Raw genomic sequence first — 53,366 nt, 5'->3', positions numbered from 1 at the left:
GCAACGGCCCCCAGCAACACTCAGGCCTGGGTTGGGGCGAACAGGAAGGAACCATCATCCTTGGGCAGTCAGTGTTCAAACATCTTCACATCCTGTCCTCACAGGACACATTCCAGACAGTGAAAAGGAACAGGTGCCCCACGGTCAGGGTTTGCTTTTGAGCCCACGGGGCTGGTGCGTCAAGGACAAAATTCCCTCCCCTTGCCTCTCCTTGCTCAGAACAAGAAGGCGTGGCAGAAAAGGGACACAGATGAATGAATCAGACCTCCAAACCTTCACAAAGCTCCTACTATGTGCCTGGCAGTGAGAGATGAATACCAAAATAAATAGCAAGGAGCACGGTGTAGCCAAGTGAAGAGGCTGGGTGGGAAGTCCATGTCAGGAGAAATCCCAACTCCATGCCCTATGAGCTGTGGGACACTGGCCAGTGACCTGAGCTCCTGAGGCTGTAGTTTCCTCCTCTATAAGTGGTTCCTATGACAACACCTTCGCTGAACTGGTGCAGAGGTGAAATGGAACCACGCACACTAAGCATTTAGAAGCTAATTAGCAGGCACACCCTGGATGTTAATTCACTCCCCTTGTTCGCTTGCAGCAGGCATCTGAGAGGGTATAAGACAGAGGCAACTGATCTCTGAGCCCGGCTTCCCTCTCATGAAACAGGACTTTCTGGAGGAAGGCAGCAAGGAGATGGCTGTGTAAGTGCTCAGGGAACTGCCAAGTTCTATCCAAACCCAAGCCATTGTAGCTCTAGGTCTTCATTCCATCATTCAGAACATAAAACTTCACCAAAAGCAATGTTCAAAAACAGGAGTTGGTCAGAAGTGTCACAGGATTGGAGCAGGTAGAGCTGTGGGTTTCCAGGAGCAGGCACCACGGCAACCCATGGGCTAGGGCTGCTGGGAAAGGCTCCTTTTCCGTACCCTTCCTCCAGGATCCCAAATTCCCTGCACTTCCCTCTCATAGCTCCTTACCCTAAATTCAAATTGTCCATTTGTGCTTCCATTTCCCCACCCAAACCGAGAGACCAGGAGTGTGCTTCCCTACCATCAAGCCCCTACCGCTTTGTGTAGGACCCATGACACAGTGAAAGCTGGAGAGATGCATTTGAGGGAGGGCTGGAAGGGGTTGGGCGGGGATGGGCATAGGACCAAACTCAAAGTCATGTTTAAGCCCAAGCCAAACCCTGGGGAGATACTTCTGAACCACAAGGAACCTGAAAGATCCTGGCCCCCTGGAGCATTTCAGCTCAGGAGGAGAAAGGACCTGAATGAAATCAGGGTTCGGTCCTCCCTGCTTTGAAACAGCCAAGTGGTTTGGCCTCGTTTGGCCTTCTTCAGGCCAGATGAGTGCCATCTCAGGGCAAGTGTTGGCTCTCCCCATTCCCTTCCTTCAGACCAGCTCGGTGCCAGAAGCCCAATGTTCTATCTGTCTAAAGGGGAATTTAAAGCCTGGAAAAACTGTGCTCAGCAGCCCTTTCCCTCATGAAAGCACACCTCACATCCTTCTAATTAAATGTCTCAGCATACCTGGGAGGCCACGATTACTTCCCTGCTCTCTTCTGTCTTCCCTTTTTACAGTTGGGAGCCAACGGGGGCTTTCTGGGGTCTATTCCCTTCCCTGCTCCAGGCTGTAGAGAAGGGATCTGATTTGGGGGACCTTATGGCTCCTCATCCTGTCCTCAGACCCTGATTTACCTCTTTCACAGGGGACCTGGGAAGTGTAATTATCGCTCCTGCGAGTTTTGACGGTCAGCATGCTGTGTGGCAGCAGAGGTGTCAAATATGATGATTAGCATTAACAGTAAGTATTATTACCAGCAGAGCTTAGCTCTCTTAAAAGGAGGAAATGGCCCTGCAACTAATTCCCAGTTGCTGATGCTCCCTCCGTTGCTTGTTTTGCTCTTAAAGAAGATGCCATGACAGGATGGGTGAGCTTGGTTGTTGTTCCTGTAAGAATCAGAAGCCAACCCTGACTAAAGATGGAGAGAGCACTCGTAAGCACTCAGTATGGGCCTAGAATTTAGTATCTCTTGAGATCCCTAATCGGGCCCCTATCTCCCTCACCTTGAGCCATTCTCTACACCACAGTACTCTGGCCCTCTTACTTCCTCTCATGTGCTCTGTCCAACCCCAGGACTATGGCACATGCTCGTCCCTCTACCCAGAAGGCCTTCCTCTCCCTCACAACACTTCACTGAGCTGATATCAGTGCGTCCTCCAGTCTCTCTTCTGTGCTGCTGGGTGCTCTGTATTTCTCTTTTGTGGCACAGATTCTTAATGTCTGCTTTCCCTGCTACATTTGCATGCATACAAGCACAGGTCAGAGCTCACCCGTGAGTCAGGTTATTTCACTCCATTTTCTACACTAAGTTTGACAACGTAAGCAGGTGCCTTTTCTGTAGTGACAGCTGACCGACTTATATTAAGCAAGGAGTGGTAAGATATCCGAGTGTCATCAGTGCAAAATATCTACCTTACACCTCCAGGCAGGCTTACACTCCCAGATCTGAAGCATCCTGGAGGAGCCAGAAGCCTGCAGAAGTATCCCCTTTCCATATCTTTTTATTATTTAAATTCTAATTATTTGAGCAACAAAGGGCATGGCCATGTCTGTGCTTTCTCCACTCCTTGGCCACACAGGGAAAGCCCGAGACCTGCTCATACTTGGCCAGCGATAGGTCCATGGCATATACATGACCTACATCAGGCCAATCACGGGGCTTCTGTGGGATTTTTACATTTCACACTCTAGGAAAAAACTGTCTTCCATCTCTGATAACAAGCTGAAAAAACTGGAAGGCTAACATATACATAGATCATTACATATTTTTCTGTAGATATCATATTTCACAAGTTTAAAAAGACTTTACAAAAGTTGCAAGACAAGCCTGAAGCTTTGGTGATCATACTGGAACCTCATGAAGAGCAGGAGAGAATAAGACAAGTAGGCAATAGGTCAGAGAGGTAGAAGACAGAGGGATGTTCTGGCAGCATGGGACATCCAGATCTAGCCATTCCTGAGGCTGGATCCACACTTGCATTTGACTTATCTGAGAAAATGAAGTCCCCTTTTTGGCTTAAGCTAGATTGATTTCAGATTTCTTTTCCCTTAACTGACTAACCACCAAGAAATTAAAATAATACTTCATATTTTATTTATGCCGCATTGTTCCACAAAGAATTTAAAGATAACATCATTCCTTCATCTCACATTTTCTGATCAATGATTACTTTACTCAAGGTAATCACTCAGTATAACTTTGTAGGATAAGCAAAGCAAGTATAATTCATTCATTTTAGGTTTTGTTATTTTTCCTCTCCTTTTTGTTAATAAGTTGTGGCTATGAGTGCTAAAAGAGAGAGAAAATTTGGCTGCTTGGATCCAAAAAATTCCCACTATGGGTAATAGTGGGAAAATTCTTACTATGGGTAATTATCCCCCTTTAAGAAGCATATTTTCATGGTACAAAAACACTTGCTCAAATTATTCCTGCGAAGTCATGGAAGTTGAAGACAATCACAGGGTCCTAGGGGGCCTTTCCAGGTTGAAAAGAGATACCAAGATCCTGACTTGCTTCTTAGGAGAACAGACCCCATTGGAAGGAGATAGTGGATATATCTAGTGAGGAAGCGTCCAAATGGTGTTAGAAGAGGCAGGAGGTGAGAGGGAGGAGGCTGGGAAAGCTCTGCTTTCATTCACTGAGATGTAAGAAGAACATGGGAAGTTGGAAACACTGCTGTAAAGCCGGCGACCCGAGTCCCAGTCTGTCTTCTACCAATTCCCAGTTAATACCTTATGCAAGTCAATGAATCTCTTTCAGTCTCTGCCTCTTCATTTGTAAAATGGAGATAATAATTCCTTCTTTCAAAGTGCACATGTATGGACCATGCATATAAAACACACCCACCAGTATCTGGCACATAGTGGATGCTCAAACTGTTTCTCGTTCCCTTATAGGAGTAATGTTCATACTTTATCCTCAGTAAGCAACAAGCCAGGAGGATACACATGCATGACCCAAGGCAGGATAGTACATGTTGCACTCTGATTCTGCAACTGGACCTTTCCCCATGTGGCCCCCACCACCTTCCATGGCCATGAAGCCCCTTATGCTCTTTCTTCTCTCATATGTCATTCCAACCCTCCAGACAGATTGTCCATGGGCCAAATCTTATCCTCTCTACTCTGCCTGTATCTCACTGTATTCCAAACAGAATGTTTTCCTGGCTGATTTATTTGCCAATGAGTCTTGCCCTGGAAAAGCTTCTAGTAGTCTCCCTTCTGCAGGGTAGCCCCTCATCCAACAGAGAAAATGAAAGGAAGCAGCAAAGAAAGGCAGAGGAGGGTCTGCGGGATCGGGGAAGAAAATAGGTTACTACCTATATTCTCCTCTAAAATTTTGATGGATTCCTGTCTCACATTGAGATCTTTCATCCATTTAGAGTTTACCTTTGTGTACGGTGTAAGAGAATGGTCGAGTTTCATTCTTCTGTAGATAGTTCTCCAATTTTCCCAGCACCATTTATTGAAGAGACTGTCTTTGTTTCCGTCGCATATTTTTTCCTGCTTTGTCAAAAATTAGTTGACCATAGAGTTGAGAGTCTATTTCTGGGCTCTTTATTCTGTTCCATTGATCTATGTGTCTGTTTTTGTGCCAATACCACACCGTCTTGGTAATCACAGCTTTGTAATATAGCTTGAAATCAGGCAACATGATGTTCCCAAAAGACTCCATCCCCAAATTACCAGAAGTCATACAGCAATTCAATAATATGGCAGGATACAAAATAATGCACAGTAATCAGTTACTTTCTTATGCACTAACAATGTAACTATAGAAAGAGAAATTAGAGGATCGATTCCATTTACTATAGCACCAAAACCCATAAGATACCTTGGAATAAACCTAACCAAAGGAGTAAAGATCTATACTCTAGGAACTACAAAACACTCATGAAAGAAATTGAAGAAGACACAAAAAGACAAAAAAATTGTCCATGCTCCTGGATCAGAAGAATAAACATTGTTAAAATGTCTATGCTGCCCAGAGCAATCTACACTTTCAATGCCATCCGGATCCAAATACCAACGGCATTTTTCAAACGCTGGACGAATTTTAAACATAGATCTCTATGTACTAGCTTGCTTGGAATGTTCAGCAAGTGATAGGATCCATTAAGCAGCCCCTCTACTCCTCGTCTCCATCCAGCCCCTCCTATATAGGTATCAATATCATCCAGTCCCAGATACATCTTTAAAGGATCCTAGTTTTCTGTAAACTGACTTGCAAGAGAAATCTCTGTACCTTCCACCCACTGGTTGTGGTCCTTCTAGTCCAAGACATAAAATAATCCCAGACTCCTATAGCTGGTAGCCCCTCATGTAGAAGCAATGCATTTCATGCTTTTTCCTTCCTCCCCCACTCCCCATCCTCCACTGGCAAATACACCTGAGATCTCCTTAGACATTCTTATAGTTCCTCCAACTATAGCCAGACTGCTAAGACTTTAGGATCCAGGTCGGAGTCATCTGAATTTGTTCTACTTTTCCTTCTTCATGAAGTGCCTAATTCTGAACAGTGCTCTAACGGGTCTGACCAGAGTAGGATAATCATTCCCACCTGTCCCTACCTTAGTAAACTCTTAATAATATGGTACAAGATCTCAAGCGGTCTTTTGTGCTTGTGTATTATGGGTCATCTACTTAGGTACCTGGCACATTTTAGGCTTTCAGTAAACTCTCACTGGCTGACCAGATGCATGCATATACAGATCTGTTATGCGGGGTGGAGCATGATATTCTTTTTTTTTTTAATATTTTATTTATTTATTTATTTGACAGACAGAGTTAACAAGTAGGCAGAGAGGCAGGCAGAGAGAGAGGGGAAAGCAGGCTCCCTGCTGAGCAGAGAGCCCGATGCGGGGCTCGATCCCAGGACCCTAGGACCGTGACCTGAGCTGAAGGCAGAGGCTTTAACCCACTGAGCCACCCAGGAGCCCAGAGCATGATATTCTTGAAAGTACAATCATAAGAAACAAGGACATTGTACTGGGTTGTATAATCCCCAGTTATAATTCCCAGTTTGGGGTTCCAAAATTCATGTCCACCTAGAACCTCAGAATGTGACTTTATTTGGAAATAGGGCCATTGAAGATAAAATTAAACCAGTTAAGATGCGATCATACTGAAAGGAAAATTCTCTATTTGGAAAACAAACACTGCATCTTATAAGAAGAGGAAACAGAAGAGGCATATACGCCGAGGGGAGATGATGTGAAGGTGCTCAGGGAGAACACCCTGTGAAGAGACTGGAGGACTGCAGTGGCGAGTCAGGAAGGCCAAGGACCGCCAGCCACCACCAGAAGCTAGGAAGAGACCGCGGATGATAACCCCTTGGAACCTTCAGAAAGAGCATGATCCTGCTGACACCTTGATTTCATATCTCTAGCCTCCAGAACCGACAGAATACATTTTTGCTGTTCTAAACCACCCAGTTTGTGGCAATTTGTTATAGCAGCTGCAGGAACTGAACACAGATAGAATAAATGTTTCACTCTTCCTTTCTTGTATTCAACCTGGGAGGATTCTATGAGCATATTGAAGAATATTTAACAAAGTTAGGAGAGGGTTCAAATCATGGTTTTATCGTGTGACCCTAAAAAGTAATCTCACTTCTTTGATCCTCAGTTTGATCACTAGCAAAACAGAGACACAAATATACAGCATGCAAAATTAGTTTAGGGACCAAGAGTGATAAAGAATAGGAAAGTGCCTTACAAACTATAGAAACTTTTCAGGTATCAGTTATTCCCCCCCCACACCTTTTTTTTTTAAAGATTTTATTTATTTATTTGACAGAGAGATCACAGTAGACAGAGATGCAGGCAGAGAGGCAGGCAGAGAGAGAGAGAGGGAAGCAGGCTCCCTGCTGAGCAGAAAGCCCGATGTGGGACTCGATCCCAGGACCCTGAGATCATGGCCTGAGCCGAAGGCAGCGGCTTAACCCACTGAGCCACCCAGGCGCCCGCCCTCCCGCCTTTTTTAAAAAAGATTTTTATTTATTTATTTGACAGACGGAGATCACAAGCAGGCAGAGAAGCAGGCAGAGAGAGGAGGCAGCAGGCTCCATGCCGAGCAGCCATGACCTGAGCTGAAGGCAGAGGCTTTAACCCACTGAGCCACCCAGGCGCCCCTCCCCCTTTATTTTTTCTTAAGTAGGTTTCTCTATAGATCTGCCTATTTTACTTTCCCCCACCAAAAAACAAAACAAAACAAAACAAAACAAACAAACAAAAAAGCTCATGAATATATTTATGAATTCTACTATTTTGTTGATTTTTGAGTTTACTTATTATCCTTGTCTTTTTTTAATTGTCTTGTTTTTCTTCTAAGTATGGCAGTGAAGGCAATGGAGTCCAAAATTATTCAAACAATAATGTGTCACATGTGTAAAATACTTTACAATTCACAAAACTCTCCTGTGTGTGAGCTCTCTTGATGCTCAGGGCAGATCTGTGAAGAAAGCAAATTAGGGACTATTATCCCCATTTTGCAAAATAGGTGCTTAGGGTTCAAAAGACATTCTAATTTACCCAAGGTCAAAAAAAAAAAATCTAGTAGATAGTTGGAACAGAATTAATCCCAAGTTTCTGACTCCCCATCCTAATTTTTTTTTAGGCTACAGTTACTCTAAACTGATTTGGGTACTCATGATAGAAATCTCTGCACTCATTCATCAGTTTCAAAGGCTAGATATTCACTCACCACACATCCTTTGTGTACCCACATGCTTGGAGATACACATGAAGATGGAGTCCCTACCTCTAAAGAGCTCACAGAAAAGTAACCTGATTATTATAATGTGCATGACAACTTATATTTGCCACAAGTGCCAAGAAAGTGAAGATAAATAATAAAGTTGATAATAAGTCACATTTATTGAGAACTCATGTCTCTATTTCTGTTTCTGTTCTAAGCACATTGCATCTGGGGTGAGTAACATTATGTACCATATTGCCCAGTGTGTAACAAGAGTTTAAGTCGGCAACCATTATTTTTACTATGATTTTTAAAAATAAGATCCGGGGTTGTTATCTGAAAAAAAAAGAAAAATCAGGGGGGCAGAATATTTAAATTTTATATTATCCAGAGCAACACAGTAGAGTAGAGGAGCAACTAGCCATCTGGGGAACTGGGAACTGAGGGGGAGATGTTGGAGTGGAGTCTTCAGGAATAATTGAGGACTTGCAGACAGGGAAGGGAGGAACATTCCAGACAGGGCAGGAGCACTTGCAAAGACCTGGGCCCGGAACAGAGGGAAGGGAGAGGCAAGGAGAGGAGGCATTGCCCTTTGGGCAGCCAGAGACAACATACAGAAGAGGAAAAGGAGGTGGTTTCCAGCTAGAAAGCAGCAGAGGGTGGGGCTCTCCCTGTGCCTGACCCAGGCACTGAGGGTGAGGCCCAGATTTTCCAAGGCTATTTGTTTGTAGGTTACATTTTTCCTGAACAGAATCCAAATTCCTTTGTTTTCACAAAGAGCACCATAGTTTCCAAAGAAAAGAAAAAACAGACTTCTTGGTCCAAGGGCTTTCCCTGAGAAATATCCTAATGGCTGCAGGCCAAGAAAGGGTTCCACCAAGCGTTGCACTCCGAGAACAATAGAGCAAGAGGCTGGAATCTTCTTCAGCACCTACAAGAAAATGGGACTTCGAAGTCATTCCCCGGGAGATTTTTAAATATAAGTAATATGTCCTGTTGGTTCTGCCCCAACCAAACCCTCCTACTTGAAGTTCCCAGAATACTGCATGCAGTGTGAAAAGTCTATGCTTTGGCAGTCACCGTCACTTACACTGACAGTCCTTCCTCCTCTTCCCTTTAGATGAGGCCAGCCTAAAGATTCCTCCTCCATCAGCCTTCCCTGACAACATCCCCCAGATTCTTGTCCCTACACCAGGGTCAGTGGGTGGGTGAGTGGATGGCCTTGACTTCAGTGCTGATACAGACCCATGGAGCCACCTCTGCCTCTGCCGGCAGTCATGCCACTGCCCTGAAAGTATAGCACATCTTCCCCGCTAACCACTCCTACCCCATCTTTTGTTAATTTTGTGAGCCAGTGATGGACCAGACACAGAAGGTAGGAGCAGTCCGCCCTGGGTGCAGATGATAAGGGGTACAATATTTGTAGCAAACTTTAACAAGTAAATAATTTTAAAATTATTTTTAAGAAGTCCACTGGTTTGGTTTTTTTTTTTTAAGATTTTTTAAATTATTTAATTGACAGAGAGATCACCAGTAGGCAGAGACAGAGAGAGAGAGAGAGAGAAGCAGGCTCCCTGCTGAGCAGAGAGCCCAATGCGGGGCTCAGTCCCAGACCCTGAGATCATAACCTGAGCAGAAAGCAGAGGCTTAATGCACTGAGCCACCCAGGTGCCCCAATAAACCCACTGTTTTAATTGTCACCATGTGCAGGCAATTCTGAACTATGTCAAAGACAAAATGTTCTTCCTCTCTGGGGCAAAAAGTATGCGGCAAAGGGCACATCTCCCTTGGTCTATCACTCATGGGAAAACTTTCCAGTTCCTGCTGTCCAGGGAGAGAGCCTGCTGTCAGTGATGGAAAGTGATGTGGGGCAGAGCCTCTCGTCAGTCACCAGTTACCCAGTACGTTATGCTGTGGGCCAGGTATCACTTTACACCTATTTTACCCAATCTTCCCACTGATCCCAAAATATATGCACCTATCTTTGGTTGTTTGTAGATGAAGAAACTGAGGCTCAAAGCGGTTAAGTGATTTGTCGAGGGTTCTACCACAGGGAAGTAGGAGAGAGAAATCCGGACCAGATCTGTGCGGCCCGACATCCCTGCTCTCTCGCCAGTGCCTAGAAGAGCATACGCACCCCACACCAGGGGCTAGAACTCCCAGCCACACAACCTCTTCTTGGGGACTTCATAGCTTAACGGAGAAAGGAACTTGTGCAACTCATGATTCAGCTTAGCATGTGACAAATAGCTTTAGGAATAAGCCAGACCAACCCCTCACTGCGGCCACCTCTTTGTTGATTTAAATCTCAAGATCCAAGAGGAGGAAGAGGGTTGGCCAGAGAAGTAATTAGCCACCGATTGGACTTCTACCAGACGCTCTCCTGGAAGCACACCCTTGTTCTCCCGCTGGAGTCTTAGCACAAATACCTGTGAGGTGGGTCTCATTGTCCTGAGTTCTTTGAGGATTCTCAGAGGAGTTAAGTGACTAATTCAGGGTCACACACCAGCTAGTAGCCAGCAGGGCCCAGACTGAAGCAGAAGGCTCTCTGACTGAGAAGCCTGTGCTCTGGGCACAGCAGCACCCTGATGGGAAAGGAGTGAGGAGGAGCCACAATCAAGGTCTTCTCAGGGAGGAGGCAATGTAGTAACGACAGAAAGGATTAAGGAAGAGGAAATAACAGTTCGTTAGCTTTCTCTGGGGACTCTACCATTTATAAGATGCTTTCCCACGCAGAGTCTCATTGAATCCCCATGGATTTGGCAATTGGGTATTACCTCCATTTCACATTTGAAAAAAATGGAGACTTTAATAAAGCTGTATGATTTTCTTTCTTTTTTTTAAGATTTTATTTATTTGTTTTTGAGAGCAAGAGACAGAATGAGAGTGAGCGTGAGTGGAGGGGCAGAGGGAGAAGTAAACTCCCCACCAGGCGGGGAGACCGAAGTGGGACTATATCCCAGGACCCTCGGATCATGACCTGAGCGGAAGGCAGATGCCTAACCGACTGAGCCACCCAGAATTTTCTGGAGCTCATATTAGTTCGTTGCCAAAAGAGTGCAGAGGGACTTTATCACATTTGTTCCGTGCATTTATTCACAAACAGGTGCTTTTGCACCTTGTATCATGTGATACTTGAAACACCCCAAGGAGGTAGGTCAGGCAAGTCTGAAGCTCTGCAGTTAACAGAAGAAGAAGTAGAATTCAGAGAGGCTGGGGCGCCTGGGTGGCTCAGTGGTTTAAGCCGCTGCCTTCGGCTCAGGTCATGATCTCAGGGTCCTGGGATCGAGTCCTGCATCGGGCTCTCTACTCAGCAAGGAGCCTGCCTCCCTCTCTCTCTCTCTCTCTCTGCCTGCCTCTCCATCTACTGTCAAATAAATAAATAAAATCTTTAAAAAAAAAAAAATTCAGAGAGGCTGAGGGACATACCCAAGAGCTGCAACGGGAGCCAGAGCACAGGTCCTTAGAGAAGCCTACCTTTCCTATCAGCCCACGTGGAACAGACCGTTTATTTACTCCTTGTGCACCAAACTTAAGCAGGGTTCCCGTCGCTTGGGAGTGAGCCTGTCTCTAAGAAGCCCCACTAGCATATTGGATATCCAGGTTACCCCTCCCTCTAGAAGCTCTTAGATCCCCCACTGGTGCTACCTCCTAGTTTTGACAGTAAAAGGCAATTCTTGGGGAGCCTGAGTGGCTCCGTTGGTTGAGCATCTGACTCTTGGTTTTGGCTCAGGTCATGACACAGGGCTCCACGCTGGGCCTGGAGCATACTTAAAAGATTCTCTCTCTTTTTTTACCTCTGCTCCTCCCTCCCCTCCCCACTCCCTCTCCTTCCTCCTCCCCCTATTCACCCCCCCACTCCCCCATGCACTGACTTGTGCTCTGTCTCTTAAAAAAAAATAAAAAATTAAAAATTTTTTAAAAAGCAATTCTCTCAGAACTGCCCTTTTAAAAAGTTCTCCTTGGGTTCTAAAGAAAGGTATAAAATTGCTCCTCTACAAACACATTTCAAGGTTTCTTGACCAAGATACTATAATTATAAGAAATAAAACAAGGAAAGTAAAGGCTGAATAATTTACAAAGCAAGAATATCAGGTATGCACTATCTTGGGCCAGAATTCATTTGGTTCCTGAAAAACAAAAGTTAGCATGTTTGTGCTTTCAGAGACATCGTAGGCAGTCAGGGACCCCCAAAGACAAGGCAATGTGGTGGTAAGTGTCTAAGCTGAGTAAGTGTACTAAAAGAGAAAAATCAAGGCTCAGAGAGGTTAATTAATTAACATGCTGAAGGTCACCTGGTGCTCCGCAGGGTTGAAAATGAAGATGGAATCTGCCTTGATGTTGTTTCCCTGCTCTTTTGGAGTAAAGTGTGTATTTATCTGCCCCTCCAGACTGAGTAAAAGCAATGCCCAAGACCGCAGACTGCCTGGGCAGCTTGGGCCCCTGGTTCTCCCTTAACTGTCCTGGATCCCATAATCCCTATAGTCGGAATGTTGCACGTGTGAGGCAGCCCTGAGACAAAAGAGCTTCCAGATCACCCTCTTTTATTCTGCCTTATTGTATCAGATAATGTCACTGTTCCAACCACATTCCCTTGGGATTCTTTTGAATTGTTTCCCAGGGTGGTGGGGGGGGTGCCCCCACCTCTGTGCGCCTCCACTGACCAGTGCCAGCAGCTACTCCTGGGGAAACCACCAGGTGCCACAGCTCCCTGGCCTTGGGTGGGGATGACTCTGGGATGTATCCCACACTCCAGAGACCCCCCACCCCCCAGGAGAGTAAGCTGAACCTCCCTCCCCCTGCAGGTGGCATCTCAGTGTCATCCTCAAACTTCCAGTGAAAGTAACTTAGATTTCAGTTAAAACAACTGTAGGATGGATTAGACAGATTCCTTTATAAAGAATAAACACTAAAATGTCATCTATTTGACACTGAAAATCATTCTTCGTTGTTTTTTGATCACTGAAACTCATTTTAAAAATCAAATTGTTCTTATATTTCGCTCCATAGACCTCCATTTGTTGCCAACCAAAAGCTATCAATCAAAATATGACCAAGGCGTGCAGTCTAGTTTCCTGGCTGATCAACCACGTTCCATTCATTCACTCGTTCACTCACCCACAGCAGAGCTGAACTCAAAACAAGCTACCATGGCTCATCGTATCTCACCTACCAAATTATCACCTGACCCCAGCAGCTGTCACTGAGAACAACCCAAGACCTACCCCCAGACATTGTCCCTGCTGTCACTTCAGCCATGGTTCCTCAATGTACCCAGTTGTTTCTGCCTCAGGGCATCTTCTCTTGCTGCCAGCTCTGCCTGGAATGAACTTCCCACAAATCTCTACCTGGCTCTCTCCCTCATGACATTCTGGCTTCTACGAAATGTTGCTTCTTCAAAGAGCCTTTCTTGACCTCACCACCTAAAAAGCATCTGCCCATCCCCCACTCCACCCAACTGTTATGGTCTTGGTCCTTCTTCATAATATTTATTACCAGTTGAACTGATATATTTATTAATTACTTATTTATTGTCTTTCTCCCCCAGGACAATGTACATGTCCTGAGAGGAGATCTTTTGTCTACCTTGCTCACTGCTATATCCATGATGTCCAACTAGCACTTGGGGGACAGGAACCAACATTTTTGGAATAAAGAAAGAATTAATGAAAAACAAACAAACTTTTTTCTCCCTAGCCTCTTGTTTATAAAATAAAACCTTGTCAGGGTTAGATTACAAAAGGAAAGGTCTGGAATCTGGGACATCTACACCTTCAATCCCATGAGGAAGTCTCTATTCTCTACCTCAAGAACCTGCAGTGGCTCCCTATTGCTTCAACAGGGGACAGTTGTCCCTAAGAGCTTATACCATGGGTGAAGTCTTAAGACTATTACAGTAAAATAACCTGACAGTGACCTGTGTGTATATGTGTATATATTTAGTTCATATACATTTACTAAATGCTTGCTGTATGCCAGGCACTCCGCTGAAAGAATATAAAGATGTGGTTCAACCCCAACCACCATAATTTTGATAGTAGTGGTGGTGGATGCCCAAGGAGGCCAAAAATGGTAAGAGAGAATGACAGAGCCAGAGAGAGAGAGAGGCTTGCGAACAACACTTAAGTGTTAATAATACCAGGAGATACTTCTACATAGGCAGGCAGGGAAAAGGAGTCAATTACATTTGTCTGGTTATAGGAGGGGTCCAAAAGACTTCCCTGAGGGAGCTGCATTTCAGCTGAATCCTAATGATGGGAGCTCACCCACCAAACGGGAGAGGATGGGGAGTGAGGGCTTTCAGGCAGAGGAACAGTCTGAGCAAAATCCAGGAGGGATGACACATTTGGGAACTATAGAGGACAAAGTTGACTAGAAGTGTGGACCATGACAGACCCAACTGAGAGGTGGTAAGCAGGGTGTTTAGACAAAAGACACAGCACTTGGAGTCAGACAGACCTGAGTTCAAGTGCTGGCTGTGTCATGAGGGAGTCACTCCTCTCTGGGCTCAAGTTCCCAGAAGTAAATGAGCTGGGGGTGGGGGTCAGATCAGCAGCTCTGCACTGGAGACAGAGGTGAGGAGCTAGAACCAGAAGCTCCAAGGAAGCTAATTTTGCCTAAAAACAAAATGCTGAAAACTTTGTCCTTTTGCTTTGATTTGTTTTGAATCATTATACTTAAATTATTTTTAATCTGAAATTATCATTAAAAGGATGTGAGCATGTTGTTTATTGAGGGTGATCTGGGTTATAAAAGAGGCAGAGAAACCCTAGCGGGGCTGATCTTAAAGACCCCTCTGCCTCTAGCCTCCAGTCTGAAGATGACCGACAACTAGGCACACAGGAAAAAGCAGAGTGGTGCCATGACTCAGACACTGAACTTGGAGTCAGACCCAAATTCCAACCCAGACTCTTCCCCCTTATTCTCTGGTGAGATAGGCAAGTGAACGAACTTGTTAAAGTGTCAACTTCTTCCACAGCATATTTTTCCCCACAGGCTTATTGGGAGGTTTATTTGAAACCACTGCATTCCAAGCAACTGGCACATAGTAGGTGCCCACATCAGCTGAGGGTAAAGTCTTTAACTGCAGCCCAGTCTTCAATTTAAACAGAGGCCCCTTGAGTGCCTACTACACTCTGAATGCTCCCCGAAGGCCATCTCATTTACAAGGAGATCAAGATTGAATACTATGTCATCAATCGAGTTTCCTGAATTTGTCTAAAGGTGGTTTTGACCCTTTAGAATGCTTCCAGGATGAATGATGGGAACTTAGGGTACGCTGCCTGGAATCAAAGCAGGCTTAAAACCTTTCTAAAATTTAAAGCTGTTTTTTATTACTCTGGAAACCTACCCACTGCACGCTCTTATTTCTAACCATCATGTCCCCCTCTCCCCACTTTCCACATTTTAACTCAAGGCTTCAAATGCAAAAGCCAAGCTTGAAGTGATCATAACATTTAAGCGATTAATGTAACGACAGCTTATACTCGCCTCCTCGTAGGAAGATCTACATTCTCTATTTAATGGCTTGAGCCATTTACAGCAAGAGCTAGCACAGGGACCCCACAGAGGGAGGGGAGGAGAGGGAGAATTCTGCAGCTCTGACCAAAGGTGTTGTAGTCATAAGCTAGCTGGGAAATGATTAAGTGATAAATACAGTAAATTCACCCTCAGTTCTGGGAACCCCACAGTGCAGACAGTAATTCTCAGAGGCAGAAGCAATTATTGTTAAAAGGTCTGAACCTTAAGGGTGGCTGTTTCAGTCTATTTAATTGGAAGATCACTAAATGCAGATAAGGAGGAACTCAGGTGTGGGAAGCACCTACGGACACCAAGGACTATCACCTAAAATACCTAACGTCTACATTTCATGGAAGTAGTTGTAGCTAGAACCCCAAACAGACAGGAAGAAGGAAACAAACAATGTTGAGTACTTCCTGTGTACCAGGAACACATGATACATACATACACATGTATGTATACATGTGTACACATGTATACATGTGTACATACATAAAATATAATGAAATGTGTTTGGGGCTTAAGCATACCTAACGAAGGCTAGTAATCTCAGAAAGGACTCCCTGACCTTTGTTAAGGAAGTGACTGCTTGTTGTTCTTCCTGGATGTACCTCCATGGTCTAGCATAATGTGTGGTACATCCAGTAGGAGTCAGGAACATGGAGGGTGGAGCCAGATTTTGTGGATGCATACCCTACTCAGTAGCTGTGTGACCTTCAGTAAGTAACTCAACCTCTCTGTGCCTTGGTTTCCTACTTGTGAAATAGGAGAACAGTGATACCTCCCTCATACTGTAATTGTAGCATTAAATAAGCTAATAAGTGCAAAGTGCTTAAGACATTGCTGGCAAACAATAAAAGTTGCACACATAAACACTTGTGGACTTGCCAGATACTGGGGAGCTCATCTGTTCTCACCCCCACCCTGTGATGTAAGTATAATAAAGTTCCCTTTTCCAGGTGGGGTAACTGAAGAAAGTACACCTGCCAGGTCAGCTAGTTCCTAATTGGCCCAACTTAAATTCCTACCCAGGCCCGCCTAACATTAAGGGGAAAACATACCATTTAATTGTTTTTTTTGTTTTGTTTTGTTTTGTTTTTAATATTCTAGGCCTTCACAGATAGGAAGGCATTTACTTCTCATAGCAATTACATGACATAAGGGTTGCTTACCCCCATTTTACGGACGCAGAAACTGAGAGTGAGAGCTCAAGTCATTTTCTCAAGGCCGGGTGGTTTGCCTGACACACTGTCCGTCCCAACAGAAGGAGAGGGCCTCTGGTCCCAGGTGCCTGGGGCAAGCGCTGGCATGTCTTCCTAGCCCCTGCTGGGACTAGGGGTCCGGGCGGCGGCTCCTGAGCAGGGGATAGTTCTAATGAGCCTTTCGCAGGGCACTGTCCTGGCGCTGGGGTCCTGCGCATGTCCCCTCTCCCCTCCAAGGAAGGAAGCATCCCATGCGTTCCCACTGCTGGACCCGGCGGTGGCCCCGCCTCCGTCGGCGGGGCTGGGCTGTCCACCCACCCTCCCAGCGGGTCGCCAGTGTGTCCCTTTCGCTTTTAGCCCCAGCAGCTTTCCGGTAGCCTGCGGATTACACAGAATAGCCCCCACTTGGCTGGCTGAGTGACAAAGCGTAGCAGTAATTGTCCTGATGAAACCTATTTGCAAACAGGGCTCCCCTCCAGCAGAAAGCACCCCAGGGCAGGGAGTCCGGAAATCGCTGTTCTCCCGCCCCCACCCCTCCCCCTCCCCCGCTTCTGCTCCCCTTGTGGCTAGGTTCCAGCCTCAGTTTGCCCATCTGTGTAAATGGTGTCAACAGTGCTTCTGCCCCAAAGATCGAAAGGTGAAGGGTTTGGAAACAGCCTGAATTTCTTTGAAGTCCCCTCTTTTCACCGAAAATGATATATTAGGGTTTTAGATTCTTTTCCACCATTACTTGTTTTACTACGAATCTATACTTTTTAATTTGAAAAGGAGTAAAATTGCCACCGAGGAAAAATAATCTTTGGTTTATCCTGTGGTTCCCGGCCCCCTGTTTGAAATCTTCAAGGAAGCTCTGGAAGGCCCTTTCAACTCCCGCTGTTAATCTGATTCGTTGTGGTTATTTTTTATTGTTTTTCTTTACCGTTAAGACCTTTTATGAGCTCACTGATGACAGGTGGGGTGGGGAAAGACTGCGTTTTGCAACCAGATATGTTCGGTTAGAATTTCTTGTTCTGCCATTTTTTTTTTTTTTTTTTTTTTTTTTGCCTGTGGACCCTCATCAAGCCAATTAAACCTCCTGAGCCTCATTCTCGCGTCTTTAAAATGGGGAGAATACTCCTGGCAGGTTTGGTTATTTGTCAAGGGCTTGCCTGGTGGTCAAGGGATGGGGATGCTAAGGGGTCCGGGTTCTGAGGGTCTAAGCCTGGACTTCTGCCCTCGTGGGCTCCTCCTGGCTGCCCCGCGAGCCACCCGCCCAGCCCCAGTGCTGGGCGCGCCGGCTCCCAGGCTCCCAGGCTCCCAGGCTTCCAGGGCTGCGGGTGGCACCGGTGCCGCCTCCTCCGCCCGCCCACTCTGCCCGCGGGACCCGCGGCGACCTGCAGGCGGAAGGCCGTGGCTTTATTTACACGGAAAGCAGCCGGTGGAGGCTGGCCATGTATGGACGAAACGCTGGCGGGCTGGCACCAGCGCCGGGGGAGGCCTTCTCCTGATAGGAATCTGAATAAATCAACAGGCGAATGAAAGAATGCGTTGAAAGCGATCACAGAAACACGACCCACAGGCGGCCTTCGGAATCAGCCCACAGGCCCCGTCCCATTTGATAGTTTGGCCTACTGAGGCTCGAATGATTCGCGAGTTACTGCCAGCCAGGCCTCCTGCCTCCCAGACCGCACTGTCCTCGGGTCTCCTGTGTGGCACGACTTCGGGTTGAACAGGCAGTAGGATCTAGACCCTAAGCCAAGGAGGGGAGGAAGGCCCCCACCATCCCCCCCCCACACACCCCGCTTTATGAGCACCAACGACGTGCTAGGCACTGTTCATGTGTTATTTTGTCGACCTCTCACACCACGCTTTGAGGAAGGTCCTCCTATTTTTCATCTGGGGAAACTGGCTCAGAAAAGGGGTCACTTGCCTAAGAACACAAAAAGCCTGTAGGGGGAACAGCTGGGATTCAAGCACAACTCTGTCCCAGGCTCTTCCCACCCAAACGTGCTGCGGGGGAGGCCCCAGGGTAAAGCACAAAATGCGGGGCTGCGACGTCAGGAGAGCCGCACGATCACCCGGCTGTTTCGGGGAGCCGCCCCTTCCCTGGTTTTCTTTCCCAGGCAAACTGGGTGTCCAAAGCCTCCTCCAGTTGTACCTGTCAGCTGATTCGCCGCTGCCCCACCCGATCGCCTGATTTAGCAGCCGGAAGTTGCACTCCCGGTGACCGCTGACCCAGAGCCCCTAGTCGTTTCATTGCCAGAGCTAATGTCCTGGCTGGAAGACACACAGGTGCGCCCAGGGCGCGCATTTCTCCGGTCCCCGCCCGAGTTACTGCCCGAGTTACCACGCTGCATCCGGTCCGGGAGCAATTGAAACTGGTCCAGCCGCCCCTTTCCCGACAGGGCCCCGCCCACGCCCACCCTGCGGAGGCTCAGAACAGCTTTCTTCACTTTCCCTGGCCCAGCTCTCCTGCCGGGGGCGAGGAATGGAAGCTGGTTGCTCAATGTGCCTGAGGATTGTTCTGGTTCTCATGCGATTTGTCGACCAACCACAGGGGGCCGGGGGACTGGGGGGGGGGGTGGCGGAGGGGCGGGGTGCAGCTCAAGCCACCCAGCAGGTACTGAGGCTTGCACACCCAGGTCCACTGAGCAAACCCTTGGGGTTCCTGGTGTGACATCTTGGCCTTGTGCATGGCCCTCCAGAGTCAAATCCAATGGAGAAAGTGGGTAGGATGTCCAAGGCAGCCTTAGCCCTCTAGGTCCATCCAGCCAAGGGGGAGTGTGGGAGGCTGGTTTGGGGCTTGGCCTAAGGCTGGTTCACTCTCCTCTTCGTGGCCCTCCATCAGCAAATGCCCAATATCTCCAAGAACTTCCCCTGAAGCCTCAGTTCCTTTGCTTTAGACCTCTTGGCCAAGAGGAAGGCTTGAGCAGAAAAGCCAGTCAAGTGACAGAAGGAACTGACTCACAGATATTTTTCTAGTACTAGGCACTGTACTAGGCCCTGGGGATACCACCATGACCCAGACCCGGTTCCTACCTTCACCCTGTCCCAGACTAGTGAGGCATCAGGCAAGGAACAGGTCACTTTCATCTGGGGCAGGGAACCATTTCTCAGAGTGCTTCTGGGAGAAAACCCTAAACTGGCTGGGAGGGAGAGGTGGGAGGCATTAGAAGAGACTTTCTCAGATTGCAGACACTACCCTTTTCCTTCCTTCTTCCACCTTTCTGCATGCATTTCTGGATTACCTGAATCATGCTAAGAGCTCAGGGAGCAGCTGGTAGTTTTCAAGGGACAGCACATCATGGTTGTCATGGTGTAGGGGTTAAAACTCTAGAGCTCTGGCTGTAGCCACTTACTTTGTGCTGGGTGATTTGCATAATTTCTCTGAATTTCAATTTCTTCATCTGTAAAACAGGGTTAGTGATAATACCGGCTTCATAAGAACAAGGCCTGGCCTAAGGTAGGCATCAGTGAGTAGAATCTATTGTATTATTTCGTTGTGGTTCACATGTTTCTTCTGATCGCCTGACGACACCCTACAGCAGAGGTAAGTTCAAACCCATTTTACAGATGAGGAAGCTAGCTTGAACAAATCAGCAGGATTGCCCATGCCTGGTAAGTTTTCAAGACCAGGACCCTGGGGGACGAATGGGCTCCTCATGGAATTCGGGGAGATATTTTGACCTCCACCTGCCCGCCCTGAAACCCCAGATGACTGGCTGAAACGGAACTGTCTGGGGAACTTCCTTTGACCTAAATCCCGTCAGCTATCTCGGAACAGCAGCCAGAAATACAAAGAGCCCTGCCCACAGCACTTTTACCCCAAAAGGCACTCCATGCCAGGGGATTTCTCTTTCAAGGACTACTTTAAAAAGGGGAATGATAAATGCTAACTGGACACCTACTATGTGCCAGACACCATACCGGGCATGCTCCTGCGGGTTATTTCACTTCCTGTGGGGAGGGAGAGGAGGAGGAAGGGGATCAGGAAGAGGAGGAGGTAAGAATCAACTTGCCCCCACTGCTCTCTATAATATAACTTGACATATGTACCTATAACCCTGAGTGTTCCTTCTAAAAATGCAAATACAGTGATGTTACTCCAACTCCCCCACTTCAGATATCTCAGGGGTCACCCACTGCCTTTACACAAAGTCCACGCTGCAGAAAGGCATGCTCAGCCAGCCACGTGATCGCATCTGCTGTGCCCATTTATCTTCTAACCTCCGCACATGCAATTCCCGCTTCCTAGAATGTTCTTCCTAGCTCCTCGCTTTCCTTTCCTATTTTTTCCTTGATTAAAAAAGATTCATCCTTCAGCTCTCAGCTTTAGATGGCACCTCCTCCAAGAAGCCTTCTTGTCCATCCAGACAAGGCTAGGCCTGTCTCTACTGTATTGTAAGTGCTTGCTTAATGGCCTGTCCCACTAGATGGTGAGCTACTTAGGGACAGGGACGATGCTTTGTTCTGGCATCCTCAGCACCAAACATGGTGTGGCTCATTAAATACACTCAGTAAATGTTGCATGGATGGATGAGAAAAGGTTGAGCATGAAAATTATTCCCATTTAACAGAGGAGAAAGCCAAGTCTCAAAGAGGGCAAAAATGCCTATCTAAGGTCAGATAGCTGGTTAAGGGGTGAGTTAAGCTAGAGATAAATCCCTGCCAATTCACTCAGTGTTCAGTCACCATTTCACTTATATTAATGATAATACAGGGGCACCAGTGTGGCTCAGTCAATTAAGCATCTCTTAGTTTCAGCTCAGGTCATGACCACAGGGTCTTGAGATCAAGTCCCGTGTTGGGCTCTAGGCTCAGCACAGAGTTTGATGGAGATTCTCTTTCCCTTTCCATCTCCCCCACCTCCACCTACTCCCTCCACCGCTCCTGTGTGTCCTTTGGTGAGCTCTCCCCAAATAAATAGATAAGTCTTAAAAAAAAAAAAGAAGAAGAAGATAATGCAAACTGCTTCTAAGATTTCTCATCAAAGTTGCTTCTACCACTGGTTTTCAATATTGCACAGAAACAGGACCCAGGTCCTGTTAACATGTGATGTGATAATTATAAACACTAATCATCAAATCGATAGGTAGTCCCAGGTGCCTAAGACATATTATACCTCATAACATCTTCCAGAAGTCAACACTGTGAAGTATTTAACAGATTAAAAAGCTGTTTCAGAGAGGTTCAGTCCTTTGCCCAAGGTTCCATGCCTTCAAATCCAAGTCAGTCTCCAACTCTAAAGTCCAAGTTCTTTCCACCTCCCCAGGCAGCCTCCTGACCATGACCCTGAGACCAACTCTCAAGTGGCCCTTGTGCTCCAACTGGGCCCTTTTCTCTCTTGATGGGATACAGATGAGATTCTGTAACTATTCATGGTCCTCTGGGCTTAGCCCAAGTGTCATATTAAGGCTGGCATTTTTCTCTGGTCACCCTTCTCTTCTCCCTTTGGGTTCCAGCATCTTCCCTGGCTCTACCTCTAGGGAAAAGACAAGGCATGGGAAGCGGTCATTGTTCCTTGTTCCAGTAAATGACCCCCTTGAGAACCAGGCAGGTAGGGGCAGATCCTCACATTCTCAGATGTCTCAATTAACAAACTCTTTTGCAATTATACACACCCTTGGCCAGAGCTCCCACAAACTTTCCTGACTCCTAGGAACTGTTCCCCAACTCTAGGGTCACTCCAAGAGCTTCCTTAAAGTGTCTGCATTAATTTATTTGCTCAATGTGTCTCTTTTAGTGAACAGCGCTCCCCGTGGAGCCCTGACACTTTTTCAACTCTCTGAGAGGAGGGGCTGCCCTGAAAATCTGTTCTAGACTAGAAGGTCCATGAGGCAAGTGCTACCTCCATCACCTGACACATGGTAAGCCCTTAGTAAGTATTTGTTGAACAGCTAAGTAGCTAAATACCAAAAAATCCATTCATCTCTTAAAATTTTCTTCTAGTGCTCCACTTAGAGATAGGATTAGAGCATGTTGAGTCAAAAGAGACCCTAAAGGAAAAAATTACCTACTTGAATCCCCTCATTTTACAGAAGGGGAGACCCAGAGAAAGGAGATTCAGAGTTCTGGGAAGAATCTAAAGTACAACCCAAGCTTCCTGACTTTTGCCCAGTCCCTTCTCTGTGTTGGGACCCTGCTCAAATGTCATAAACATAGTCCCATTTAATCGTCACAGCCACCATCTGGGGACAGGAGAAAGGAAGAAAGTGCAGTACCACTGCCAAACACTACAAGAAAACACTGGGGCTCAGAGGCGAAGTATAGAATACCCAAGGTCACACAGCCATAGTCTGGGGCTTCCTCCACGACAGCCATGCCAAGAGCTCATTCTCCCCCAGTCTCTCTGCCCGTTGCTCTCTGCTTTCATGAGCCTTAAAAGAGATTTGGAAAGAACAGGCCCTAAAGTTGCAAAGACCTTCATCTTTATTATTCCCTCCACTTCCGGAAGGTTTGGTCAATCTGCCTGCCCAGTGCAAAAACTAAGACCATTCAGGTATGCAAAACTGCCACCTCTTCAAAGGGCTAGTGGCCCAAATGCTTGTCTCAGAGGCCAGATGGTCTCAAATGGCGCTGAGGACATCTCCTTGCTTCGGTGACACTGTAAGTGGGGACTCGGAGTCTTTGGGAGACTATTAGAGTCCATGTCCAATCTCAGAAGTCCTTCTGGACTCTGAACACAGCAGGCCTTCTTGGTGATAGGCTCATCCACACCCCTGGTCCAACCTTCACTGTCATGGCTGGTGGCACCCCAGCAGCAAAGAACTATCGTTACAGCAGAGAAAAGTCTCCAAAGGAGGCCAGATGCCTTGGGAAAAACACCAAGAGAAAAAAAAAGCCAAATAAGTGAGAACAGCCATGCACTACCCTCCTAACATCACACTCAAGGGACCTGAAGCGAAGATTTTTATCTCTGGGACAAAACACTGCAGTTACTCAGGAATGAAGAGATAAAGCATTTCTTTTTCTAAAAGAGCAGGGGCAGAGTCCATTCACGGCATCCTGGGTCCGGAATTAGAGGGAATTCACAACGTGAATTGAAAAATAAAATATCTTACCAATGACTTGAATGGCCTGCCGTTTGGCCAGCACTGGGCAGGAGCCCCGGCTCTGCTCCACAGCAGCAGAAAGGTCTTGAACAAATGGTGCCACCTTCCTACATTTGTCTCAGGGGCTGAGCAGAGATGCTCATGGTGCCTCCTCCGCAGGGTTTGCGGGCATTAAGCAAGGTCATTGTTGTAAGGCACCCAGCACCATGACTGGCACAGAGTGGGTGCTAAACAAATATTAGTTCCTTTTTTTTTTTTTTTTTTTTTTTTTTTTTTTTTAAGAATAGGGAATGAATTGTGCTTTGGAAATAGAATAGTCATGGAAAAACCCAAGGGCCCCCAGTGAAGTAAAGTTCCACCAGGACTAAACAGAGCCATTTCCCAGTCATTTGTTCAAGGACCAGCCCTCACCCGTGTGACTGGCTTCCCACACAGAGGGCTTGTATGCTTCCCTTCCTGTTCTCCTTGCATGGGGCCTTGTCAGCAAAAACGCACTTAGCTACTCAAAATGCAATCATTACGACTCACCCAGCAGGCACAGCAACGCGCTGGCTGACATGTGCGTACACATACGAAAAATGCACGCAATGTGAGGCAGCCTGATAATACGTGTGGCTCCTGTCCACGGACCTTCAGCCAGACGGCAGGGCTGCGTGGAGAGAGCCGGAACTTCGCAGCTGGATCCGGGTGGGCCCAGAGCTGTTTCCTTCCTTTTGACAGTGTGATCCGGGGCAAGTCAGTGGAAGGGTCAGTCTGAAAAGTATTACGATACTTAGTGATGGGTCTTGTTGTGAGGATCCTAGGAGACAATGTCTGTCAAAGAATGCTCTAGAACACTTCAAGAGAGTTATTGCAGAACCGCCAAGAATCTGACAGGGGATGGGAGTCCCCTGCTGAGCTCACCTTCTTTATAGTGTTTTACCCAATAAAGTGGCCTCCTCTGTTACTCAACTCCTTTGGGGCTTTTGCCTCTGAGTGGGAAGACTTAGACCCTAGCTGGCTTTGCTCTGCTCTGGACCTCTTTTTGTTTTGCCTCAGTAAATGAGCCAGCCCACCATCTGAGTGGGAATGCCGTGTTTCCCACCTATGGCTCTCTCCACCCACCACCGACACTCCCCATTGCCCAGTGCAGCCTGGGGATGGCGGGTCCTCCGAGAAAGCTGCGAAAGAATCAAATTCATCTTCAGCCTCAAACCTCTTCCCCAACTCTCTCCCTCCTTCCTCTGCCTCACCGGGGCCTGGTTGGGTGGGACGACCGGCAGGGAGTGGGAGGGCAGGGACAAGGAAGGGCATGAGAGTGACCCTCTGGGTATGGACCTGGATCCGAATCCTCAGCAGATTATCTGGGAATGGGAACCAAACACACAAACAAAAAAAAGCACTGCAAAAAACGGAAATTCTCTCCCTCCTCTCCTCTTTTTTTACTGGAAAAACTGTCAGGTGGAAAAGGAAGAAAGTGAAGTGAAGCAGTCCAGACCTGAGACCGGTTAGAACTTGAGAATCCTATTGGCAACTGTTTTGCATAATGCTTTCCCCAGCTTTGTCTCATTTCTTTTTTTTTTTTTTTTTTAAAGATTTTATTTATTTACTTGACAGAGAGAAATCACAAGTAGACGGAGAGGCAGGCAGAGAGAGAGAGAAGCAGGCTCCCTGCTGAGCAGAGAGCCCGATGCGGGACTCGATCCCAGGACCCCGAGATCATGACCTGAGCAGAAGGCAGCGGCTTAACCCACTGAGCCACCCAGGCGCCCGCTTTGTCTCATTTCAACCTTCACAACGTCTTGGGGAGGCAGATCCTCTTGGCCCATTCTGTGGATGGTAAGACTGAGAATAAAAGAAGCAAAGTCATTTGCCCGAGATCACACAGCAAGGAAATACCAGCTATGGGGCTCAAACCTGAGTCTGCCTTCTCTAGATCCCAGGCTCTTGCTGTAATCGGGGTCATTTTTCCATAGGACCAAAAAGGAATTCTGAGTCCTGGGTCCATCTCAGACTCGCCTCTATCCAGCCCCCCCCACTGACCATCCATACACCCAAGCAACCTCGGTGGGGTGCACGTGAAGCTACTCACTGCTTCACCAACTTACACTCGGGATTCATGCACTTCCCTGTGTATGTGAACTGGTTCTTTTAAAAAGACACGACATGACAAATACGATCTTAAAATCCATTGGGACATCACTTTTCACCAAAGGCTTTTTCTACTTTTTATTTGTAAAAGCCCCCTATACAATTGGACCCCTTGCCTGCCTCTCCAGCCCACCACCCCCACTTTGTGTAGAACCCACAGAGGCCAGGCTCTCCTTCCTCTCTTCCCAGTGCTCTTCCCTCCTTCAGCAGGCGGGCTGCTACGGCCTCATCCCTCCAGCCTCGGGTGAGGCAGTCCTGCCTCCAGGAGTCTTCTCTGACCACCCCTCCTGCACAGTTGGGACCCAGACCTGCTCAGCCTCCCAGCACCAGGGCCCACCCCCTGCACAGCCCTGCCGTTCTGAGCTGGAAACGCCTGTTTCTCTGTCTGCCGCTACCCGTCTGTGAACTCCTTGAAGGCAGGGCCTGTACTCCCTAATTCCCGGCAGCAAGCTCAGCAGAGGCCCAGCAAGTGTTTCCGGATCAAAGGACGAATGAATGAACTCCCTGCCCACCTTCCAGTAGTGCTTGCCTCCCTCTTGACTGGAAACCCTGCTTTTTGAGCTGTACACTCCGTCCCTTTGCCGAATCCGAAATTCTGGGGCAAGGGTAGGTGGGGAGTGGGGATGCTGTAGTGGGTTAGGTTGAATTATGTCCTCCAAAAAGATATATCTAACCCTCTGTACTTGGAAATGTGACCCTATTTGGAAATAGGGTCTTTGCAGACATCACTACGGATCTCAGGATGAGATCATTTTGGGGTTAGAGTGGGCCCTAAGTCAGCCATGTGAAGGGGGAGGCAGGGGTCGGAGCAATGCTACCATAAGCTGGGGGTGGCAAAGAATGGCTACTCCCTTGGAGCCTTCCATGGGAGCATAGGGTTCTGGGCCTCTAGACCTGTGTGAACATAAATTTCTATTGTTTGAAGCCACCAAGCTTGTGGCATTTGTTCCAGCGGCCCTAGGAAACCCGTATTAGCAGCAACTGTGTCTCTCATGGCTGTGATGTCCCAGTCCCCCCTTCCCCAGGCTCTTCAGAAACCTCGCCAGGCAAATGGTCGGGCCTCTGTGAAAGCCTTATGAGGTACTGAGTCCCGAAGGCCTTGTCTGGATTTGCAGCTGGGTTGCCTATTCTAAAAGTTGACTGAAGCCAATGCAAGGTTATCCCAACCCCACAGTCAGGTAAGTCAGTCAGCATGGGAGGCACTAGCATGCTGCCTGTGAGGTAGCCACTCTATGCTCTACGTGTCACATTCGGTCGTCTTCTGCTCAAGACGTATTCTTTTGTTTTTTTTTTTTTTTAATTACTTATTTATTTGAGAGAGAGAATGAAAGAGAGCATAAGAGGCGAGAGGTCAGAGGGAGAAGCAGACCCTCTGCCGAGCAGGAGCCCAATGCGGGACTCAATCCCAGGACTCCAGGACCATGACCTGAGCCGAAGGTACTTGCCCAACCAACTAAGCCACCCAGGCGCCCCCCAAGACGTATTCTTGAGTATGTTCTCCAGGTCCATCTTCAAGAAGAGGGAACTGAGGCTCGGGGGGGTGGGGCAACCCACTTGAGGTCTCACAGAGCTCCCACTGCGGGTGTTGGGTCTCGAGCCCTGGGCTCCCAGGGCTGTCCCTCACCTCACTAAGCTACCACACTTTGTGACAGGAACAGAATCAGGACAGGGAGAAGGAAGGGGAGGGAGAGGCCAGTAGAGGAAAGGGGTTCAGCTAGCCAACTTTGTGTTTTTGCTTTCCCAGGTTGGGAATAATTAGGTATCCTGCTTCTAACTTTCCATGTGTTGTGGTGGTGTCAGATGTAAACCTTGAGTGATCCTTATCTATGATCGGTATGCATCTGTATGAGCGGAATTAATCATACTGTAAAGCTGCCATGGGAATTCCAGACAGCCCTGAGACCACGGCAGGAAGGACGAGTATGAGCGGGGGCACATCACCGCCACACACACAACAACACTGGTCCCAGGGGCGCAAGCGTGAAGGGAGTGGGTCCCTGATGCTCCTCCTCGCTGCTCGTTGCCTTGGTCTGGGTAACATACATGCTGGTCAGTGAGCCATCCAGGCCTGGAGTCACTTGGAGCATTGAAGCGGGCTCTTCCCGGGCATTTTGGAGAGAGGCCACACACTTCCAGGCACACAGGAACTATTTATGGAGTGCCGACTATATGTCGGGCTCTGGGGACACAGCAGAAAGAGATCGTACGGTAATAACATTGTACGGTGACAGCAACGACACGTATCCTGGTGAACATGTCATGATATGGGTACCTGTGGATTTGCTAGGTTCTGTGCCTGACACTAATATAACATTGTATATCAGCTATCATTCAATTAAAAAAAAAAGAAAGAAAAAAGGGGAGGATCAAAACGAAATCTATTCCTATAAAGCTTAACATTCTACTGGGGGCAGGAGGAGAGAGAAAATAAAAGTAAATACATAAATACATACTATTTCACTGAGAAGTGAGAAGGACAGTCGAATGGGGGATTGGGAGAGACTGGGGGTGCCATGTCATGAAGGTCATTAAGGAGTGCCTTCCTGATAAAGTGACAGGTGGGCAGAGGCCTGAGGAGGGGAGAGTGAGGTCTGCGGATCCTTGGAGGTGGAGGGAACTGCAACTATGAAAGACCCAAAGGTAGAATGTGCTTAAAAAGTTCCAGTAATGGTCTGAGGCTGGAGCCTCTATTCATGGGAGGAATCTGAAGCCCAGAGAAGTTAAGTAATTTCTCCAATGTCACACAGTCAATATGGGAGTGCTGGAATCAGAGTCGAGAGATTGTCTAAGTCCAAAGCCTATTCTTTCCAAACCTGAATCTGAGTGGGTGCAGAGAAGATTATCAACATAGTCTGTGACCTTAAAAATGTCCCTGACTTACAACAGCCCCATGAGGTTAGAACTGTTACTGTCTCTATTTTTAAGAATGAGAAAATGGATGCCCAGAGAGGTTCAGTGACTTGCCCAAGTCACAACAGCTGGTAGGTGGCAGAGCCAAGATTCAGTACTGGTCTACCTCCTCATATCTTACCCACAGCTCTGTGTTATTACATAACACCATTGTTTTGAACTTTAGTAAAATATATTTTTAAACTTCATTTACAAATAGGCAGTAGGCAAGAAAAGCACCAAGTTATCTAAGCAGACCAGTACTGCAAGACTTCTTGAAGAACGCACATAAGTGTGCACATGGGCGCATGCGCACACACATTTATTGACATGTATACGTACATATACGGATATGGACACACCCATACAGTGCATGCATACACAACATTCCAAAGTCAATTACTTCCTAAATTAACCTCTGTTATCTGGGTCTCTGGGGAAGTTAAGTCATTTGCCCAATTATGATGAGCTGCCAAAGCCATCTTGTCCATTCCCAGGAAGTACATGGATGTAGTCTTCAGATTACTTCTTAAAAAGTCAACTGGAACGCTCTGTTACCATTTCCTTGAGAAGCTCAGGGAAGGGGTGGTAGCAGAAAGGTTGAAATGTCAAATATTCATCCCTCGGCAGTAGAGGACTCCTGAAAACATCAATTCCCAGTGTCCTGCTTCTTCTCCGGAAATGCAGACTCAACTACTCTGGTAATTCAATTTGGAGCATCAGGAGGCAAAAGACTCCTGTCAAGGGGTGCTGTGGTTTAGGGAAAATGAGTGGAAACTCACTTTGTCCTCCAACGGTCCTGAGTTCTAAGCTGGTTTCCAGCCCTTCCTGCCTATGTGATCCCAAAGAGGTGAGTGGGTTCCCCTATAAACAAAGCAGCAATAATATCATACCTACTTCTGAGCCATCACGAGAATTATAAAGATCCCTTAGATCAAGTGTCAAGCACACAGCTGACGTTGATAGAGGGCAAAGTTCGGAGTCTTGACCTTTCCCCTACAAGGTGGAGAGTCACTAACTTCCAACCCATAGAACCTACAATTACTATCTCTGGCCACCATGGGAAGAAGTTTAAATGAGGCGGATGGGGGGAGGCAGGCAGATGTTTTCACACAGAAAGGCAGGCCCAGGCATCATTACCATGTTGCTAGGTAGTGTTAAGCCACCCACCTAGCCCCAGAGTGGGCAGCAATTAATGTAATTAGCACAGTGATGAGTGTCCTCTGCAATGATAAACAGCTCGGTCCTGCAGAACTTGACAGACCTGCTGGTCCCATGGGGCTCCTGACCTTGAGCGTCCACTTGGGGAGTGGTGTAGTACGGTTTAGAGGAAAGAGACAGGCTTGGAGTCAGATGGAACCAGAAGTAAATCCTGTCTTTGCTAGTTCCTAACCATGTGTCTGAAGGCAAGCTGTGTCCCCTCTCTGAGTCTTCGTCTCCTCATCTATAATATGCGGCTAATAATATTTTCACACGATTCTTAGAGTTACTTCTACCATCACCAACATCACCATGGAAATCTCCAAACTGGGCTGGTACTGAAGTGGCAAAGGGTGGCCAACTGCCAACATTGCTCGTACCTAGTGCTGGAGCAGCCCCATATTTCTCTGGCCAAAGTCAGAGCAGGCAGCACTGATCTGACTGGCTTTAGGGAAACTATTGGAGTTTGGAATGCAAAGCATATTGATACCTAGAATAAAAAGGGAGAGAAAGTACCCCTTGATTTGAACATTTAAGATAATGTTATAAATAATTACCACTAGCATTATCAGCAATACCACCACTTACGTAGAACAAAAGCACCATGGCAATCTGGCAGTTGGTAATAAAAGCACAAAACCTGCTTCTATCTTTGTATCTAGCCATTCCATCTTCAGAATTAATACCCTTAAAAAAGAAGTTAAAAAATCCAAAGGTGGTTATGTATAAGTAAGCATATGGTAAGGTTCTTGATAATCGTTAAGAATTCGCTAATTTGGGATGCCTGGGTGACTCTGCCTTTGGCTCAGGTCATGATCTCAGGGTCCTGGGATTGAGTCCTGCAACCAGGCTCCTGCTCAGCAGGGAGCCTGCTTCCCCCCTTCTCTTTGTCTGCCTCTCTGCCTACTTGTGATCTCTCTCTGTCAAATAAATAAATAAAATCTTTTAAAAAAGAAAAAGAATTCGCTAATTTGTCCAACAGTTACTAAGTGCCTACTGCTACCAGAGATAAAGACTTTGAGTGTGGGGACACACACACACTCAGGATTCATTGAAATGAAGGTTCTGAAAAGGTCTGTAAACAGAGTAAATCAAGAGGGAGGAATCTATAGGGAAACTACAAGCAAAACTGAAGCATAATCCCTGAGAGCCACATGGATTCTTGGAAACACGCATGTGAATTGCTGTTAAATGAAAGAGCAAAGTTGGGGTGCCTGGGTGGCTCAGTGGGTTAAAGCCTCTGCCTTCAGCTCAGGTCATGACCCCAGGGTCCTGGGATCGAGCCCCGCATCGGGCTCTCTACTCAACAGGGAGCCCGCTTCCCCCACCCCCACTCTTTCTGCCTGTCTCTCTGCCTACTTGTTATCTCTTTCTGTCGAATAAATAAATAAAATCTTTTTTTAAAAAATGAAAGAGCAAAGGAAAAACAGAAATAATCATAGGACTCAGAGAATGTCAAAACCAGGAAGGGCCTCAGAGAACACCAAGTCCAGCAGTTCTCAACCCTTCCCATGGTGTCTTGGACAGGTAAGACTCACATAGCCTTAACAGCCTAGGCAGAGAAAACAATTTATGGGCTAATAATAATAAACATTTCCAGCTGCTAGTTGTCACTCCACTGTTTTCTCTCCCACTAGAGACAGCTTTTCAGTATCCCAGGGTGTAAGCTGAAGCTATTAAAGGGATAACCTTGAATCCACTCTAATTTGTTTAATAAAATGGAGGTTGGGAGTCAACACTGCAGTGGAGAGTCAGTGATCTGGCCCAGGCCTTCATGCAATTGGTGGAGAAGCCAAGGCCCCAAGTGACCCATCTAACCTGTCATGCTAGCACATACTTCTTGCCCAATCGGTATTTGCCGAACGAGGATTCGTGAATGAACAGGCAAATGAGATGACATGACCCAGGTTACCCAAGCTGTATGTGGCTAGTAACACATACTGTTTGAAACTTAGGGATTGGGAGTGAAGTTGTTTGTTTGTTTGCTTATTATATGGAATGCTTCACAAATTTGCACGTCATCCTTGTTCAAGGGCCAAGGTGATCTCCTCTGTAGTGTGTTCCAATTTAAGTATATGTGCTGCTGAGGTGAGCCCTGGGCGTGAATTTGGAATGTGGAAGTGCATGATCATTGTATTTCCTTTCTTTATTTTGCTCAAGGGTAGTCTGGGAAATACAGCAACTATCCAACAGACATGGCAGTGTAGACGGAGCCATAGGAAGAGCCTGAAAAGACACGGAGTTCCAGAATCTTCAAGATATGAATAATACCAGGGGCACCTGGGTGGCTTAGTCATTTATGCAACGGACTCTTTGGTTTTTGGCTCAGATCGTGATCTCAGGGACCTGGAATCAAGCCCCGCCCATGCTGGGTAGGAGGGGGTTCCCCACTCAGTGGCGGGGGGTCCCCACTCAGCAGGGAATCTGACTGAGGTTCTCTTTCCCTCCCTCTCTCTCTGCCCCATCTCCCCACTCTCCAATGTCCCATGTCCAGTGCTTAAAAGCCACAACAGAGATTCCCCCCCACCACAGTAGACTCTTTAACTGACCCATGGAGAAGAGATGATCTTTTAACAGAATTGATCTAGTGCAGAACCCATAGAAAAAGTCCTCAGTTTGCTGATCACTGGTGATGGCTCTTCCCTGCCTTTTCCTTTTCCCAGAACGCCCTTCCCAAACCACTCTCCTCTCCCAGGGTTGACATTTATATCCTTTATATTTTAGCCCCTCTGTAGAAAGGCCCTTTTGGATCATTCCCTTTAAGAAGATCTTCCATTTTTGGGGACGCCTGGGTGGCTCAGTTGGTTAAGCAGCTGCCTTTGGCTCAGGTCATGATCCCAGCGTCCTGGGATGGAGTCCCACATCGGGCTCCTTGCTCAGCAGGGAGCCTGCTTCTCCCTCTGCCTCTGCCTGCCATTCTGTCTGCCTGTGCTTGCTCCCTCCCTCTCTCTCTCTGATAAATAACTAAAATGTTTAAAAAAAAAAAAAAAAAGAAGAAGATCTTCCATTTTACTTCCTTAAAGCCAGAAGTGTTTGGAAATCTTCTAGGTCAGTAGCTCAACTGTCTCCCGACTCCCCATCAGGTAACGTCCAATATCCTGCTAGGTACACCACAAGGAAAACAAAGTTCCAGATCACAGGCAATTCCCACCTGGCTTTTTTTCACTCCTAACACATGCCGCTTATTATGATTTCATATTAATTTATTTATTAACTCTATATAGCCACTATAATACTAGTGATTACAGTTGACATTTACAGGACACTTACTGGGTTCAGTAGTCATCAAATCATTTACTATCCATAACATCCCTCTGAAACAGATTCCCTTGTGATCCTTATTTTATAGATGAGGAGATAGATTCAGAGACGGGAATTTGACCCAATGCATATTGTGCGTCAAGGACAGAACCGGATATCAGAGTCAGACGATCTGGCTCCAGAGGTTAAGGGCTTGACCTCTAGGTGACATAGAAGCACCATGAGGGCAGATTCCATGTCTTTTCTTGCCCGTCACTTCATTCCCAGGACCGTGTATAATGTGTGATATGGGATAGGTCCTCAATCAGTATTTGTCAGAAGAATGACATTAAGGGAGGGCGGGGTGAGGACGGGAGGGAAGAAGGAGGACTGAGGAGGAAGACACGCCACTAGCCCCTTCATGCTCTCCTGTCGGTAAAGTAGGGCTGGGGCCCACTGAGGAGTCCCTGCCTCACTTGGGAGCGACAGAGATGCTGGAGATAGAGCTGAATGAGACAGTGTCCCTGTCCTGGCAGAGTGCTGCATCCTCATCTCAAGGTGGTCCATTGCTTCCGATGCTCTCAGGAGAGCCCAGGGCCCTTCCCTGCTAGCAAAGGGGGTTCAGCTGTAATGCAAGCATTCTCCTCCAGGCCCCTGTGGAGGCCCTCAGAGCACACCAGTAACGATGACAGAGCCCTCTCTCCCTAGAAGACACAGACTAGTGAGGAAGAGGAACCCTGGAACCAAGGAGAGGAGGGGTTGTGGCCCAGCCAAACGGGGAACAGAGGGAAGGCACTGAGTGTCTTCTGCCCCTGGGAGTCTCTGCTTGCTCAGCTCATGAAGCCCGGGACAAGGGCAAGCTCGTGGTTGAGAACTGAACCCCTCACTCTCCACATCAGCCTATGTGGCTGCCCTGCTCTACTACACAATATTGTGACACATGTGACTTGAAGACACGCTAAGATGGATCACAAGAGGAATGAGAGCCTCGTTCTTTCACACTGATTTTTCTCAGGATGTTAGCATTTTGTTCCACTGAGGAACAGCAGCGGAACAGAAACTGTCCTACTCAGGGAAATGCAATCACCTCAGAGTCATACAGAACTGGGGGACTGGGGGCACCTGGGTGGCTCAGTGGGTTAAGCTGCAGCCTTCGGCTCAGGTCATGATCTCGGGGTCCCGGGATCGAGTCCCGCATTGGGCTCTCTGCTCAGCGGGGAGCCTGCTTCCTCCTCTCTCTCTCCGCCTGCCTCTCTGCCTACTTGTGATCTCTCTCTGTCAAGTGAATAAATAAAATCTTTAAAAAAAAAAAAGAACTGGGGGACTGGGCATAGTGCCCGTTCACCCCCCATCCTCCCACTGGGCTGTCTGCCTACACTGCCTTTCTTAAAAGAGCTTATTGCTTGGTGTGCCCCCCCCACCAGTCTTCAAGCACCTGCCCTCCACCCCATAACTCAGCAGTCTCATTTCTCCCTTGTGCCTTCCATCAAGTAAGCGTCACCAGTTTTAAGGTCAAGTCCTATATTTGCTAGTGTGTGTGTGTGTGTGTGTGTGTGTGTGTGTATTTAACGGGTCTTTCTAGTTCTATTATTTCTATTAGGATGCTTAGAGTTTTATTTTAGCATTACGGTTACGATATTGCACAGGTTTTCAGTGGTCTGCCTCAATCTCATTTCTGTTACTTTTTAATATGCAACTCTGCAGAACACCAAGCTTTGCAGGGACTTCCATGTCACATTATAGCAGAAATGCTGGTGGCAGTGCATCAATGGCTTTTCCACCTGCTACTATGCCATTCCTTATCCAAGTTCCAAGAAATCTGGGGAAATGGCAATTATCACCTTCAGACGAGGGAACTGAGGCTCAGAGACGTTTAGTGACTTATCCAAAGGTGATGAAATACTACTGGAATCCAAGTCTTCAAGTCCATTTACCCAGTTTTCACCGTACCCACAATATTTAGCACATTTTCTAGATATATGGTAAGCCACTGATCAGCAAATTATTCAAGGAACACTTAATTCTGCCCACAGATCATTCCTTTATCCAACAACAAGGTCCATAAATGCCATTGGGCGGGGGGGATGAGGGAAAGAAGGTAGCTAAACTTTTTTGAACTCCGACTATGAGTCAGGAATGACATTTGATGCTTTTTTAACATGAACACACACACACACACACACACACATGCACGCACACGCATACTATGAGATAGCTGCTGTCATTTCATTTTATAGACAAGAAACTGTCTAATTTAAGGAAATTACCCAAAATCATTATACTGGAAAGGAAATGCATTGAGATTTGAACCCACGTCTTCCTGATTCCAAAGCCCATGCTTTTCTACTATATCAGTGGAGAACACCTACCTTCTGTAGAGTAGGAGAATACTTTCAGTGGCACAAGGACAAATCTATCTATTTTAATGACCATGCATTTATTTTTACGGTGGTCTAAATGTTTCTGGCAAGTAATATTTGTTATCCGCTTAAAATTGTAAGACATCTTCTCCTACAAAAATATCCTTAGGTTTTAAGAAAGTAAATCTCTTTAAAGAAAAATATCAAGAAAATTAATTTTAGATCTGTAAGTGGACATAACAAAATGGAAAAAGCGGTGGGTAAATCTCTGAAAATTGAGGAATACACCTCTTAGCCCTTACAAAGCCCTTAATAAAATATTTTCTTTATGCGGTTGATTCCCATGAGCTAGATCAGCAGATATTGTCTAAATTAGCTTGACTAGAAAGGAAATTAAAATAGGCATGATTCCCTGGCCAGTGTCTTCAGGAATTTAATGTGGCACTCTTTATTTCAGTGTCTGTGCCAACTGGTGTTTTCTTTGCAGGATTCAGGTCGTTAGTCTAAGAAATGCTTGGGTTCTCACAAGACAGAGGAAGCAACAGAGAAAGAAGACAATATATATTTTAAAGAGAGTAATGGAAGGTTCAGGGCCTAGTGAATATTCCCAAATGATCCACACATTTGATGTTTGTGTTACACAGAGAGAAAAGTAAAAGGCCCTGGCCCCCTCTAGACACCTGGATTTCAATCCCATCTTAGCCACTAATTTAATGTGTCACTCAGGTAAGTGACAGCTGGGAGGTTCACTGTCCCCACTGGCTAAATGAAGGAATTTTGATTTCCATAACCACTTTCCAGCAATGTGAGACACACCCAATCAAGAATAACTATAATTGGCAAAAGCAGCTGTCCATGTAAGTTAGAAGGCACCTGCCTACCATGGGCACCAGAGCCCTTCCTGCTCTAAGAATCTATGATTTCATGATTTAAGCTCCTTGCACTGCAGATGGCCACACAATTAGCAGAGATGCATACAGAGGGCCATTAAAGTCCCTGAATTATGCTTAGAACATCACACCACAGGCCGTATAAGCCAAGCTGGTATAAACGCCTACCTGCCCTTCTAGGCAATGAGTACCCTGGTTAATTAAACATCCATGTGACCATCACTAAGCTCATTATAATTGTAAATATGGAGTTTGTATTCTTAAGAAATGCTTAATGCAACTTTGTAATATATTGAACACAATTTAAACCATCCTGGCTAAGTATTCTCTTTTCCTCACGTTATTGTTTTTGTAACTAACAAAGCAATGAATGTGGATTGTCACAGATGACTATACAGCACACATTCACTACCTCCTTCCATATCCTCCATGACCTCCCAGGTTCACTAATATTGGACTTAGCCATGTGGCTTGCTTCAGCTAACAGAAAGTGGGCAAAAGGAGAGTATACTGGTTTCAAGCCTCGGTCTGAAAAAGCTTCCCATGTTTCCATTTGCCCCAACCTCAGCCATGAGAAGAACAGATCCCTGGTAGGACCTGCCTCTCTAGGATGCGTTCCAGAATGAGACACATCAAGCGGCCCTGCATTGGGTCCCCCACCCTAACTCTTCGGGGTGCACACAAACACACGTGGTATGGTACTCGAATCAGCAGTTCCAGGAGAAGCCGGCATCACTACTCCAAAAACCGCCAGGGAGCCCTGTGCAGTAGGGAGAAGAGACCACCCACCCGGACCTTAGGAAGTGTAAGCCCCCTCAACTAACCTGCAGACCCATAGGCAGGAAAAAAATATACTTAACCTTAGATAGCACTCGCATTTTGTGGTCATTTGTTTCATGACAAAAGTCAATTAATCCACCTATTGTGACCAGGAAAAATGTACAGAAATCATACACTTTTAAATATAAGTGCAATCTCTTTATCCCACCCCCAATGAAAGTAGCTGATGGCCATCATTTCATGGGAACTTTCTATTCCTTTCTTTGGATTTTCCAAGGATTAAATGAGCAAATGCATGTAAAAAACTTAGCAAAGTGATGAGCCTATGATGTAGACACTCAATAAATGTTAGCTCTTCTCCTTATATTCTCATGCAAACAAATATCTCAGGTGTAGGGTTTTTTTGTTTTTGTTTTTGTTTTTGTTTTTTAATGTATGGCCAAATGTGACAATGCTTTACACATTACTCTTGGCTTGCTTTCTTCATGTAATGGAGTATCATAGGTTTTTCTTTAGGTCAACTCATCCTTTTTCTTTTCTTTTTTTTTTTTTTAAGATTTTACTTATTTATTTGTTAGAGAAAAAAAGAGAGAGCAAGAGTGAGACAGAGAGAGAGCACAGAGGGAACAGGAGAAGTAGACTCTCTACTCGGCAGGGAGAACCCTGAGATCATGACCAGAGCCTGAAGCAGACACCTGAGCAACTAAGGCACCCAGGGACCCAGGTCAACTCAACTTTTTAAAAGCATTTCTCTCACTTTTTCATTAGCTGCATGATATTCCATGGTTTAAATATACCATAATCTATTTTACCTATTTCCATTGTTGTAGATAAAGAAACTGACAGAGAGTTGAGATGTTCATGGAAATATTTGCCAGTCTTCCTTGTCAAGTCATGGGACTCACTCTAGCCAATCAGATATGAGTGGAAGTGTGCAAAACTTTAGAGCTATCTAGTGATGTTACCTCTCTCTCCCCTCTAGGACACACGACAATATTTCAGACAGGGGGCTACCACTTCAGCCTGAGTTTCAGAGAAAGAGCTAAGGCCTCAATCATGATGAAAATGGAATATTACGCAGCCATCGGGAAACATGAGTACCCAGCTTTTGCATCAACATGGACGGGACTGGAGGACATTATGCTGAGTGAAAGAAGTCAAGCAGTGAGAGTCAATTATCATATGGTTTCACTCACTTGTGGAGCATAAAGAAAACATGGAGGACATTGGGAGAAGGAAGGGAAAAATGAAGGTGTGGGGGGAATCAGAGTCAGAGCCCAAACCGTGAGAGACTGCAGACTCCGAGAAACAAACAGAGGGTTTTAGAGGGGAGGGGGTTGGGGGGATGGATGGGCCCAGTGATGGACATTAAGGAGGGCACGTATTACATGGAGCGCTGGGTATTATATGCAAGCAATGAATCATGAAATGCTACACCAAAAACTAATGATGTACTATATGGTGACTAACATAACATTATAAAAAAAAAAAAAGAAAAGAAAAGAAAATAATCATGACTGAAATGTAGCATGCACAAGAAATAAACTTATTTGTTCAAAGACTGAGATTTGGGTGGTGGTTTGTTACCACAACCTAATTTAGAGAATGTTAATACAGTGTTTTAAGACTTTCAAGTGTTTGGATGTTCATTGTAAATATTCATCATCCACTGGTCTGACTAAGCAACAACATGCTCATCAATCAAGACATGGGTTGACAGAATAATGGGAAAACAATCTCCTCCCTAACTTCATTTTTTAAAATTATCAGTAGCTTTCTCCCTTACTGCCAAATCACTGGACAAGGAACCCAATGGTATCACAGAAAAAAAACAAGTCTAATGATGTTGTCCGGTAGGTTGAGGACATCCTCTGTATGTGGGAAGGTTCTTAGGTAGGTCAGAATCATGAGAATGTTGACCCATTTTCACCAAGTTGCCAGCTACCAACACACAGACACGCAACACGGCACTCGTGTCACTGTTTCCAAGAAAAGCCATCATAACTACCTGGAAAACTGCAGGGAATGCAGGTGCAAAGGAGAGAAAGTAGAGTCAACAGGAATTTAGGAAAGCTAATTCCAGCTTCCCTGGGTATCAGCTCTGGACCTCTGTCTGCTCAGAGAACCACCGTGAGGATCCAGTGAGGGACAGCAGGAGCAGTTACAACTGATGAGAAAGAACATTTACTTTTTTTTTTAATTACACATATAATACATGTGTATAGTAGGAAGTTTTAAAACAAAAAGAGAAACATAAGGAGGAAAATGGAAATTACCCAAACTTCACAACTGTTGATATCTTGATGGGTTATCAGCCATATGTCCTCCTAGGTAAATGTATACACCTAGAGTACAAGGCCTTCTGTATGCATTTAATACATGTGTGCATGCATTTATTACAAGTCCCTCCTCTCATGCTTATCCTCTCCATTCTCCCTTTCCAGGTTACCCTTAGGTCCCTCCAAACGTGTCCCATCGTCATGCCCCATAGTCAGACCTTTGTTCATGCACTCCCTCATCCTACAATGCTCTTTCCCTCCCCACTGACTCCTCTCCCCCTAGCTACTCCTCCTCAGCCTTCACATTTCAATTTATTCATCACCTCCTTAGAAGACAAGCCTCTGGCCACTACCTTTGTGAGATGTCTCTTCTGTGTGAGTCCAGAACATCCTGTGCCCTTTCTCAGAGCATCATCATACTTAACTCGTCTTGCCTCCATATTATCTATTTCCCTTGTTATCCCCCAGCTTGGGAGCACATACTGCCGCTTTTGATCGCTAATGTTTACCAGTGCCTGGCCCATGGTAAATGCTCAACAATTGTTGAATAAACAAACAACACAGTTAACAAAATGTGCTACCTATATTTCTTCTGAAATCCCCAAGCTACCTGGCACTTCTCAATAAATATCCTGCAAAAGGTTAAATATAGAAGAAGATGTAGGACACGGTCACATGTCTCGTGAAGTTTATAAATTATATGAGAAGAAAATATTACCAACAGGAAGCATCAGTATGTAATTTAAGGGCTAAGTCCTTTACTTCTGCCTCCCTCACTAATTCTCTTCAAACAGGAAAGGGCAGAACAAAGTCCCTAACTTCAGTTTCCCGTTTATTCTCCCACAGAGCAGATCCTGCAGCGCCAGTTGGAAGAAGATGCTAGCAAGTTTAACATATGTACTCTCGAATCTCGGTGGTTCGACACAATACAGTTGATTTCCCATTCAGGCAAAACTGAATGCAAATACTCCTGGTCAGTGTCCAATCTCCCATGTGGTCATTCAGAGACCCAGGCTCCTTCCATCTGTGGCTCTGTCCTTCTCTAAGTGTAAGTCCCTTACACTTAACCAGGAGATGGGGAGAGATGGTTTTCAGAGCCAGGCCTGTACCTAGCACACATTCCCTTCACCCCCTCTGCATTGGCTAAAACTCAACCATGTGGCCGCTCCTAATTACAAAGGAGGCCGGGAACTGTAGTTCAGCTGTGCGCAGAGGAGGAAAAGGAGTTTGGTGGATACTTTGCAGTTTTTCTGCCACAAGTGTTTGTCACCCATCAGATTACAGAGAGTATTTTAAGTGATCCCAAGTGCAGATAACTCTAGTTTATGAATACCAAAAACTCTTGTTGTCTTGACAGAAGACTATCCATCTAACTACCACCGGATCTAAGAAAACATCATCTTAGACTTTCAGATTTTGCAAATAAAGGGTCAATTCCAGAACTGATAAGCCACTAACTTGGTGACCAACTTCCGGCCAAATTCTTAAAGAGAATACTTAGAGGTAGTTTTTATGAACTTGAAAATAAAGTTATGATTACTACAAGCTACTATGTGCTCTGTAGGAATTATCATAAACTAAGCCAGCATAGCATCTGGCACAGAGTAGACAACAAATTTGTATTGAATGGATAGCCCTCGATTCCACTTTTTTTTTTTTTTTTAAGATTTTATTTATTTGACAGACAGAGATCACAAGTAGGCAGAGAGACAGGCAGAGAGAGAGGAAGAAGCAGGCTCCCAGCTAAGCAGAGACTCTGATGCGGGGCTCAATTCCAGGACCCTGGGATCATGACCTGAGCCAAAGGCAGAGGCTTTAACCCACTGAGCCACCCAGACACCCCTTTAATTCCACTTTTAAGGCAACTATCCCATTGATAATTAACTATGACTTCAGAAATTTCTCCTTTAAATATTGAGAGTTTTCCTCTCTAATCTCTAACCATTGCCTTCATTACAGACTAAGTCAACCTTCCCATGAGACATTTGCACAACTACTTGAAGACCTCTATTACGCTCTCACAGTCACTTATTCTCCCCGCCGGGTAAATAAATAAATAAATAAATGCTCCGTTCCTTCAACTCTTCTCCATGGGACATAGCTTGGGGCTTCTCACCATTTGACCGTCTCTCAGCTCTGTTTGGCCAAAAGTGCCTTCCACAGTTTCATGCCCACAGTGCTCCCAATGAGGTCCAACGACCAGCATTCAGCAAAATTACCACTGCCCAGCCCTGAGTATCACCAGAAGTACGTAAGCAAGTGAAGATGCTGCCAAAGGGATTCCTGCACTGGGAAAGGGATGACTTCCACTTTATGATCCCAAAAGTTTTGTGGAAGTTCTGAATGCTGAAATTAAGTCACCAGAAGGACGACGGTGTGCACAGCCATTACGCATTCCTCCTTGATCAAAACCTAGTCTGTGCATGCTCTCCAATGACTCAGTTCACTTACTTGTATTTCAATTTTCTTCATTTCTGCCTCCTTACTCCAATTGTGACATGAATGCATATTTCCAAGCTGACAATCTGGGGAGAAAAAAAAAAAAAAAGCAGGTGGAGGGTGAGGAAGAGAGTGAAACATTCCAAAATTGGAAATCAGTCTCAAGCACATAAGAATGAATTTTGCGGAGAGTTGATCCAAGAGAAGGACTTCCACAGGGGCTCTGACATATGACAAAGACTTAATGAGCACCCTCTGTGCCAAGCACTGTACTAAATGCTGTGGGTTCAGTGAAGACAAGGAATGCCTATCCTGCCTCTTTTAGGCAAAACAGATCTTAAAATAACACATAAAGAAATACGGAATAACCCATGTAGGTAAATTCTGTTGTTACAAAGAAATCTCCGGTTCCCTGGCTTCAGCTTTCCATGAGGGGATATTCGCTAGAGTAATTTCTTACCCACTTTCTCCATCCCATATTTCCTTCCCATGAGAAAGGTGTGGATTATCTGATTGCTGAAGTCAGAAGAAAGACCCAGAATGCCCACCCCAGCCACTGCTCTGTCTTTTCAGAATGAATTTGTCCACAGAATGTACGCACACTGTCTATCTGGAAGTGGCTTGCAAGTGCCCACCTCCGCCAGGGACCCGCAGATAAGTTTAATTCCGAGTAAAGCGCTGGGAAACTCGTTGTGCCTGCCAAGCCCTGCGATCTCTCCTCTATCAGAATAACACTGTGATCTCCATTCATCTGACTCCTATATCTAACTTCCAGCTGGTTCTGAGCTCAAGAGGGAAAGAGTGTTATTTATTACATTCCTGAGTTCCCAACCACTATAAAGAAAAAACAGACTTACGAGAAAGTGTAAGAGGGGAATGTAATTTAGATGGGGGAAGGGCGCAGTATGAAAGCAAGCCTCTTCAAGTGTCATTAAAGCCAACATCCAAAGGAAATAGAAATTGACCAAACAACAGGGAAGAAGTGGGAGGGCTAATATAAAGGTTCTTAGGCAAGAAATAGTTTATCTTGTTTGAGGAACTGAAGAAGTCCAGTGCGGCTGTCATTAGGGCTGGTTACCAAGTATGGATAGCTCTCTGTCTTCCAGGCCAATTGGACTGTACTTCCTGGTCTCCCAGTGGCTAGGGGTGGAGGGTTAAGGGGGATGAGGGAGTGGGCATGAGACTAGTTTTAACCAGTGAATTTCGAGAAGAGACCTGGTACATTCTCTGGCAAAGGAATTTAACTGCCTGGCCAAGACCCTTCAAAGCTTCTTTCTGTCTACCACGAGATCTGTAATGTTCCTGAAAGTAGGTGCTACATTAGGCTGGGTCCCAGAAAAGGCAATGTGATCAGAAGCCCTGCCAACCCTTGATGGATATGGAGCAGGAGCAAGAAATATATATATATATATATATATATATATATATATATATTTTTTTTTCTTAAGTCACCAAGATTTTTGTTTGTTTTGTTACTGTAGTAGAACCCAGGCTACCTTGACTGATAAAGTCACACCCAGTATGGCTACAAAATAGTTGGAAAGGTGGTATAGCCCAGATAAGGTGAGATCTTAAAAGGTAAGGTTAAGAATTTGTCATCCCAAATCCAGTAGGATGCATTTAAGGAGGTTTCAGCAGGGGAGTTTGATATGTCTCAATTTTTATGTATTAAAACAAAGTATTATTACTATCTATTAAAATACACCCTTAATTCCATTATAGAAAAGGCTACTTTTTAAAAAATTCACTAATACGCATTTATTGAGCACCTCCTAATCTCCCACATGCCAGGTACTGCATTAAGCATCAGAGATACAAAAATGATTTAGAAAAAAATAACAATAATTTAATTTAATACTCTATTAATAATAATTTAATACTTTATTAAATGAATTAGACACAGTTCCTGGATTTGGAGTCAGGAATGTAAGAAGACATCTACATGATAGACATTCTCTGCTTCAGGGGTGTACCCAGTAGGGTGAGAGCCAAAGAAAATAATAACTATTTGAGTGCAGGGTGGGAGAGGGGGTAACAGAAAGCTTCAGAGGGAACAATTACTGGAGCAGGGTCTTGAGGGGGAAGTAGGAGTTTGCTAGGTGGCATTTTGATTAAGGATAAAATGAAATGGAAAGACATAAAAACATTAGAGGAATTGAAAAAGTTTAGGGTAGCTGAGACCCCGTGTAGTAGGTATGGTAGACTGAATTACTCTTTGCAAATACTTGCTGCCCAGCCCCACTGACGTCAGGCTTGACAATGCAAACTGCTCTCAGCAGAAGCTTTAAGTACTGGGCTCTTTTCTCTTTGCCATGACAATCAGCAATGTTTGAGAAAGTTTCCTAGAGAAATGGTGATATTATGTGAAACAGAGACACAGCCAACTCATAATGCACACACAGTATGAATGAAAAATAATTATTTGGTTGTCATCCCGTAAGATTTTTGGATTGTTACCATAGTGTAACCTAGGCTACACGTGGTTGTCCATTTCCAGCTCTTGACTTCCAGACACATGGTAGGATTGCATTTTCTTGCACCCTTCAAGTAAAACGGGGTCATGTGACTTGTTTTTGGCCAATAATATGGACATGCAAATAATGTGTGTCATTTCTGGGAGGGACCTTCATTGCCAATGTGAAATCATCATGCTTTCTTTCCTCTGTTGAGGTGATTGGGAGGATTGTGGAGGCATTTATCAAGAAGAAACCTTCTTCAGATTCAGCCTCTAAATGAGTACATTGAGCAAAAGGCTTCTGACCTTAAACATGGAGTATGAGCCAGAAACAAAGTTTTTTTGTTAAGCCACTGAGATTTTAAAGATTTTGTTTATTTATTTATTTTTTGAGAGAGAGAGAGAGAGTACACCATTGGATGGAAGGGCAGAAGAAGAAAGAGAAAGAGGGAGAGAACCAGACTCCCCATTGAGCATGGAGCCCAACATGAGGCTCAACATGAGGTTCCACATGGGGCTTCACACCAGGCTTGACACAGGGCTCAACCTCACAGGGGCCTGATCTCCCAACCCTGAGATCATGACTTGAACTGAAATCAAGAGTTGGAGGCTTAATTGACTGAGCCACCCAGGTGCTCCAAACCACTGAGATTTTAAAATTGTTCAACATGATGGCAAACCTAGCCCATCCTGACTGATCTAAAAATTAGAACTGAAATACACAGTCATGTAATAACAACAACAAATAAAAGTAAACATTCATTTAGAAGGCAATAACTAAGAACACCTATTCAAAGCTAAAAGGATGGTGATCTATTTGGTGAGCATATTACCTGTGATAATGCAGAAGACATATGATGAACCTAATGAATAAACCAAGAGACTGTAAAACAGAATGTTAATAGCTTGTGTTGGTAGCTGTTGGATACATTTGTAAACTTATTACAAAAAAGAGATGAGCTCAGAGAAGATTTGCCCAGTTTGTAAAGAGACATTCAAGTAGGGACAATCTATAAATTCAAAGATTTGTAGGGTTCAAAGAGGTTACTGTTTCTCAGTTTCAACCAGTAAAATATAAAATTATGGCATGTTTTCAGCAAAAATAAAAAATAAAAAAAAAAAGCCAATTAAAATCAGCCTTGAAGTATGTCTCAAGTCAAGGGTATGGCCTCAAACCTATTGTTATAATTTCTGGATGAATGAAGATATTATGCAGCATATGTTCACAATTGAACAAATGGCTTTGGAAAAGGGAGGAAAAGTATCATTCTCCCACCAAAGTCCAGAAAACCCAAAGTGCACAAAACCAAGTCAGGAGAGAGAGGACAAGTGAGGGACAATGAATGAGAGAGAGATACCAGCAGGCAAGAAAGCAAGAAAGCAAAGATATACAGCAAAACATGGAAGTAGGTCTGGGAAAGAATCAGTTGTGGTTATTAGCTCATGGAACGCCTGGAATCGAACAGATAAGAAGCCCACATTTTTGTGAGAGTTATACTGCCAAAAGCACATCAGCCTGGATTAAAGGAGACCTTATTCAAAACTTAATATCACTCTGTACCTTCCCCAATTTTTAAAGGCATATTTTAAAACATATTTCCCTATGCCCTCTTCAGATATAGAAAAGGAAGACTTTCTCAGAGAGCAAAGCCAGAGGTCACAGAAAGCAGTGGATAAGGCAGCTACCCCAGTGTCTAATAAGGGTGTTGGATTTGGGGGGGGGGGCATCCTCAACATGTCTGCTTAGTGGACTGGTGTCTACTGTGGTTTCCCATTCCTTCATTTTCCAAACAGCGTGCCCATGGCAGTTAGCCTGTCACTGGTCCATCTTGAGGGTACACAGGAGAGACGTCTTGCATTTAGAAAAAAAGGTCACATCTGGAGCTGATACAGAGTCTACTACGAATCACCCAGAACCTGGAAAGTGAGCTTGACACACTGTGACTTGATAAATCTTTAGGATTGTCCCCCCTGAGGAAAGAATGAGAAAATTCTGTCTGTGGGAAGACAGTAAGCCAAACATTTGGTGAGCAGAAAAGAGACTGTTAGAGTCATTAGTGTTGTTCTCCAAATAGTCCTGGCTCTCTCCCTTTAAGATACTCGGCAGAATTGCAGAGATTTAAAATTAGGCGGTAGCCACATGACTTGCTTTGACCAGTGATACCCAAGCAAAAACTCAGTGTGTCACTTTCAGGTGGATGCTTCAAGAGCTAGTGAATGGTCTGCTGCCTTGTCTCCTCCAGCCAAGAGAGTAATGAGAAGTACGTGTCAAGACAAAGCCTTCTTCAGTCCAAGTCCTCAAGTGTCCATGGTGAGCAGAACTCCCCTGCAGACCTTGAGCGGGGACATGTAGCATGAACAAGAAATAAACTTCCCCTGGGGTAAGCCACTGAGATGTCTGGCTTGTTCGTTAGAGCAGCATAGCCCAGCCTGTCCTGACTGATTCTGGAAGTGAGAGAGGAGGCAGGAGAGCAGGAGTGAGCGTAGGAAAGGAGCCCCCCCTCTCAAGCCAAGGTCTCTGAACTCTTTCCTGGTCATAAGGGAAAGCCATGAAGGTTTCCAAGCAGTGGTGTTAACATGAACAGATCTGCTATTTTTTGGATAAAATATTCTATTTCTCAACATAAGAAGAAAATAAGCCTACTAAACCACATAAGGCAGAGAGAAACACACAGAACCCTTGGGCAAAAGATGTGTGTATATATATACTTACACACACAAAGTCCTAAGTCTTAAAGTTTCCAAATACAGGAGCTCTGAAAGGAGTTCCAGAGGATCAGACATGGTAATTAGTTCTATCCCACCGTCCAAGTGCCATTCCCCTACAGACACCCAATACTTAAGAAAGTCTTCCAGAGCAGAACAGATCCAAGGGAATGGAACAAAGACCTGAGGTTAATTTCCAGCTGTGTGACCTAAGCAAGAGCCTTAACCTCTCTGAACCTAGTTCCTCATATGTTAGATCCAAATAAAAATACACGTACCTAGAGATGGTTGTGAGGAGAAACAGCATATTTAAATAGCTCAGGTAAATGCCTGGCTGGTGGTAGGTGTTTAATACATTAAATTTATTTTTATTGCCGTTAACATAAAAAATTATTAAGAACGTCAGCTCCGTGATTACAAAAGAAAATGATTCAGGGCAACAGAATAGAGAATGTTCCCTCCTCAAGGGAAATAACTGGGTCTTGTCATCACTCTATCCCCCCACCGCAGCTCAGTGCCTGGCTCACAGGAGCTGCTCAGTTTCCCTCTGCTGCAGGAGGGAAGAAGAGGTGAGTGCGTGGGGTGAAGAAAAGTTGTCAAGATTTCTGACACCAGCTGCTGTTGGGCCCTTGAATCTAAACTCTCAAAGCCACAAATACCATAAAGCTCTGGGCTATAAACCCAAGGCTGAATTCCCCCTAAGTTCAGAAGCTGAAAAGCCAAAATTAGAATCTGAGAACACAAATTGCAGCAAGTCTGACTTCAAACCCCAGTCCTCCACAGGAGGTCCGGGAAAGTGCTGACTTCTGACCCTTTGCTCCCTCACCTTCCTCTCCTCACCGCTCCTCACAGGGGTAAGGACACCTGGTTCTGCCAAGTCACACTTATATTCCGCATTTCATCGAGGTTCTGGGAAACTCCGAAGGAGGGTAGAAAAGGGGTTTGTTCGGCGACCACCTCCTGGCCCTGGAGGCGACGATGTTCCACTAGCTCAGCCCAGTGAGTTGGGTCTCACCGGCCACACTTGCAGACCTGAACGAATTCCAGAGAAGTTCGGCAATTCGGTCACTTCACACCGTGGCAGCGCTGGGCACGCGAGAACCCACGATCCCCGATTTGGATATTCCTTCCGCCATACACTTTTGTCCCTAAGGGCTGCGGGGTAGGAGGAGGAGAAAATAACCGCAGAAAAGGAACCACTTATATGGGTCTAGCGCTTCCTAGAGGCTACCCAGGATATGGGCCCACCACCTGGCCCGGAGCGGAGAGATCTTAAATCCTGGTCACTACCCCTGACTCGCTGCGTGACTTTTTTCTGAGTTATCTGACGCTCTCGGACATGTTTTCCTGTAAACAAATCAGGACGGGAGGTGGTGTGTGTGTGTGTGTGTGTGTGTGTGTGCGCGCGCGCGCGCGCGTGTTTGTGAACTATGGTTGCATGTTGTGCGGGGGCGGGTAGCAGACGATCACCGGGGTTCCCCAAGTTTCGGATTCCCTAAACGCGCATTCACAACTGGAAGCTGAGTTGCCGCCTAATTCTACCCCCTATAGAAAAACTTCCCCATCAAGGCAAAACTGAGCGCGCGCACCCTTTCTCCCATGGTCTGGAAGGTGCAGTGGGGGTGCAACGCAGACTTCGCTGAGCACCGAGTTTCGAGCAATGCAAATCACTTGGCTTCTGGGCTCAGCCAAACAGCAGCGCAGACGATCGCTCGTGAACTTGACCAGGAGACAAACTTTGCAGCGTCCTCAACGTGGGGGGCCCGCTCTCCCGAGACCGCCCCTAAACTTAAGCCCACTTTCACTCGCCCCCACAGGGGACTTAACAGAACCACCTTAAGGGCGGTGCTCCCGCCCCCCGGAAGTGCGGGGGGGCACACACCCGAGCGAACAGCCTCCTGCCCCACAAGGCGGCGAAGTGCCGGTGGATAATAGCGAGCACCCCAAGTGGGGAAATACCCCACACTCAGCGCTCTCAGCCCCAGACACCTGGCCCGGTTTCCGAGCCTTCCGGGTGCCTGAGTCCCCTGCATTCCCGCCCAAGCCCTGAACTTGAGCCCGCCTCGGTCAGAGGCTGCGAGAGCCCGCGTCCACCCGACTCGCTGTAGCCACCGTCACTAGACAGTCAAACCTCAAGACGTCAGCCCACAATGCACCGGGCGGGCCGGGAAAGACGCGCCGGGGAGGGGAGGGGAAAGAGCGCCGCGCGAATCGCGCGGGAGGGGGAGGGGGAGGAGGAGAAAGAAGGGCCCAACTGTAGGAGGGCAGCGGAGCATTACCTCATCCCGTGAGCCTCCGCGGGTCTAGAGAAGAATCTTCTAGGGTGGGGTCTCCATGGCGACGGGCGGGCCCGCCCCCTTGCGAGCGACGCGAGCCAATGGGAAGGCCTTGGGGTGACATCATGGGCTATTTTTAGGGGTTGACTGGTAGCAGATAAGTGTTGAGCTGGGGCTGGATAAGGGTTCAGAGTTGCACGGAGTGTGGCTGAACCACCGAGGCGGGAGTGGAGGTGCGCGGACTCAGGGAGACAGGCAGACACAGGCAGGCAAGACAGCAGTGGAGTCCGAGCTGCAAATCCTATTTTCTTTTCTGTTTTCTCACCAACTGCCCAGAGCTAGCGCCTGTGGCTCCGGGGCTGGTGTTTTGGGGAGCGTCCGGAGAGCCCCTTCTCCAGCCGCCCCCAGGAGGAGAGCTCCGCTGCCCGGGAGCTGCTGACAGCGCGGAGCGAGGCGGCAGTCCGTCCGGGGAAGTCCGGAGAGCGGCTGCAGCGGCCAAGAACTTTCCTGGCCAGGAGGACAGGGGACAAGTGGCCCGGGTCCCGGAGCGAACTTTTGCAAAGCTTCGCTGTGCGTGAAGCTGTGGCGGCGGCGGTGAAGACGAGAAGGCGGCGGAGAGAGGAGACCGAGGAGGGACGTGCGCTCAGCTTCTCTCGCACGGGTTGCTGAACTTGGGCGAGCGCGAGCCGCGGCTGCCAGGTGCCGCCTCCCCCTCGCAGCGGAGGAGGGGACAGTCGTCGGCGTTGGGGCGGCGGAGACCCGCCGCCGGCCCGGCCACAGCGGGATCGGTGCTGACTGCTGCCGCCGGGAAGGCCGCTGTCGCCGGGAAGCGCATTCGTCCGCCGGCTGCCAGGAACCGCTGCGCCCGAGAGCGCTCCGTGAGTGACCGCGACTTTTCAAAGCCGGGCTGCGCGCGCGAGCTGACAAGAGTGCGGGCGGCACCTGAACCCTGAGCGCCTGGGGAGCGAGCTGGTGAGCAGGGCGCAGGGGGGAGGACAGCCGGCGGGTGCGCGCGCCTCTCGAGAAACTTTCCTTGCCCAGGGCCCCGGGAGGCGCGGGTGTCCCCCGCTCGCCAGCGCGCTGTTGCGGCCCCGAAACTTCTGCGCGCAGCCCAAACTAACCCCACGTGAAGTGACGGACTGTTCTATGACTGCAAAGATGGAAACGACCTTCTACGACGATGCCCTGAATGCCTCGTTCCTCCAGTCTGAGAGCGGCGCCTACGGCTACAGTAACCCCAAGATCCTGAAACAGAGTATGACCCTGAATCTGGCCGACCCGGTGGGTAGCCTGAAGCCGCACCTCCGGGCCAAGAACTCGGACCTCCTCACCTCGCCCGACGTGGGGCTGCTCAAGCTAGCCTCGCCCGAGCTGGAGCGCCTGATAATCCAGTCCAGCAACGGGCACATCACCACCACGCCGACCCCCACGCAGTTCTTGTGCCCCAAGAACGTGACAGACGAGCAGGAGGGCTTCGCCGAGGGTTTCGTGCGCGCCCTGGCCGAACTGCACAGCCAGAACACGCTGCCCAGCGTCACGTCGGCAGCGCAGCCGGTCAGCGGGGCGGGCATGGTGGCTCCGGCGGTGGCCTCGGCGGCGGGTGGCAGCGGCAGCGGCGGCTTCAGTGCCAGCCTGCACAGCGAGCCGCCGGTCTACGCCAACCTCAGCAACTTCAACCCGGGCGCGCTGAGCGGCGGCGGCGGGGCGCCCTCCTACGGCGCTGCCGGCCTGGCCTTTCCCGCGCAACCCCAGCAGCAGCAGCAGCCCCCGCAGCCGCCGCACCACCTGCCCCAGCAGCTCCCCGTGCAGCACCCGCGGCTGCAGGCCTTGAAGGAGGAGCCGCAGACGGTGCCCGAGATGCCCGGGGAAACGCCGCCCTTGTCCCCCATCGACATGGAGTCGCAGGAGAGGATCAAGGCAGAGAGGAAGCGCATGAGGAACCGCATAGCTGCCTCCAAGTGCCGGAAAAGGAAGCTGGAGAGGATCGCCCGGCTGGAGGAAAAAGTGAAAACCTTGAAAGCGCAGAACTCGGAGCTGGCGTCCACGGCCAACATGCTCAGGGAACAGGTGGCACAGCTTAAACAGAAAGTCATGAACCACGTTAACAGTGGGTGCCAACTCATGCTAACGCAGCAGTTGCAAACGTTTTGAAGAGAGACTGTCGGGGGCTGAGGGACAACAGAAAAAAAAAATTACACAGAGAGACAGACTTGAGAACTTGACAAGTTGAGAGAGCGAGAGAGACAGAAAAGAAGTGTCCAAGGACTAAAGCCAAGGGTATCCAAGTTGGACTGGGCGGCGTCCTGACGGCGCCCCCAGTGTGCACGAGTGGGAAGGACTTGGCGCGCCCTCCCTTGGCATGGGGCCAGGGAGCGGCTGCCTGCGGGCTGCCCCGCTTTGCGGACGGGCTGTCCCCGCACGAACAGAACGTTAGACTTTTCTTTAACATTGACCAAGAACTGCATGGACCTAACATTCGATCTCATTCAGTATTAAAGGGGGGGGAGGGGGAGGGGTTCCAAACTGCAATAGAGACTGTAGATTGCTTCTGTAGTACTCCTTAAGAACACAAAGGGGAGGGGGTTGGGGGAGGGGAGGCGGGAGGGAGGTTTGTGAGAGCGAGGCTGAGCCTGCAGATGAACTCTTTCTGGCCTGCCTTCCTTAACTGTATGTACATATATATATTTTTTAATTTGATGAAAGCTGATTACTGTCAATAAACAGCTTCATGCCTTTGTAAGTTATTTCATGTTTGTTTGTTTGGGTATCCTGCCCAGTGTTGTTTGTAAATAAGAGATTTGGAGCACTCTGAGTTTACCATTTGTAATAAAGTATATAATTTTTTTATGTTTTGTTCCTGAAAATTCCAGAAAGGATATTTAAGAAAATGCAATAAAATATTGGAAAAGTACCCCTCCCACAACCTCTTTTCTGCATCATCTATGGATTACCTATCTAGGTGAAGTTGAAAAAGTGGAGAGTCAACTAACCTCACTCTCAGTGCTTCTTACTATCAAGCAGTGAAAACTGTTCTCTACTGGACTTGAGATAACTGTAGCTGATGCCCTTGTCAACTTACCCTCTTCCCTCCCCCAGCAATCTATAGGGTTGCTTACAGAGGATAGTGTGGTCCTTCTGGAGACTGAGGGAAGGGAGGTTGTGGTGAAGAGGGACAGGCAGTCCCCTGGGAAGTCCCATTTTCAAATCTGGATTATACCAAGTGGCATGTGCTGTGACCATTTGTGATGTTAGCAGAAACTTAAGAGTAGTTGCTTACTCTCAAATCAGGAACAGTGGCAGATTTTCACAGAAGATGTATCCTTCCAATTTGGAATCTTTAACAATCCCTCGATAAAAAAGATGGTCTTTGCTTATGAATATTTATAACAGCATTCTTGTCACAATAAACGTATTCAAATACCAATAACAGATCTTGAATTCCTTTCCCTTTACTACTTTTCTCTTCCCAAGCTCTACACTGAAGCTTTTCTTTTCAGTTGCTGGGGTTAACGTTACTGCCATCTGAAGTTACTGGGTAATTAAGAAGCTAAGAATTTAGGAAGAGTCGACACGATTTGCAATCTGGATGAAACATTCTCCCAGCTTCATAAATATTCTTTCTCCTCCACTGCCTCTCTCTCTCTCTCTCTCTCTCTTTTTCTCCCTTTCTGAAACAAACACCTATACTTAGACAAGTTACTACAATAGCAGTTTACCATTTGGGGTTTTTCTAGAGTTTATTTCTTAATTTGTTTCTAAAATATTCAGCCTTATTTAAGTCCTTATTACAGAAATAGCCTTAAAAGATGGTAATCTATATACCCGAAAAGATTCGTAAGAGAAACCATGAACACCAACACAGTGATTACCTATGTAAGTCAAACCTTAGCTCTGGGGAAATGGCAAACTTAAATTCTGTCTACAGATACAACTTGGGAGATCAACAAGGCAGTATGCAACAAGGGAACAATTTTTGCTTGGTTGCTTTTCATCCCAAGAGCCGGTGTGATTATCAAGCAGCAAAAGCAATTTGATATCCAGGAATATTTCACAAACCACTAATTGAGGCAGGGCTGTTTGCTCATTAGCAGTGCTCTAGTACCCAACAGGTCTGAGAGTGCTAATATCCTGCCTGTGGCTGTAAATCCAAAGACAGACAGAGTTGCTCCTTCAGAGTGTATCTCAGAGTGCAAGAGATTGGACAGAC

At 46.6% G+C, this 53,366-nt stretch overlaps 2 protein-coding genes and 1 non-coding gene across 4 annotated transcripts; 1 reads left to right on the top strand and 2 right to left on the bottom strand.

Moving 5' to 3' along the window:
* Nucleotides 1-7,343: 7,343 nt before the first annotated feature.
* Nucleotides 7,344-49,043, bottom strand: LOC101680667. Of its 2 annotated transcripts, none has more exons than XM_004751638.3 (4): nt 47,710-49,043; nt 41,735-41,808; nt 24,044-24,268; nt 7,344-8,692 (listed from the first exon to the last, which is right to left on the bottom strand). In XM_004751638.3, the coding sequence occupies exons 2-4, from the start codon at nt 41,789-41,791 to the stop codon at nt 8,072-8,074; spliced, it is 903 nt and encodes a 300-aa protein (XP_004751695.1). In that variant the 5' UTR covers nt 41,792-41,808; nt 47,710-49,043; the 3' UTR covers nt 7,344-8,071. The 2 variants fall into 2 exon arrangements, 1 of the variants encoding a protein (XP_004751695.1); XR_001179214.2 differs by lacking the exon at nt 7,344-8,692 and adding an exon at nt 21,262-23,274 and having other exon boundaries at nt 47,710-49,036.
* Nucleotides 31,722-31,830, bottom strand: LOC123387417. The gene has a single exon (XR_006601871.1). It is a non-coding gene; the product is annotated as a U6 spliceosomal RNA (small nuclear RNA).
* Nucleotides 49,044-50,268: 1,225 nt separating the features above from the next.
* JUN (Jun proto-oncogene, AP-1 transcription factor subunit) lies at nt 50,269-52,588 on the top strand. The gene has a single exon (XM_004751637.3). The coding sequence runs from the start codon at nt 50,306-50,308 to the stop codon at nt 51,308-51,310; it is 1,005 nt and encodes a 334-aa protein (XP_004751694.1). The 5' UTR covers nt 50,269-50,305; the 3' UTR covers nt 51,311-52,588.
* Nucleotides 52,589-53,366: the final 778 nt, after the last annotated feature.

The sequence above is a fragment of the Mustela putorius genome, unplaced genomic scaffold (assembly GCF_011764305.1).
Source record: "Mustela putorius furo isolate JIRA1106 unplaced genomic scaffold, ASM1176430v1.1 tig00003853_pilon_pilon_pilon, whole genome shotgun sequence".
NCBI classification, from domain to species: Eukaryota; Metazoa; Chordata; class Mammalia; order Carnivora; family Mustelidae; genus Mustela; species Mustela putorius.
The sequence above is the reverse complement of the archived record's forward strand: the minus strand, read 5'-3'. Positions and strand labels throughout refer to the sequence as shown.

What these genes read in the sequence shown, in the direction of transcription:
- LOC101680667 (XM_004751638.3), bottom strand. Translation starts at nt 41,791, where the DNA reads ATGCATTCATGTCACAATTGGAGTAAGGAGGCAGAAATGAAGAAAATT. An exon ending in TGAAGAAAATTGAAATACAA is followed by an intron (nt 24,269 to 41,734) that starts GTAAGTGAACTG and finishes AATACTTTTCAG; the next exon opens with ACTGACCCTTCCACTGACTT. An exon ending in CGCGTTGCTGTGCCTGCTGG is followed by an intron (nt 8,693 to 24,043) that starts GTGAGTCGTAAT and finishes ATTTTCTTGTAG; the next exon opens with GTGCTGAAGAAGATTCCAGC.
- JUN (XM_004751637.3), top strand. Translation starts at nt 50,306, where the DNA reads ATGACTGCAAAGATGGAAACGACCTTCTACGACGATGCCCTGAATGCC.